Source organism: Agelaius phoeniceus, chromosome 31 (assembly GCF_051311805.1).
Source record: "Agelaius phoeniceus isolate bAgePho1 chromosome 31, bAgePho1.hap1, whole genome shotgun sequence".
Lineage (NCBI taxonomy): Eukaryota > Metazoa > Chordata > Aves > Passeriformes > Icteridae > Agelaius > Agelaius phoeniceus.
In genome coordinates, this window is record NC_135295.1 from 3,266,983 (window position 1) to 3,327,930 (window position 60,948).

The window sequence follows — 60,948 nt, forward strand, 5'->3', positions numbered from 1 at the left end:
AATTCCAGGCAGGGCTCCTCCTAAACCCCCAAATCCAGGCAGGGCTCCTCCCAAACCCAACTTGGTGCTTTTAAAACCTCCAAACCCAACTTGGTGCCATTATAACGCCCCAAATCCTCCCAAACCCAACTTGGTGCCTTTAAAACTCCCAAATCCAGGCAGGGCTCCTCCCAAACTCAACTTGGTCCCTTTAAAACCCCCCAGATCCTCCCAAACCCAACTTGGTGCCTTCAAAACCCCAAATTCCAGGCAAGGCTTCTCCCAAGCCGCCAAATTCAGGCATGACTCGTCCCAAACCCAACCTGGTGCCTCTAAAACCCCCAAATCCAGGCTCAGCTCTTCCCAAACCCCCAAATCCAGGCAGGCCTCCACCCAAACACAACTTGGTGCCTTCAAAACTCCAAATTCCAGGCAAGGCTCCTCCCAAACAGAACTTGGTCCCTTTAAAACCCCCAAATCCTCCCAAACAGAACTTGGTGCCTTTAAACCCCCCAAATCCAGGCAGGGCTCCTCCCAAACCCCCAAATCCAGGCAGGGCTCCTCCCAAACAGAACTTGGTGCCTTTAAAACGCAGGGCTGGGAGCTGAGGAATGTGGAAAGGTTTGGAGGAGAGGCAGGAGATGCCAGCCCCTCGGAGGAGCCGGTTGCCATGGAGACGGGCTCATTTAACCCAATCAGGGTCAGGCAACCCTTTGTGTCGGAGCTAATTTAATTAAAGACGTGCGGGATGAGCGAAAAATAATTTGGCCCAGAGCTCACCTCGGGGTGGTGCCCTCAGGATTCTTGGTGCCAGGTTTGGGTGGGAAATTTTTGGGATGGGGCCACCCCAAACCCCACGGGCAGCCCCTGGAGAGGAAGGAATCGGTGAGGAAGGTCCAGGAAAAGAAAAAGGGGAGCAGAGGGGAGGGGGAGATGCCCCAGTGCCTCTCAGCCCTCAGCATCTCCTGGGGTGTGGGAGCTCCAGCCTGGATGGGTTCCTTGCCTGAGCCACTGGGAACGCGGCTTTATCTCCCCCCCTCCCTGAATTTTGAAATGTGGATAAAGCAAAGCTGGCAAGGTAATTATTCCTCGCTGTCAAACATTGCTCTGGGTTTGCTGGCTGCAGACAGCCCGAGAGTGATGAATCCTTTTGTGTTTGCAGCAGCCTTGGATTGGCTCCAGGAAAAGGTGCAAACAGGCCGGGGAGTTTGGCATTAACCTGCCCCAAATCCGCTCCCAAATCCAGGTGTGGATCCCTCATTTTTGGGTTATTTCTGCCATTCCCTTCCCTGGATTTTCCTCTCCCAAATCCAGGTGTGGAACCCCAATTTTTGGGTAATTTCTGCCCTCTCCACTCTTGGATTATCCACTCCCAAATCCAGGTGTGGAACCCCCATCCCAGGGTTATTTCTGCCCTCTCCTCTCTTGGATCATCCACTCCCAAATCCAGGTGTGCAATCCCCATCGCAGGGATTATTCCTTGATCATCCTGTCCCCAATCCAGGTGTGGAACCCCCATTTTTGGGTAATTTCTGCCATCCCCTGGATCATCCTGTCCCAAATCCAGGTGTAGAACCCCATTCCTGGGATTATTCCTTGATCATCCTGTCCCCAATCCAGGTGTGGAATCTCCATTTTTGGTTTATTTCTGCCATTCCCTTCCCTGGATTTTCCTCTCCCAAATTCAGGTGTAGAACCCCCATTTTTGGGTTATTTCTGCCATTCTCTCTCCTGGATTTTCCTCTCCCAAATCCAGGTGTGTAACCCCCATTTTTGGGTAATATCTGCCCTCTTCACTCTTGGATCATCCACTCCCAAATTCAGGTGTGCAATCCCCATCCCAGGGATTATTCCTTGACCATCCTGTCCCAAATGCAGGTGTGGAACCCCCATTTTTGGGTTGTTTCTGCAATTCCCTTCCCTGCATCATCCTGTCCCAAATCCAGGTGTGGAACCTCCATCCTCTCCCAAATTCAGGTGTGTAATCCCCATCCCAGGGTTATTTCTCACCCACACATTTTTAGGCAGGAAAATCCCCTTTTCATCCCATTCCTCAAGCACAGGATCTGCTCTGTTGCTTAGCCCAGGCTCAGAACCCCTTTCTGTGGCTTTTTTTCCTTCTCTTTCTTTTTCTTTTTTTTTCCTCCCCCTGTTTAAACAATAAATAAATCTCTTTTCCTTTCCTAAGTCTTGTCCAAATTCATTCACTGGCCCTCTGCCTCTCTCCTGAATGACTCCATGGGAGTCCTTGAGTCTCAGCATTATTATATTTTATTTATACAGCACAATAAACGTACGTGGCACTTCCCAAACATACATCAACCAGCAAGGTCCATTTTCAGATGAGTGCACAATTTGATTCAGAAAAGCACTTTTTATAAAATGCAACAGCCCCCTGGCACGGAGAGGCTGAACTGTGCTGGTGGGAAGGATCTTCCCCAGCCCCTAAAATTGAACCAAGCAGAAGAAATCCCCACCTGGAGAGGAGAATTCGATTTGGAAATGAAATTCCTGGAGCTGCTCAGCCTGCTTCAGGTTTGGGAGCTGCAGGTGAATTCTGGCTTTGGGGAATTTTTATCCCCTGGGTTTGGGGAATCTTTATCCTCTGTGTTTGGGGAATTTTTATCTTCTGTGTTTGGGGAATTTTTATCCATTGGGTTTGGTGAATTTTATCCTCTGGGTTTGGGGAGCTGCAGGTGAATTATGGCTTTGGGGAATTTTTCATCCTCTGGGTTTGGGGAATCTTTATCCTCTGGTTTGGGGAATTTTTATCCCCTGGGTTTGGGGAAACTTAATCCTCTGGTTTGTGGAGCTGCAGGTGAATTCTAGATTTGGGGAATTTTTATTCTCTGGGATAAACATTTGGGGAGCTGCAGGTGAATTCTGGGTTTGGGGAATCTTTATCCCCTGGGTTTGGGGGAATTTTTATTCCTTGGGTTTGGGGGCTGCAGGTGAATTCTGGGTTTGGGGAGCTGCAGGTGAATTCTAGGTTTGGGGAATTTTTATCCTCTAGGTTTGGGGGATTTTATCCTCTGGGTTTGGTGAATTTTATCCTCTGGGTTTGGGGAAGCTTTATCCTCTAGGTTTGGGGAATCTTTATCCCCTAGGTTTGGGGAATTTTTATCCTCTGGGTTTGGTGAATTTTATCCTCTGGGTTTGGGGAATTTTTATCCTCTAGGTTTGGTGAACTTTATCCTCTGGGTTTGGGGAATTTTATCCTTTGGGTTTGGGGAATTTCGTCCTCTGGGTTTGGGGAATTTTTATCCTCTGGGAGAGAGAATTTGAGAAGGGAAAGCAGGGATTGTGCAGAATCAGTTGTGGCCAGAGCAGTGAGAGAAGAGGCTGCAGGCACCAAGGGCAGAGGGGAGGGAGAGTGTGAGGAGCAGAATCAGGAACAAAGTCAAGCTGGGAAGGAGGAAGAGGTGGGGGAAAAGTGTTTTTAACCCTTGGGTTTACTTCTCATTACCTGCCTCTGCTCTCACTGGTAATAAATTCAATTAACACCATTAATTTCCCAACTCGAGCCGGTTTTGCCCGTGGTGGGAGTTGCTGAGTGAGCTCTCCCTGCCTCAGTCTGAGCTCAGGAGATTTTTTTTGTATTTCCCCTCCTCTGTCCAGGTGAGGGGAGAAGCGTTGGAGCAGCTTTGGGGGGCAGCTGCACCCTCAGGACGATGATCCTCACAATGGGATCCTTTTGGAAACACTCCAAGAGCATCTCTTGGCAAAGGTGTGGATCCTCAGGAGGGGAATGTGACTCCAAAGGGGCTCAAGGATCTTCTCCAGCTCCCTGGAACTGCTGGGGTGGCTCCAGGGATGCCCAGGGGAACCCAACAGGGCCACCAAGGTCCAGAAGGAGCCAAAAGAGCCCAGGGGTCCCTCCCAGTGATCCCAAATCCCATTTTCTGCCTCACCCAGGCAGGGACCAGCAGCTGTCCCTGGCAGGTGGTGACACAGGGTGACAGCTGATGGCAGTGACCACCCCGAGCTTCATCTGGGCTCCTGGACTGGTGCCACCACCCAGAGGGAGCCCAGTGGCAGGGGCTGAGGGCAGGGAGAGGTCCTGGTGTCACCTCGGGGGGGTGGCCCGGTGCCATCTGTGGTGCTGTGACCTCCCAGCGAGGATTTGAGCAATCTCTGCCAAACCAGAGACAGGAATGTGACCCCAGGGGCTGCTGCCACTAACGAGGGCCAGGGAGGCAGGGCTGGGGCTCTGCTGGAGCCAGATGGGCTGGGAGGGATCTGTGGAGCAGCTCAGCATCAGAGGCTGGGAAAATTCCCGGGGTGAGCATCCCCTGGAGCTGGGTTCGAGCTGAGGGAGGGTGGAAGATCCAGAAATTCACCCTCAGCAATCTCTGGTTTGGTTTTTGGGCAGGCTGTGTGCACCTCTGGGACACTCACAGCGAGACCTGGAGGGGCTGGAACATACCCAGAGCTGGGAAGGGGCTGGAGAATCCCTGAGGGAGCTGGGAAGGGGCTGGAGAATCCCTGAGGGAGCTGGGAAGGGAGCAAAGGAGGCTCAGGGGGCCCTCGTGGCTCTGCACAGCTCCTGACAGGAGGGCACAGCCAGGGAGGGTCGGGCTCTGCTCCCAGGGATCAGGGACAGGAGGAGAAGGGGAGATTTAGATCAGATATTTGGAAAAATGTCTTTGTCTTCCTAGGAAGGGTTTTAAGGCCTTGGAACTGCCCTGGGAGGTTTGGGGTGCCCATCCCTGGAGGTGGCACTCAGAGCTCTGGGGACAAGGTGGGGATGGGGCACAGCCGGGACTGGATGCTCTGGGAGGGATTTTCCAACCTCAATCATTCCATTATTCTGTTCCATGATCTCCACTTCTCATCCTGATTCCTCACTGGAGCAGGAGAAAATATTCCATCTTCCATCCATCTTCCTGCTGCTTTTAAAATTCCAAGCAGGAATATCAGTTCCAGAGCCTGGCTTTCCTCTCTGAGGAAGCAGCTCCCATGTGGGAGTGAGGCTGTGCCAGGGCTGCCATTCCCATTATTCCTGGTAGAAACAAATAAATCCATAATCCCCTTTAATTCCTGCAGACAAAGAACTGCTGTCGAGCTGTCCCCCACCAGGGGATTCCCAAAAGGACATTTTGGGCTCCTGGGCCAGAAACTGAGAATTTCTCCATGGAATTCTTTTGTACTTTAAGCTCTGGGGTGGCAGGGTCAGAACAGGAATCCAAAAATGAATCAAGGATCCAAACATGAATTGAGGATCCAAGCACAAATCAAGGATCCAAATATGAATTAAGGATCCAAACACAAGTCAAGGATCTAAACATGAATTGAGGACCTGAACACCAAGCAAGGATCCAAATAAAAATCAAAGATCCAAACACCAAACAAGGATCCAAGCACAAATCAAGGATCCAAACATGAATTGAGGGCCTGAATACCAACCTAATATCCAAACATGAACCAAGGATCCAAACATGAATTGAGGATCCAAACACAAATCAAGAATCCAAACACAAACAAGGATCCAAATTCAATCAAGGATCCAAACGCAAATTGAGGATCCAAACACCAAACAAGGATCCAAACATGAACCAAGGATCCAAACATGAACCAAGGATCGAAACATGAACCAATGATCCAAACACAAATCAAGGATCCAAACACAAATCAAGGATCCAAACACAAAGGAGGATCCAAAGATGAACCAAGGATCCAAACACCAAACAAGGATCCAAATTCAATCAAGGATCCAAACACAAAGGAGGATCCAAACTCAAATCAAGGATCCAAACACCAAACAAGGATCCAAACATGAACCAAGGATCCAAACACAAATCAAGGATCCAAACGCAAACTGAGGATCCAAACATCAAACAGAGATGCAAACATGAGCCAAAGATTCAAACATGAATTAAGGGTCCAAACACAAACAAGGATCCAAAAACAAATTGAGAATCCAAACACAATCAAGGATCCAAACCTGAACCAAGCTCCCAGACACAGGAATTTGTCCCTGCCCAGGGATTTCCCACTGCTGTATCAGCAAAGTCTCCTGGATTTCAATCCCTCACTCTGGCTGCCAGGGTTGGACAGCAGCCTCAGCCCCAGCCAGGAGAAGGAGCGGAGTTCCACCCTGAGGGGGTTTAACATCAGCTTTGCTGGGTTTTTATCCACTTGGTGGTTTTTACTGCACACCAGCTGGAGCAGCTCCCCCTGTCAGGTTTTTCCAGCCAGCCAGCAGCTCCCTGATGTGTCTGTAATGAGCCCCATGGATGTATAATTTAGGAGATGTTTAATCTCGCTGCCTCTGGAATAAAAAAATACAACATTTTTAGTCTGGGCCTTTTTCTTTCTTTTCTTTTTTTTTTTTTTTTTTTTTTTTTAAGTACCTTCAGTTTTGTTGTTTCCCAGGGAATCCCACGTGGGGTGAGGATGGGGAATACCTGATGGGGATGACAACCTGTGCTGTGGCTGCCTCTTTTCCCTGCTCCAAGTCCCTTCTCTGCGTGGTTTGTTTGCCTCCAGCCTCTGATGGATGGGGCACAGACTTAATGAGGTCGTGTTTTCCCACCAGTTCCATTTGGAGCCATTTAATGCTCAGCTCAGAGCAGGAATTTGAGTTAAAGGCTGGTTAAGAGTCTGTGATGCAGAGGAGAATTCTGCCCAATTTTCACTCCTTTCCATATTTGTTAACGAGCAGCACTGGGGGGAAGGTGAAGCCCAAAGCTCATTTTTTGGGGATGAGGCTGATTTGGTGCCCCTGGATGAGGATGGGACATCCAGCAGAGCAGGAGCTCATCCTGCACAAGGGGGAAAACTCCACCAGGACAGGGTGAATGCTGTGAAATTCCAGTGTGGGGACACTGAGGCTGAGAGGAGTTGGATTTAGGCTCCATCCTGCTGGATCTGAGAGGGAAAACCCTCCTTGGATTGCAGCTGGATGAGGTTGGGACATCCAGCAGAACAGGAGCTCGTCCTGCACAGGGGGAAAACCTCACCAGGGCAGGGTTGATGTGTGAAATTCCAGTGTGGGGACACTGAGGCTGAGAGGAGCAGCACGAGAGGAGCTGGGTTTAGGCTCCATCCTGATGGATCTCAGGGGGAAAACCCTTCTTGGATTGCAGCTGGATGAGGATGGGACATCCAGCAGAGCAGGAGTTCATCGTTCTCAGGGGGAAAACCTCACCAGGGCAGGGTGAATGCTGTGAAATTCCAGTGTGGGGACACTGAGGATGAGAGGAGCAGCACAAGAGGAACTGGGCTTGGGCTCCATCCTGCTGGATCTGAGAGGGGAAAAAAACCCTGTTTGGATTGCAGCTGGATGCAATTCAGACTGGATGAGGATGGGACATCCAGCAGAGCAGGAGTTCATCGTTCTCAGGGGGAAAAACCTCACCAGGGCAGGGTTGATGCTGTGAAATTCCAGGGACACTGTGAGGACACTGAGGATGAGAGGAGCTGGGTTTAGGCTCCATCCTACTGGATCTCAGAGGGAAATCCCTTCTTGGATTGCAGCTGGATGAGGCTGGGACATCCAGCAGAGCAGGAGCTCGTCCTGCACGGGGGGGGGAAAACCTCACCAGGGCAGGGTTAATGTGTGAAATTCCAGTGTGGGGACACTGAGGCTGAGAGGAGGAGGAGGAGCTGGGCTTGGGCTCCATCCTGCTGGATCTGAGAGCAAAAACCCTCCTTGGATTGCAGCTGGAGGCAATTCCCAGATGATGATGATGGGACATCCAGCAGAGCAGGAGCTCGTCCTGCACAGGGGGAAAAACCTCACCAGGGCAGGGTGAATGCTGTGAAATTCCAGTGTGGGGACACTGAGGATGAGAGGAGCTGGGTTTAGGCTCCATCCTGCTGGATCTGAGAGGGAAAAAAACCCTGTTTGGATTGCAGCTGGATGCAATTCAGAGTGGATGAGGATGGGACATCCAGCAGAGCAGGAGTTCATCGTTCTCAGGGGGAAAAACCTCACCAGGGCAGGGTGAATGCTGCGAAATTCCAGTGTGGGGACACTGAGGCTGAGAGGAACTGGGTTTTGGCTCAATCCTGCTGGATCTGAGAGGGAAAACCCTCCTTGGATTGCATCTGGATGAGGATGGGACATCCAGCAGAGCAGGAGCTCGTCCTGCACAGGGGGAAAACCTCACCAGGGCAGGGTCAATGCTGTGAAATTCCAGGCAGCTGGAGCAGGGACACTGTGGGGACACTGGAACATCTCAGCAGGGACAGCTCTGCTGCTCCGGGTGTGCAGAGGGATTTGTTCCCATCGCTCCTGCAAAGCCTCACTCCAAACATCGTGTCCAAAATCCCCTTTTCCAGCAGGAATATCCCGGGATCTTGGCACCTGGAGGCCTCATTTCCAACCAGGGAGAGGCAAAAACTCCCTGGGCGCTCAGGGGTGGAGCAAATGTGGGGAACCTGCAGAGGTGTGAGGAACGTTCCAGAACCTGAAGCTGTGTGAGGAACATTCCTGAATTTTCAGATGTGTGAGGAACGTTCCAGAACCTGAAGCTGTGTGAGGAACATTCCTGAATTTTCAGATGTGTGAGGAACATTCCAGAACCTGCAGCTGTGTGAGGAACATTCCTGAATTTTCAGATGTGTGAGGAACATTCCTGAACCTGCAGTTGTGTGAGGACAGCTCCCTCCCAGGTGTCCCTGTCCTGTCCCACAGCCCCAGGAAGGAGCCCCTTTTTTTGATTTGTGAGGGGTTTTTTTCCATTCAAGAAAGGGGGAAATATGAGAAATAGATTAATAAACAATTCTCAAAGTCTGACAGAAGGCTCACACAGTGTACATCTGTATGCAAACCTTGAGATAAGAAATACTGACTTAAAAATGCCATGGAAGAGGACAGACATGGTTAAGAGAGAACTAGAACCAAAAACAAATTTCAAAGGATGACCTTACAAATAAGACTAGATCCTTTAGAGAAACAGAATGATGAAAGATAGATTGTATTCAGACCCACAAAGAGTCATTTTAGATGATTGTGTAAAGCATTTACAACATGGTGTAGCTAAAGCTGATGAACCAGGAAGCACTTGGTAGAAACACCACTTTTAAACTAATAATAATAATAATAATAATAATAATAATAATAATAATAATAATAATAGAAATAAATAAATTTTAATTTTAATTTAATAAATTTTCATTTTAACTTCTAATTATAATAACGTAAATTAAAACATCACCCTTCTCACAAAACTGAAAATAGAACAACATTTTTAAAACACCTCTCAATTACCCCATGTCTAAGTCAAAAAAAGAGTTAAATCCAACAATCTCCTATGACTGATGAGCCAGAGCTGCTGACTTCCACCCTGTAATTCCTGCAAGGAATTACAAAAAGCATTTACAACATAGTGGAGCTAAAGCTGATAAAGAAACACTTACAGTGTATTATAATTAATAAATAAATAAATTTTAAATAGTTAACTTCTAATTATAATAATGTAAATTATAACATCTATAGTATAATTATATAGTACATAGCATAGTATATAGTGTATATATATAGTATATATTATAAAGTGTATATATAGTGTATATACATAGTATAATTATAACATCTAGTGCATAGTGTATAAATAATTAAATTAAATAAATAAATTTAAAAATAGTTAACTTCTAATTATAATAATGTAAATTATAACATCTATGTATAATTATATAGTACATAGTAAATCATATAGTGTATATATATAGTATATATTATAAAGTGTATATATAGTGTATATATATAGTATAATTATAACATCTAGTGCATAGTGTATAAATAAATAAATTAAATAAATAAATTTAAAAATAGTTAACTTCTAATTATAATAACATAAATCTATATCATCTCCCCCTTCTCACAGAACCAAAAATAGAGTAAAATTTTAAAACACCTCTCCATTACCCCATCTCTAAGTAAAAAGAAAATGTTAAATCCCACAATCTTCCATCCCTGATGGGCCAGAGCTGCTGACTTCCACCCTGTAATTCCTGCAAGGAATTACAAAAAGCATTTACAGCATAGTGGAGCCAAAGCTGATAAAGAAACACTTACAGTGTATTAGAATAAATAAGCAAACAAATAAATAAATAAATACATTTTAGAATAGTTAACTTCTAATTATAATAACGTAAATTATAACATCTATAGTATAATTATATAGTACATAGTATAGTGTATAGTGTGTATATACAGTATATATTATATAGTGTATATATATATAGTATATATATAGTATATATATAGTATAATTATAACATCTAGTGTATAGTGTATAAATAAATAAATTAATAAATAAATAGTTAACTTTTAATTATAATAACGTCAATTATAAAATCTAGATTGTTTCCCCCTTCTCATAAAATGAAAAATGGAATAAAATTTTAAACCACCTCTCGATTGGCCCATCTCTAAGCAAAAAGAAAGTGTTAAATCCCACAATCTCCCATCCCTGGTGAGGCACCCTGTAATTCCTGCAGGGAGTTCCCCGGAACAGCTCCCAGCTCCGTTTGCAATTCAATGTGAGAACGCTTCATTATCACCACTGATGGAGCATCAGATGCTCCTCGTTTGTGGAATCTCTCCAGAAAGAAGCATCCTCCTCGCTGAGGAAGCGAATCTGCTGCTCCAGCTCTTTGAGCAGGAGAAAGGAACACGCCAGCATAGCTGAGAGAACAGAACTGCACAATCCCTTTAATAATTTCCTTTAATAAATTCCTTTTTTCCCGACGGGCTGGGGAGCTTTGGGGGTGTCAGGGCGTAACCACGATCCCTGCCCTGTGTCTCAGGGAATTCCCCAGGCCAGGATGGAATCTTGCAGGTTTAATGGCCCTTGCTGCATTTCTCCTTCCACCAATGTGCCCAGCTGCTTTTTTGGCCTCCTCCCAGGCTGGCACAGCCTCGCTGTCCTCAGCTGACCCCCCTGCCAAGGCTGCTCTTCCTCCTGCTTGTTTTCAAACCCGGGAAAACTCAGGGAAACCAAAGCTCCATCTCTGCTCAGGTCTCAGCTTTCTGTGGTTGGGATGACCCCCGAGGTGTTAGAAAGTCTTTTTTTTTCCCAGCTCCACGACCAAAGAAGTCGAGATTCCTCAGTTCTGCTTTTCAAGGTTGTTTATTTTCTCTTCTCCATTACATTCTTTCTCTGACCTGCTGAGATCTGTCCAGCAGGTTGGTTTGTGGCACAGTCCCTGCCCTTGGGGTGCTGTTACCTTTTTATACTATGAACAATGTGTACTTTATTTACAATAATTTTCCAATCCCTATCACCTATGTTAGACAGTTTGTCTCTACTCTAAACCAATCCAAAAGTGTCACCACCATCCCAGCAGAAGATGAAGGACAAGAAGGAGAAGAAAGGACAGGACACGCCCAGATTCCTCCATCTTGCCCCCTGAACCCCCATTCTAAAAAGCCCAAAATTCTATTTTTCACCCTGTGATAAATTCACTGTCATTCTGCTTAAACTCTTTTGACTTGTAATCCTTCATAGAAGGTTGGGAATTGTTTTTTCCAAGGGCTCAATCAAAGGCATGGGGGTCTGGCGCTCTGTGCCAAGGTCTCTGAGGCCTTTGCCAGGGTCTCGAGTCCTCCAGGGCAGCCCGAGGAATTTCCTGGGTTCTGACACCTGGATCCCTGCAAGGACCAGGCTGGATGGGGGCTTGGGGCCACCTGGGGTCATGGAAGGTGTCCCCATGGATGGTCCTTAAGGTCCTTTTAGCCCAAACCGTTCCGGGATTCTACGATGCCGTGACTCATTCCCAAATTGCTCAATTGAATGTTTTTGAGGCATTTCACTTCCCCTTGGCTCGGGATCTCACTCTGGTTTAACTCCTTCCATGTTCTCCCTGCCTCAGGCCATTCTCATTTCCTGGACTCTTCCCAGCCCAGTTTGGAGCAGGATACCCAGAGCAGGGTCCACAGTGTCCCTTGTCCCACCAATCCCAAAACAATCCCAAACCCTGGAGCTCCTGCTCCAGTGCAGGGTCCACATTGTCCCTTGTCCCACCAATCCCAAAACAATCCCAAATCCTGGAGCTCCTGCTCTCCCCATTCCAACCATGTGTGTCAGTTATGGGGTCCAGCAGTGTCCCTTGTCCCACCAATCCCAAAACAATCCCAAACCCTGGAGCTCCTGCTCCAGTGCAGGGTCCACAGTGTCCCTTGTCCCACCAATCCCAAAACAATCCCAAATCCTGGAGTTCCTGCTCTCCCCATTCCAACCATGTGTGTCAGTTATGGGGTCCAGCAGTGTTCCTTGTCCCACCAATCCCAGCAGGATCCCAAATCCTGGAGCTCCTGCTCTCCCCATTCCCGATGTCCCAGCCCAGTTTGGTGACTCCCATGGATGTGAAGACCCTTTACAACCCTCCCACCCCCTGTTCTGCCCCTTCCCTGCCATCCCCACACACCAGAGCCCTGCTCCCTCCTTCTGGAACCTTCTCAGCCTCCCAGAGGGGCTCGTGCATCAGCTTGGCAGCATTCCTGGGAATGCTCCTGCCAGTTTCTGGGAACAAACGGCAGCAGAGGCACCATCCTCTTCCCAGAAGTGAGGAGGAGCATCCATGGGGACGTGGCCGAGTGTCCTGGAGCCTGGAATGTGCCCAGGGTGAGCCAGACCCCGCTCAGCTCCAGCAGCAGCTCCATGGAATGTTCCAGAGTGGAGCTGGGAGTGGGGCCCACTGAGGACACGGGACATTGTCCAAGGGACACTTGAAGCCACACACGGGACACGAGCTCTCAGTGCTTCTCCTGGCTGCCAGCTCCATCTGCAGGATCCCATGGAGCCACTGCCGTCCCAGGATGTCACCTTGCTCGGTGACACTGGCACTGTCCCCACGCCTGGCACTGTCCAGCTGGGATTCCCTGTGCTGGGAATTCAACACATCCAGAGATGTTCTCCTGCTCAGTGTCACCGAGTGCCACCCAGTCACCCTTGTCCAGGGATGTTCTCCTGCTCAATGTCACCTGGTGTCACCCAGCCCATGTCCAGGGATGTTCTCCTGCTCAATGTCACCTGGTGTTACCCAGCCTATGGATGTCACCTGGTGTCACCCAGCCATGTCCAGAGATGTTCTCCTGCTCAATGTCACCTGGTGTCACCCAGCCCATGTCCAGGGGTGTTCTCCTGCTCAATGTCACCTGGTGTCACCCAGCCCATGTCCAGGGGTGTTCTGTTTGAGGTCACCTGGTGTCACCCAGCCCATGTCCAGGGATGTTCTCCTGCTCAATGTCACCTGGTGTCACCCAGCTCATGTCCAGGGGTGTTCAGTTCAATGTCACCTGGTGTTACCCAGCCTATGGATGTCACCTGGTGTCACCCAGCCATATCCAGAGATGTTCTCCTGCTCAATGTCACCTGGTGTCACCCAACCCATGTCGAGGGATGTTCTGTTTGATGTAACCTGGTGTTACCCAGCCCATGTCCAGGGATGTTCTCCAGCCTCCTGAGCAGGATCCTTGCCCAGCAACACCTGGAGCTCCTGCTCTCCCCATTCCAAACATGTGTAGATATAATATATAGAAACTAAATTATAATAAATATAAATTAAAAGAAATATTAATCAAATATATCTTATATAAGTATAAAATATATTAAATTATAAAAATGTATTAAGTATATGATAAATTAAATTATTTATATTTAATACATTATATTAAATAAAATACTTTTTTTTTTTTTTTAATAAAAATAGGAGCACAGGCTGGAAATTAATAGGATTTTAGCCACCAGAGAAGCTGGCTCTGAAAACCCCAAGCCAGGCAAGAAACCCTCCTGATTCCAGGGTGGATTTGCACCATTCCTGGTTCATGGGAGGACAAGGACACGAGTGGACGAGGCTTTAATGGCCAGAAATCCGTGTGTACAAACATTAAAATCAGAACAAACAGGAGGAGCTCGAATTCTTCACACAAAGCAAAATTCTGATTTAATTGGCAGAACAGGCTCGTTGGGATAACTTCTGTCTGGAATATTAATATCCCAGTGGTTATTGTGAGGGAAGGGCAGGCAAGGAGAAAAAGGAGGATCTCAAAAGCAGAGGTGCACACTGAGCAGGGGACTGAGGGGGGAGGAGACATTTAATGAGAATTAAAGAGGGAAAAAATGAGTGTTGCTACAGCAGAGGCACCAGGAATTGGCTGAGAAGAGCCATTTGAAGCATTTAATTTTTAAAAAACCCCAGGATTTGGTGGTAGCAAGGGATTTCTCTCCCTGGTGGGGCTTGGGATTTGTCCGGGAGCCTCTTTTCCTTCCCTTTCCCTCCTTTTCCTTTTCCTTTTCCTTTTCCTTTTCCTTTTCCTTTTCCTTTTCCTTTTCCTTTTCCTTTTCCTTTTCCTTTTCCTTTCCTTTTCCCTTTCTTTTTCCCTGTCCCTTTCTTTTTCCTTCTCCCCTCTCCTCCCTCCTCTCTCAATCCCCCTCTCTCACCCTTCATCCTCCTCTCTTTTCTCTCATCCTCTTCTCTCACCCTTCATCCTCTCTCACCTTTCATCTTTTCTTGTCCTTCATCCTCCTCTCTCACCCTTCATCCTCCTCTCTCACCCTTCATCCTCCTCTCTTTCCCCCCATCCTTCCCCTCTCCTCTCCTTCCTTTCCCTCTCTCTTTCTCCCCTCTCCTCCCTCCTCCCCACTCCCACTTTCCCAGGACTCAGCTCCAGCCACGGATAACTCCTGTGAAATCCCAATGCAAAGCTTTTTTTGGGGGAGGAATTTGGGCTGTGAAATCGAGCTTAAAAATGAGCAAAACCGACCCCCTTAAGTGTGGAGTCCTAAGCTGGGTTTAAGAGGCTGCAAATCCCCGGGGGATGGCCCAGGAGGCTCGGACTGGTCCCACCCCAGCTGCCAGCCTGAAAATAATTTTGCTTTTTTGCAATTAATGACACCCGTGCCTCGCCCAAAGTGTCAGATCTGCTCCTTCACGTGGAAAATTCTCCCTGTCCATGCCCATTCTGTCTCTCTCTGGGAGCAGCAAAGGAGCCAAAAGGTCCCAAATTCCAGCTGGAAAATGAGGTGGGAACATGGGGGGGATGTGGCTGAGGTTTGTGATACCACAAAGGAGGGGAGCAGAGCTGCCCTTCCCCAAAAATTCTAGAGAATTCCACAGATTTCCAGAGATTCCCACATATTTCTACAGAATTCCTCAGAATTCCACAGATTTACACAAAATTCCACAGAATTCCACAGATTTCCAGAGATAACCACAGAATCCCACAGAATTCCACTGAATTCCACAGATTTACACAAAATTCCACAGATTTCCACCGATTCCCACAGATTCACACAGAATTCCACTGAGTTCTAGAGAATTCTACAGAATTCCACAGATTTCCACAGATTCCCACAGAATTCCACTGAATTCTAGAGAATTCTACAGAATTCCACAGATTTCCAGATTCCCACAGAATTCCACAGATTTCCATAGATTCCCCCAAAATTCCACATAATTCCACCAAAATTCCACAGATTTCCACAGATTCCCCCAAAATTCCACATAATTCCACAGAATTCCACAGAATTCCACAGAATTCCCATAGATTCCTGCAGAATTCCACAGATTTCCACAGATTCCCACAGAATCCCACAGAATTCTTTTAGAATTCCACAGATTTCCACAGAATTCCCACAGGATCAGAATGCTGTGCACCCAAATCCGGGAGGAGAGGGATTTAAGGACAAGAAAATGAAGTGATGCTCACGCACAGCAGGAAGTGAGAGCAGGGTTAGGTGGGATTTTGGGAAGAAATTCTTCCCTGTGATTGTGGTGAGGGCCTGGAATGGATTTCCCAGGGAAGCAGGGATGGGAAGAAATTGTTCCTTGTGAGGGTGGGGAGGCCCTGGCACAGATGATTCCATGGATTCCCCATCCCTGGGAGTGTCCAAAGCCAGGCTGGATGGGGTTTGAAGCACCCTGGGATGGTGGAAGATGTCCCTGCCATGGTAGGGGCGTGGGATGAGATGATCCTCAAGGTTCTTCCAACCCAAACCATTCTGGGATTCTGGGATTCCAAGGAACATGCTGCTGGAGGAAGCAGAGGAAATCCAGGGTGAGAAAAGCACCAGAAAACTGCAGAAATCCTTCAGCAGAACCTGCTGGCAGCACACAGAGACATCTCCAACATCCCAGATCCAACAACTTCCCAATATTCCCATCCTGGGCCCACTCAGCAAAGCCAGGAATGTTTGGGATCCTGGGCTTTGCCGTGAGCTGTTCCCTGACCCCAAGCTGAGGACAAATGTTGTTTTCTTCTAGGAGCAACACAGCTGGAAGGCTGGAACCAAAATATTTATCAGAGATTCGAACTCTGGAGTCTCACTTTTTGGAAAGATGATTTTAAAACTGTGGTTTTAGGTGGTAAACTCCTTTGGGAAAGTGATTCTTCAGGAGGGGCAGCTCCCTGTGAGCAGGACAGGAACAGCTGGGGATGCGTCAGGGAGGTTTAGGAGGATTTTAGGTTGGAGGTTTAGGAGGTTTAAGTTGGATTTTAGGGAAAGATTCTACCCTCAGAGGGTGCAGGGCACAGCCCCAAGGCTGCCAGAGCTCCCTCCCAGGCACAGGGTGGGAATTCTGGGGCTCTGCAGGGCCTGGGGGTGGATTCAGCCCTTGTGGGTCCCTTCCAGCTCAGGATATTTTATGAGGATAAAATTTTATGAGGATAAAACCCTTTGGGAGAGCCAGGCATGTTTCTATGCTGATTTTTGGGATGAGTTGCTCTGAGTATCCAAAATCTTCCTTTTTCCCCCAGCCCTGAGCGGGATCTGTGTCCTGCTCCTCCGGGACTCAGCACAGTCAGGATTTCCTCACTTCCCTCCTGGCCCACCCAGGATCTCCTGCAGCTCCACTGGGTCCAGCCCTGGATCCAACCCTGGATCCCCCTGGGATCTCCACCAGGTCCAACCCTGGATCCCCCTGGGATCTTCTGCAGCTCCACCAGGTCCAGCCCTGGATCCAACCCTGGATCCCCCTGGGATCTCCTGCAGCTCCACCGAGTCCAGCCCTGGCTCCAACCCCTGGATCCCCCTGGGATCTTCTGTAGCTCCAGCAGATCCATCCCTGGATCCAACCCTGGATCCCCCTGGGATCTTCTGTAGCTCCACCAGGTCCTTCCCTGGATCCAACCCTGGATCCCCCTGGGATCTCCACCAGGTCCAACCCTGGATCCCCCTGGGATCTTCTGTAGCTCCACCAGGTCCAGCCCTGGCTCCAACCCCTGGATCCCCCTGGGATCTCCACCAGGTCCAACCCTGGATCCCCCTGGGATCTCCTGCAGCTCCACCGGGTCCAGCCCTGGCTCCAACCCCTGGATCCCCCTGGGATCTCCACCAGGTCCTTCCCTGGATCCCCCTGGGATCTCCTGCAGCTCCACCAGGTCCAGCCCTGGCTCCAACCCTGGATCCCCCTGGGATCTCCTGCAGCTCCACCAGGTCCATCCGTGGCTCCAACCCCTGGATCCCCCTGGGATCTTCTGTAGCTCCAGTAGATCCATCCCTGGCTCCAACCCTGGATCCCCCTGGGATCTCCCTCCACCAGGTCCTTCCCTGGATCCCCCTGGGATCTCCTGCAGCTCCACCAGGTCCAGCCCTGGCTCCAACCCCTGGATCTCCCCAGGATCTCCACCAGGTCCTTCCCTGGATCCCCCTGGGATCTCCTGCAGCTCCACCAGGTCCTTCCCTGGCTCCAACCCCTGGATCCCCCTGGGATCTCCTGCTCCATCCCCACCCCTTCCTGCCCCACAGCCCCAGCAGCTGCTCCAGATGTTCCTCCAGAGCTCCTGCAGCACATCTGGGCCAGCAGAGGACACGGGATCCTGGCTCCAGAACCTTCCCTTTAACTTCTCTCCATGGCAGAGCCGAGGATTTCACTCATTTAATTTCCTTTTAACCAGCTTCCTCTTTTCATGTCATTTCAAGATGTTTTGCAAATTCCTGCAACTTTTCTTGGCTCCTTCCCCTCCCAAGGATGTTGGATTTAACTACATTAGACTCAGTGTATAAAAATATATATATATATAAAAAACCCATCTCTTTGATAGTGAAATATTGATCCAGGCCCTGTTTATTACCTGGAAGAAATCAAAAGTTACTTCTCCCTGTAAGGATTTTGCCTGGCTGCCTCACCAGTTGTCATTTGCAGTGTTTAAAACTCATTTTCTGTCCCCACAGAAGCTCCTCCAACCTCAAATTTCACCCAGTTGTTCAAGGTGTTTTCCCCAGAATAACAAAAATCTCATTTTCTGAGCTGAGGACGGCAAAGCTGGATCTATAAAATGTCAATGTTTCATGGATTAAAGCAGAATTTCACTTAGGACACACTCAGGGAATAACCAGGAGTTCCTCTAAACAAGGTTCTGAATTGTGCTCTGAAGTGTGAGAGTTACCAAGGAGAAAGTTCTGCTGCATTTATCTTTTTTTTTCTTCCTGTTAATTTTCCTGCCAGCTTTTCAAAACCCATTTTTTTTTGGCCTGGGTTTTATTTCTCTCTTCTGTTTGTAGCTCTCTTTTGACATCAGATGTGCTCATATCAAATACACATATAATGTTTAATAGATACCATATTATTAATAATATAATAATTCAAAATATTAATAATTAATAATATTATGATGATCATTAAATACATATAATATTATTGGGGTTTTCTGCCACTGAATTTTGCTCATCCAGGCTCCAGAGCTGTTCCCAGAGTGGGATTTTTCCCCTTCCCAGAGTGGGAGTTTTCCCATTCACAGAGAGGGATTCTGCTCTGCAATCTGAGAAGAATTCTTTGCAAGAATTTGATTTAGGCAATTGGTGATGGAATGACGCCTTAGGATTTTAGATTTTATAATTTTCATCTATTTGTAATCCTGCAATTTTTTAGTGTAGAGCTATAATAATATAATAATTCTAATATAATAATATATAATATATATTATATAAAAATATACAATATAATATACAATATATTATATAATATGTAAATTATATTATAATATAGAATATAAATTATATAACAATATATAATATAATATATAGAACTCTAATAATATAATAATTCTGATAATATAATATAATATAATATATAATAATTATTTTAATATAGATATATACCATAGAATATACAATATATAATATAAAATTTATAAATTATAATATATAATATAAATTGAAATATATATAATATATAATATGCACAAGCATCAGGTTCTGGCTCCTGACTCACAGCAACGTGACTCAGGAGGAGCAACCAAACCTCAACAGAAGCAAATCAAGGACAAGATATTTCTGTGCACAATAATTCTGTAAAATCAGCTCAGCTGAGAGTTCAGGAGTTCCATGAGAGCCTGAACTGGTCAGGAACCAGCTCCAAAACCAGCCTGGCATGGCGCAAGGTGGGTTTGATAGAAAAGGAGGTGCAAGGGTGGAGTAAACACCAAAACACATGGCTGGCAGCTCCAGTGAGCAGCCAAAAAGCCAGATGGAATCGTCATTCCTGGATGGAATCGTTATTCCTGGATGGAATTGTCATTCCTGGATGGAATCGCCATTCCTGGATGGAATTGTCACTCCTAGATGGAATTGTCACTCCTAGATGGAATCATCATTCCTAGATGGAATCGTCATTCCTGGATGGAATTGCCACTCCTAGATGGAATTGCCATTCCTAGATAAAATTGTCATTCCCAGATGGAATTGCCATTCCCAGATGGAATTGCCACTCCTAGATGGAATTGCCATTCCTAGATAAAATTGTCATTCCCAGATGGAATTGCCATTCCCAGATGGAATTGCCATTCCTGGATGGAATTGCCATTCCTGGATGGAATTGTCACTCCTAGATGGAATTGCCATTCCCAGATGGAATTGCCATTCCTGGATGGAATTGCCATTCCTGGATGGAATTGTCACTCCTGGATGGAATTGCCATTCCCAGATGGAATCACACTCCCTGCCCCCCAGGGAACCCCTGGCTCCCTGCTCAGGTGAGAGGATCAAAACTCCAGCAATGAGGTGACAAGGACGGGAATTAGGGACAGGAGCCGCCCCCAGGCCACCGGGAGGGACACGGCTCGTCCCACACAGCCCTCGGAGCAAGGAGAGGAGCAGGGAGGCTCCTCCTGGCTCGGTTTTTGGTGGAATTTGGGAATTTGGAGTGGCTGGATGCTGCTGAGGAGCAGCCCCTGCTCAGCTCAGCGTGGAGCAGGGAATCCAGGACTGAGGAGTGCCACCAGACAGGAGCAAGCACTCCAACCCAGCGTGGGGCTAATGAAGGGCTTTCTGAAGAGCAAAATCAGCCCAAGGTATAAAAACAAACAGGGCTGAGCGTGTCAGAGAGGCAGCAGGAGCACACGAGGCCCTGGGACTGACAGAGGTTAAAGGAAATTATTCTGGGCGCCGAGGATCTCGCAGGGATGCTGGAAGCATCTCCCACGGCTTCCCTGGAGATTTCTGTGCCTTTGCAGAGCCTCCAGGGAGATGCCATCCGTGCCTGGGGTGGCAGCAAACGTGGTTGTTTAAAGGGAAATGGGTTATGGAGCCTGTTTGATGATTTGGAAGGATTTATTCCACCTTTCAGCCTCAATCCCAGAGACAGCAGGGACTGGGGGGACTGCAAAAGGAAGGCAGGAGCTTCTGGCCTGATCCTAAAAGCCAGGAGATGGGTGGCAAGCCAAGAGATCATTAAATTCAGATGCTCAGAGAGGAAATTCTCCAGAGCTGTGAGGAAAGAACGGTCAAACAAACAGACACTGAGACCTGGGGGAGCAGAGGGGGAAGATCACACCTGGCATTGCCCGGGGATCTGGGGAAGTGTTTGAGCTCCACATTCCAGCTGGGCCTGGGTGGAAAATGAACCTCAGGGTGGAAAATGAACCTCAGGGTGGAAAATGAACCTCAGGGTGGTCAATCCTTCCCCAGAGGGGCTGGGATGGTGTCACAGGTGCCCAGGGCTGGCAGCAGGAGGCCACTGAGAGCTGCCCAGGGGTGCTCTGGGTGTGCCACCCACACCTGGCACAGCCCTTCCCACCTGGCTGAGGGATGCCCTGGAGGGCTGGGACAGCTCCCAGACAGCGAGGAGGTGACAAAGCTTGGACTCCCGTGACAGAACCAGAGACACCGAGGGCAGCTCGGGAAACGGGAGCCGAGGAGCTCCATCCTCCCCGGCCCTGAGCAGGGCAGCTCCCGTTACCGGGGGCTCCGGGACTCCTCGGCAGAGCTGCTGCGGCTCCCCCGGCTCGTTCCCAGATGCTCCGGGGCTGAATCACAGCCATTTGTTGTGGCGAGCGTCGCCTCGGTACCTGCTGCACGCTGAACACCTCCTCTCCCTCCTCTTCCTCCTCTGCCCTCTGCCCGAGTGATGGGGAGTGGGTGCTGCACCCACGCGGGTCGGGGGAAGCAGGAGGCAGGGAAAGGGTTAAAAGCCGTGCCTGGAGCGCCTGGGGGGGTGACAGCGACAAGGGACAGCCCGGGGGGGCTCCGGGAGGGGCTCGGAGCTCTGGCACAGCCCGGGGGGAGCACGGACATCCAGGGATGCTCAGGGATCCCCCAAAAAAAAACCCCAGGAGAGACAGTGCCACCCCAAACCCCCCTTTTCCAGGTAAAACTGCCCCCTCAGGGTTGAGTGCGGGGCCGGGAGCCCCCCGGACCCCCCCAGAGCTGGCCCAGCTCGCCTCCATCCCACGGGACCCTCTCCCTGCTCCAGGAGCTGAGCTCGGTTGGGTCCCTGTGCTGCTCTCACATCCCGGGACTCACCGAGCCCTTCTCCAAGCGAACAAGGAGTGAAAACCTGGGAAAAGCCTCCCGTGGCCTCAAATCTGACCCCAAATTTGCCCCACCAGGCAATTTTAGTCACCTCCAAGGCCACTCCGGGAGGAGGGAACGGCGCAGGATGGGCAGGGACCGTGCCCAAGCTGCTCCTGCCTCCCACGGGCGCTTCCCGAGCCCTTCTCCTGCCCGACAAGGAGCAAAAACGTGGGAAAAACCTCCTGTGGCCTCCAATCTGCCCCCAAATTTGCAATTTTAGTCACCTCCAGGACCATGTCCGGGCACCCGGAGTGGAGCCGGAGGCAGCGAGGGGATGGGCAGGGAGCGGCACCAAGCTGTTGGTGCCTCCCATGGGGAGCCCTTCTCCAAGCTGACAAGGAGAGAAAACCCGGGGAAAGCCTCCTGCGGCCTCACCTGGCCCCAAATTTGCAATTTTAGTCACCTCCGGGGCCATGTCCGGGAGGAGGGAGGCAGCGCGGGGATGGGCAGGGACCGTGCCCAAGCTGCTCCTGCCTCCCACGGGCGCTTCCCGAGCCCTTCTCCGACCAGACAAGGAGCAAAAACCTGGGAAAGCCTCCCACGGTCTCACCTGACCCCAAATTTGCCCCCAGATTTGCAGTTTTAGTCACCTCCAGGGCCACGTCCCGACACCCGGCATGGAGCTGGAGGCAGCGCGGGGATGGGCAGGGACCGTGCCCGAGCTGTTGGTGCCTCCCACGGGCGCTTCCCACGGGGATTGTGACTAACAGAGCCATCCCTGGCACAGCTCCGCTGCAGGAGCCTCGGAGCGGCTCCTCCTAAGGGGTTGGAGCCTGCGGGAAAGGGATTTGCAGGGAGTTTTTAGGTTCGTTGGAATGAAAGTTTTTCAAACGCCATCTCTGGGTCAGGAAGGGGTTTTGTCCCACAGGTGCCGAGCTGGGGAGGGGCTGCACAGGAACGCTCCCACAAAGGGCTAATTCTTCTCGGGAAACGAGCTAGGGGTGTTTCCCCAGAGCCCTGAAATCCTCCAGAGCTGGAAATGCCTGGCAAGAGGCAGAGCTCGGGGGATCAGATGATGGCTGAGACACGCTTGGGTGAGGGGGGATAAAGGAGTTGCCAGGGAGATGCCAGGGGACAGCCAGGACTGGGCACCGACCTTTAGGGACTGGCACGGAGCGGGATCCACCCCAAACGGGGCCAGCTGCGAGGAGAGGTTGTGGGACTGGGTGGGACAAGGGACAGGGATGGGCTGGGACACACAGGTGACAGCCCAGAACAGGTGACACTGCAGTGAGAGTGACACCCAGCAGAGGTGACACCCCAGTGAGAGTGACATCCTACCAAGGGTGACATCCCAGTGAGAGTGACATGCTAGCAAAGATGACATCCTAACATGGTGACATCCCAGGGAGAGTGACATCCCAGCACAGGTGACATCCTAACATGGGTGACATCCCAGCACGGGTGTCACCCCAGCATAGGTGACATTCCAGTGAGAGTGACATCCTACCAAGGGTGACATCCTAACATGGTGACATCCCAGGGAGAGTGACATCCCAGCACATGTGACATGCCAGCATGGGTGACACCCCAGCACGAGTGACATCCTAACATGGGTGACATCCCAGCACAGGTGATTCCCCACTGAGACCAACACCCCACCATGAGTGGCACCCTAGCATAGGTGACATCCCAGCACAGGTGACATCCCAGTGAGAGTGACACCCCAGCACAGGTGACATCCCAGCACAGGTGACACCCCAGTGAGAGTGACACACCAGCACAGGTGACAGCCCTCATCTCTGCTGAGCAGAGCATCTCTGCTCTGGCCTCTCTCCTGCCAAAGGGACCGTGCCCCATCCACCCAGCCGGGTGACAGTGACAGGGCCCATCGCGGGGACACCGCCAGCCGAGAGGGGCCCGACCCGGCGGCGCCCTGCCGTGGGACCGGTCCCGTTTCCACCGCTCCACCGGCGAGACCCAGTTCCATGGCGGGGATCCGGACTGGGGACGACACCCTGGGGCATGGGGGGCGGGATGGGGACCACGGGGACCGAGGGGATCACGGGACCGAGGGGATGGAGGGGACCGAGTCGACCACGGGCACTGAGGGGATCACGGGCACGGAGGGGACCACGGGCACTGAGGGGATCACGGGGACCGAAGGGACCACGGGCACTGAGGGGATCACGGGGACCGAGGGGATCACGGGCACTGAGGGGATCACGGGGACCGAGGGGATCACGGGCACTGAGGGGATCACGGGCACGGAGGGGATTACGGGCACGGAGGGGATGACGGGCACTGAGGGGATCACGGGCACGGAGGGGGATCACGGGCACTGAGGGGATCACGGGCACGGAGGGGATCACGGGCACGGAGGGGGATCACGGGCACTGAGGGGATCACGGACACTGAGGGGATCACGGGCACTGAGGGCAGCCCCGTTCGCGCCGTTCGCGCCGTTCCCGCCGTCCCCCCCCCGGCGCCGCCGCCGCCGCCGCCCCGCGCGCACCTGCCTCCCGCGGGGAGCCGCGCATGCGGCGCGCACCACCGCGCCCCAGCCCGCGGGGGGGGCCGGCGGCCGGAGCGGGCGTGTTTACACGGGGGCCGAGGGGGGCGGCATCGGCGCGGCCCCCCCCGCTCCCCCCCCCCGGCACGAATGGTCTCTTCCTCGCGCTCTATTTAATCGCCGCCGCTGCCGCACCGCCGGCTCCAGAGCTGAGGGAGCAGCGGAGAGAGCAGCGCCCGCCGCCCGCGCTGCGGCTCGGTCGCGCCGGCCCCGCGGGCTCCCGCCGCCGCCAGCATGCAGCCTCCCGCCCTCGGCATCCTCCTGCTCATCGCCTGCTTCGGCAGCTCCCGGGGAAACCTCTCCCGCGACGGTGAGTGGCGGCACCGCGAGCGGGCGAAGCTCCCTCCTCATCCCCGCCGCTCATGGCGGGGGATGCGGGGAAGCGAGCGACAGGTGCGGGGAGCGGCGGCGGCGGCGTCGCCGTTATGTGGGTCAGGCAGGTACCGCCCGCCCCGCCCCGCCCGGCCCTCGGGGCCCGCCCCGCCGCCGCCTGCGGGTGCGGCTCCCCGGGCGGCCGGCGGGGCTCAAGGTCACGGCGGCGCCGGTGCTGCCCGTCGTGTCCCCCCACGGCCGCGGCGGAAGGTTCCAGACAGGCCCCGGCGGGCGGCGGCGGCGGCGCTCGGCCCCTCCCGGCGCTGCCCGCGGAGAGGGGGGGGGCGGATGGAGAGTCCCCGGTGCGGCGGAGCCGCCCCGCCGTGAGGGTGCCCGGGGCTCGGCGGTGACACACGGAGGGGCGGACGGAGCTCCCGGGGGAGCCCGGTGACATCCGCGCCGCGGCTGGGGCGGCTCCCCGGTGCCTCCGGTGGGAGCCGCCTCCCCGGGATGGGCGGGGGGCTCGGCGGCGGCGGCCGCTCCCCGTCCCGCCGGGATGAGCGGGGCTCGCCACACAAAGAGGGGTTCACCGGCGGCGACAGTCGCGACAGGCACGGAGCGGCTGTGATTTGTGTCGGGGCTCGCCGGTGGCAGCGCCGCGTCCCCCGTCGCTGCGGGTCCCTGCGGGGTGGCCCCGGTGGCTCGGACCCGCCATCCCTGTCTGGCTGCTGGCGGCTCCGTTTGCCGTGTCGGGAGTCGTGTGTCGTGACAGGAGCGATGCTGCTGCGCGTGTTTGGGTGGGGAGGTGCAGCCGCCGGCCGGGGGCTGGGCTGGACCCGCTGTGTTGTGGTCTGGAGGTGCTGGGGCTGGCTCCGGTCTCATCCACATCCCCGCGGCCCATCAGGGGCAGGGAGGGGGCTCTGGAGCAGCACCGAGGGTCCCGAGGGCTGTGCGGGTGGGAGGTGACACGGTGGGGACAAGGGCTGAGCCCGCCGCCCCCACGGCTCCCCCGCACCCATCTCTGTTGCTGTCACAGCCTCTGGGGGCTGGTGGCTGCGTTCCCATCCACGAATCCCGGGATTTGTTCTGGTTTTGGCCACGGTCCTCCCACGGGCACCCGAAAGAGTCACTTGGGTGTGGGTGATGCTCAGCCCCAGGGTGTGGGGACATCCTGGCAGCCCCAGCGTGGGGATGCTCAGCCTGTGGGGCTGGGGACGGCCGAGCATCCCGGGAGGGGAGGTGGCTGTGACCCGGAGCTGTCCTGGGACAGGACGCAGCCCGGATGGTGACACTGCAAGATTTCCTCCCGGGCTGGCCTCTGCTGTGGCCCAGCCCTGGCCACCAGAGCCAGGGTCCAGCACAGCTGGACAAACAGACCCCCAAAAAAATCCTTTAGGAGCAGAGGAGATGGGAGATGCTTGGAAAGAAGTTGTTGTGTTTTCATGGTTGGTGCCTCATCCTGGAGCCTCTGAGCCATCCCAGCGTGACATCCCCTCCCTGGCACCTGTCCTGGGGAGGGATAGAGGCTGCTCCTTGGAGAACATTCCTCCAGGGCTGTGGATGGCTCTGCTACACACATGGCAGGGTGTGGAGGAACCCCTGGAAGTCACCCAGGCCCTGCTCCTGCACAAGAGGGCCCTGTCTGAGCTCTTGGCTGCCGTTGTGCTGCTGTCGGCACATTCGGGTGTGTTTGGGCTGGTGCGTGGTTGTCCTTGTGTGTGAGGATCATTCTCTCTCTGCAGGGTTATTCCACTTGGGAGTTGTGTAACCCTTTTGTTTGGACAGTGCCCTGGGAGGCCACCAAGGGGCCAAAACCAGTTGACTTTGGGGCTGTTTTTTTTCCCTGTGGCACTGGAGGACATGAGGAGGTTTGCAGAGAGGCAGGTTCAGGGCTCTGTCCCTGTCCTGCAGGGTGATTTTGTCTCGCTGGAGCGCTCAGCTTGGCCAAGCCACCCAGAAAACCTCCCTCTATCCTGGGGAGATGCTCTGCAGCCTCCCAGCCTGCCCTGCCCTGTGGGATGGGGTCCCACAGGGCTTTTGCCGTCCCCAGCCTCTGAGCAGGTGACATCTGCAGGTCCAAACCCTGCCCTTGTTTGGGCAGTGCCCTGGGAGGCCACCATGGGGCCAAAACCAGATGACTTTGGGGCTGATCTTTCCCTGGGCCACTGGAGGACATGGGGAGGTGTCCTCAGCCTGGTGAGATGAGGCAGGTTCAGGGCACTGGGTGTTTTTGTCTCTCTGGAGCTGCTGGAGCTCTCAGCTTGGCCAGGCCACCCAGAGAGCTCCTTGTGCCCTGGGGAGATGCCCTGGTGTCCTGGAGCAGCCTCCCAGCCTGCCCTGCCCCTGTGGGATGGGGTCCCACAGGGCTTTTGCCATCCCCAGCCTCTGAGCCGGTGACATCTGCAGGTCCTGCTGGGATGTGGGAGAGCCCAGCACTGTCTGGAGCAGCTGAATTCTGTGCTTGCTGCTTTCCAGGGTGCTTTTCCCCAAGGAATGTGTGGAGAGCCCCGCTCCCAGTGCCATTAGGGCTTTGCCATATGCTCCCAGTGCCTGTGCCAGCAGCAGCCCTTGGCTCCAGAGCTGAGGAAGCAGTGACAGCCCTGGTGAGGCACGAAAGGGAGGGAGGGCGACCTCTCTGCATCACTCACTACCTGCTTGGCCTGATTTTGGATGACTTGGATCAGCTGCCTGGGGGAAAGGAGCTGTTCCAGGGCTGGGATCAGTGCTCAGCCCCAGGGGAGGAGCAGAGCATCCCTGTGCAGGCTGGAGAGCACGGAATCCACCACTCAGCTGTCTGGCACAACGCGTTAGGCTCAACAGGCAAGGCTGGATTTTAGGACAAAGCCTGGGATCAGGCTCTGTGGAGGTGCCCAGACGGTGAGGGATGTGCTGGCACCGCTGCCAGGACAGGAATTCTGCCTCTGGCCTGCCAATGCCGTGGGGTTTGGCATGGCCAAACCTCTGCTTGTGCTGTTTGCTGGGAGGAGAAATCCCAAAGGAGTGGGGTGATGCTGCTGGAACCCGAGCTGAGCATCCCGAGGTGTGGGTGCCCATCCTCCTCTGGAGGGAAAAACGCCCTGTTTGCCCAGGATTCCCTGCCTGGGAGGTCTCCTGCCTGCAGGATGCTGCCTCTTCCCCCTGTGCCTGACGTTCTCACCTCTCCAGGGGTGTTGGAGCCGCCGGAGGAGCCGGAGGCGGCGGCATCTGGGGAGTCACCCCGGCGCTGGCACGGCGGCCGTGCAGGCAGATGGAGGGAGCTGCAGCAGAGCTGTTCCTGTTTGTTTTCCCTGCCTTGGTTCCTAACCTCGTTTTGTGCCAATCCAGGGTGTCTCGTGCCCATCCGGGTTCCTGCAGGAGAGGAGCAGTGGGAGGGAGGGAGCGGGGCAGGGTCTGGATGCGTGTCCGGGGTGGTTTTGGTGGCGGTGCCAGGTGGGAGCTTGGTGGGCTCTGCTTGTGGTGTTGGGCTTGTTCTGCTGTGCCAGTGGCCGGCCTGGCACCCCCTGCCCAGCCTGGTCTCCACCTGAGCTGCTTTCCCAGCCCTGCTGATGCCTTGGCTGTGCAGGTCCCCCGGTGCTGGTTCTGCACAGATTGAGTGGAGTCCTCGTTGCTTTGGCTCTTCAGTGGGCCCTGGGAGGTGCTGCCAGCTCTGTGACACCCCCACAGTCAGATGGATCTGCTCCTCCTCCTCCTCTCAGTTACTGGGTCAGCTCAGCTTGAACCATCTGGTCCAGTTCTGGCCCCTCTGCTCTTGGCTGGCCACCATCAGCCGAGACCAGCAGAGCCTTCATCGGATGGTGATGGAGAGGGGTGGGAGTGACCTCTGTGCTGCCCCAGCTCCTCCACCCACCTGTGAGAGGCTGAGATTCTCCATCCCCCTCCCAGAGAGCTCCTCTTCCCCAGGATAAAGAGCAGAGGCAGGAACTCTCCGTGCTTTATTTGGGCAGCCCCGGTGCCAACAGCACCAAGCCAGACGGCCCCAAGGCAGCCGGTGCCAGCGGCGGGAGGCGGGGAAGCCGCGGCCGGGAGCGGGGATGTGTTTTTAACCATTCCGGTCACCCGCCCAGCCACGCTCCGCCTGCGCCGGGATGCGGCCGAGGGCGCAGGCACCGCGGGCAGGCGTTGGATGCTGCGGCTCCCCCGGAGCCTCTGCGGTGTCCGGACGTGCTGGAGGATGGCAGGGCTGGCAGCAGCAGCATTTCCCAGGAGATTGGCTGGGAAACGGCAGATCTGTGTCCCTGCAGCATCCCGGGAGCTGCCCCGTCCTCGGGTGATGCTCCAGGCGGTGCTTGAGCTGCAGATGTTTTTCTTCAGCCTCCGACACCTCAAACGGTGTTTGTTGGCAAGCTCAGCTTTTCCAGGCTGTTGCTTTCAGGCTGGGATTTTCCAGGGAAATGAGTTCTGACACTGTTGAGCTGGGTGGCCACTGGCAGGGAGAGCAGCAGGTCCCTGGGCTGGGGGCTGCTCAGAGGACAGGACTTGCTGGGACCCCCCAGACCCTGGGGAGATGTTGCAGAGCTCCTCGTTCTCCCTCCTGCTGCCATCAGGATCTTGGTCTGAAGGCACGAGGAGATGGATCAGGAGAGTTCCTGAGCATCTCATGGCACTCCTGGAGGAAATGCTGCTTTGGGGTGTCTGCACTGGTGGCCAGAGCTGGACCCCCACACACCCTGGTGTGGTGTTGTGAAGTCCCCAGGATGAGGTGAGAGATGAGAATTTGACTCCATGTTCTCAGAAGGCTGATTTATTATTTTATGGTATTATAGTAAAAGAAATTATATACTAAAACTATACTAAAGAAAGAGAAAGGAGACATCAGAAGGCTTCACAAGAATGATAATGAAAGCTTGTGGTTGACTCCTCAGAGTCTGACACAGCTGGCTGTGATTGGTCATTAATTAAAAACAATTCACATCTTTGGATAAACAATCTCCAGACCACATTCCAGAGCAGCAAAACATGGAGAAACTGAGGCTTCTCATCTTGCCAGGGGAAGAAATCGTGGCCAAGGGATTTTTCAGAAAATATCCCGGTGACACCCTGGGGAGATGTTCCAGAGCTGGGATGTGCTTTGGGGTGTCTGCAGTGGTGGCCAGATCTGGACTCCCACAGTCCCTGGGGAGATGTTTCCAGAGCTTTGGGGTGTCTGCAGTGCTGTCCAGAGCTGCAGCTCCTCGTTCTCCCTCCTGCTGCCATCAGGATCCTGCTCTGCTACTCCTGCTCCTGAGGTGAGGAGAAGCCATGAGGAGATGGATCCAGGAGAGCTCCTGAGCTGCTCCAGCCCCTGAATTTCCCTGCACACCTCATGGCACTCCTGGAGGCTCCATTTTGCCTCTCCAGGTCTCACCAACTTTGAGTTCTGGCTTTTTTTTTGGTCTCCCTGTGGTTCTGGGCGCTCTAAAATGGACAAAACAGCAGCAGCAGAGGTGAGCTGCTGAGCCACAGCTGGTGTGGAGCACATTCCTGGCCATCCTTTGGGATGTGCTTTGGGGTGTCTGCACTGCTGGCCAGATCTGGACTCCCACAGTCCCTGGGGAGATGTTTCCAGAGCTTTGGGGTGTCTGCAGTGGTGGCCAGAGCTGCAGCTCCTCATTCTCCCTCCTGCTGCCATCAGGATCCTGCTCTGCTACTCCTGCTCTGAGATGGATCCAGGAGAGCTCCTGAGGTGCTCCAGCCTCAGCTGCTGCTGCTCTGAGCTTCCCTGAGCACCTGCACCCTCCTGGAAGCTCCATTTTGCCTCTCCAAGTCTCACCAGCTTTGAATTCTGGGTGGTTTTTTTTGTTTCCCTGTGGTTCTGGGTACTCCAAGAGGGGACAGAACACTCAGCAGCCACAGCTGGTGTGGAGCACATTCCTGGCCATCCTTTGGGATGTGGGGAGTCTCCAGGACCTCCTGGAATAGCTGGAGATGTCTTAGGGCAGGTTTGGGTTCAATATCAGGCAAATTTTCTACCCCCAGAAGGTGCTGGAGCACTGAGCAGGCTCCCCAGGGAATTCTCACATTCCCAAGGAGCTCCAGGAGAGTTTGGACAATGTTCCCAGGCACAGGCTGGGATTGTTGGGGTGTCTGGGGACTCTTTGCCACTCTGGCCATTCCATGGTTCTGGTTCTGGCAGGTCAGGAGGAGGCATTGGCTGTGCTGTCCCCCAGGAGAGGAGCAGAGCAGCCAGGGCTTCCCCACCCCTCAGCTCTGTTATTAAAATAAATAAATTATTAAAAATATTAGGATGTGAAAATACAATATAAAATATAAGGATATTCAAACCAAATCTCCTCTTACACAGCCCCGTGTGGTTAATCCTGGGGCACTTGGGGTGACAATTGCTCAGGCCACCGGCACTGAGGTGGCTTCAGGGCCACCAAACCTCGTGCCAGGGCATCCAACTGGGCTGAGCCACCTCGTTGGGCAGGGAGATCCTTAAAACAGAACTGTCAAAGCACCGAGCTGGTTCCCTTGGCAACAGTCATGTTGGAGATTGGCCTTAGGGTAGGAGCTAAAAACCCACTCAAAAATAGGAGTTCTCAGCTCTTGGCTGGCACACTGTGGGAGGGTGCTGGCACAGGGGTCACCCAGCCCTGTGCCCTGGGGTTTGGGGGGAATTCTCTCATTTTGGGGTCCCTCAGGGAGCTGTCAGGGTCAGGAAATGCTGTCAGGGTGTTTGGGGGATTTGTGGTGGCCAGAACTGGGAATTTTTCCCCTGCTCTGCCCTCTCTCAACACTTGCTGGCACAGGGGTCACCCTGCCCTGTGCCCCGGGGTTTTGGGGGGAATTCTCTCATTTTGGGGTCCCTCAGGGAGCTGTGACAGTGGGAAATGCTGTCAGGGTGTTTGGGGGATTTGTGGTGGCCCAGAACTGGGAATTTTTCCCCTGCTCTGCCACCTTTCAGCACTCACTGGCACAGGGGTCACCCTCCCCTGTGCCCCGGGGTTTTGGGGGAATTTTTTCCTTTTGGGGTCCCTCAGGGAGCTGTCAGGGTCAGGAAATGCTGTCAGGGTGTTTGGGGGATTTGTGGTGGCCCAGTCCCTCTGCTCTGCCCTCTCTCAGCATTCACTGGCACAGGGGTCACCCCTGCACAGGAGTCACCCTACCCCTACCCTGAAGTTTTGGGGCAATTCTCTCCTTTTGGGGTCCTTCAGGGAGCTGTGACAGTGGGAAATGCTGTCAGGGTGTTTGAGGGTTTTGTGGGGGCTCAGAACTGGGAATTTTTCCTCTGCTCTGCCCTCTCTCAGCACTCACTGGCACAGGGGTCACCCAGCCCTGGGGTTTTGGGGGAATTCTTTTCCTTTGGGGCCCCTCAGGGAGCTGTGACAGTGGGAAATGCTGTCAGGGTGTTTGGGGGATTTGTGGTGGCCCAGTCCCTCTGCTCTGCCCTCTCTCAGCACTCACTGGCACAGGGGTCACCCTGCCCTGTGCCCCGGGGTTTTGGGGGAATTCTCTTGTTTTTGGGGTCCCTCAGGGAGCTGTGACACTGGGAAATGCTGTCAGGGTGTTTGGGGGATTTGTGGGGGCTCAGAACTGGGAATTTTTCCTCTGCTCTGCCCCCTCTCAGCACTCACTGGCACAGGGGTCACCCAGCCCTGTGCCCTGAGCTTTTGGGGGAATTTTCTCCTTTTGGGGTCCCTCAGGAAGCTGTGACAGGGAGGAAGAGGAGAGGAGAAGCTGCAGTGAAGATGGAGCTGGAGTCACATCGGGAATGTCAGCTCTGAGAGCAGCCAGGCTGGAGGAGGAAGAGGAGGAGGAGGAGAGGAGCATCCTGTGCTCCCAAAGCACTTGGAGTCAGCCTCTCTGGAGCTAATTGCTGCTAATTGCTGCTAATTGCTGGGCAGGTGGCACCAGCAGCTCTGGGCTGTCCCCTGGGCAGTGTGGCAGGAGGTGACAGTGTCCCTTTGGTCACAGGGGGTTGTGGGGTCACATCAGTGCCCCTCAGAGCAGGAGCCTGCCCTGGGGGCTGCTGGGGACCATCCCCATGCCCTGGGACACCCCCGGGTTCAGAGCAGGGGGGATGAGAAGCTGGGGTGTCTCTTGCTGTGCCCCTTCCCAGGAATGCTCATTTATGGGGGAATTCTCTGGAATTTGGGGTTTGGGGATTTCATTTGGGAAGATATGAAGTCCCCTGGAGTTGGGGAATGCTCATTTATGGTGAAATCCTCTGGAATTTGGGGTTTGGGGGTTTCATGTGAGTGAAGCCCCTGGAGTCAGAGAATGCTCATTTATGGTAAAATCCTCTGGAATTTGGAGTTTGGGGGTTTCATGTGGGAAAGTGTGAAGCCTCTGGAGTCAGGGAATGCTCATTTATGGTGAAATCCTCTGGAATTTGGGGGTTTCATATGAGAAGCTGCATCTCCTCAGAAATGCTCATTTACAGGGAAATCCTCTGGAATTTGGGGTTTGGGGGTTTCATGTGAGTGAAGCCCCTGGAATCAGAGAATGCTCATTCCTGCTCAAATTCCCAGGAATGTTCATTTACAGGGAAATCCTCTGGAATTTGGGGTTTGGGGGTTCCATGTGGGGAAGTGTGAAGCCTCTGGAGTCAGGGAATGCTCATTTATGGTGAAATCCTCTGGAATTTGGGGTTTGGGGGTTTCATGTGAGTGAAGCCCCTGGAGTCAGAGAATGCTCATTTATGGTGAAATCCTCTGGAATTTGGAGTTTGAGGGTTTCATGTGGGAAGGTGTGAAGCCCCCAGGGTCACAAGGAATGAGATCCCATCCTGCTGGAACATCAGGATCCCCCTGAACCTCTGGATCTCACAGGTCCCAGCACCCCTGTCCATGGCAGAGCTGAGCTGGGAGCACACCCAGGGCTGTGTTTGCCACTTCTAGGGAATCTTTTCATTCCTGTGACATTCCTGGCACCCTGGCATCAATCCCTTCACCCTGTGGGAGGGAGGGAGTGGCTGTGGGGGCTGGAGGTGCAAAGGTGGGAGCTGCCAGAAGGAACTTGAGGCACCATTGGAGTTTGTGGATGGATTTATCCCTGTGAGGAGAACAGGAACACCCTGAATTCTGCAGCTCCTGTACCCAGAGCCAGGTGACACCACACAGGGATGTCTGTTGGAGTCCTAAATGCTGAGAATTTCAACTTTCTGACCCCAAAGTGAACACTGCATTTTACCTAAGCCCACGTGGAGCCCTGTCCTGGATCTGCCTGGATCCCTCCCACCTTCACTTTGGCTCTGAGCCTGCTCCAGCATCTTCTCCCTGCCTGGGTCTGCATTTTGGGGACAGCCTGGATGGACTCTACAAGCACAAAGGACATCTGGACTGGGGAAGGAACCAGCCCTGGAGTTGCAGGAGCAGATGCACCCAAACAGGAGCAGGTTTCCCTCTCCTGGGAAATCTGGAGCTGCTCAGCTGCCTGGAATTTGTGCTCTGGATATTCCAGACTGTGGATTCACACCCTGCAAAAATCAGCCTGCAAAGGGATGTGCACAGCAGATGTCTGAGGTTTGCTGATCTGTGAGTTCAAAATTCCCTCCCTGCCAGGGCTGATTCCTGCAAGGATCCACAAGAATTCAAAATTCCCTCCCTGCCAGGGCTGATTCCTTCATGGATTTATGTGAGTTCAAAATTTCCACCCTGCCAGGGCTGATTTCTTCATGGATCCACAAGAATTCAAAATTCCCTCCCTGCCAGGGCTGATTCTTGCAAGGATTCACAGGAGTTCAAAATTCCCTCCCTGCCAGAGCTGATTCCTGCAAGGATCCACCAGAATTCAAAATTCCCTCCCTGCCAGGGCTGATTCCTTCATGGATTTATGTGAGTTCAAAATTCCCTCCCTGCCAGGGCTGATTCCTACAAGGATCCACCAGAATTCAAAATTCCCTCCCTGCCAGGGCTGATTTCTTCATGGATCCACAAGAATTCAAAATTCCCTCCCTGCCAGGGCTGATTCTTGCAATGCTCCACAGGAGTTCAAAATTCCCTCCCTGCCAGGGCTGATTCCTGCAAGGATCCACAAGAATTCAAAATTCCCTCCCTGCCAGGGCTGATTCCTTCATGGATTTATGTGAGTTCAAAATTCCCTCCCTGCCAGGGCTGATTCCTACAAGGATCCACCAGAATTCAAAATTCCCTCCCTGCCAGGGCTGATTTCTTCATGGATCCACAAGAATTCAAAATTCCCTCCCTGCCAGGGCTGATTCTTGCAATGCTCCACAGGAGTTCAAAATTCCCTCCCTGCCAGGGCTGATTCCTGCAAGGATCCACAAGAATTCAAAATTCCCTCCCTGCCAGGGCTGATTCCTTCATGGATTTATGTGAGTTCAAAATTCCCTCCCTGCCAGGGCTGATTCCTTCATGGATTTATGTGAGTTCAAAATTTCCACCCTGCCAGGGCTGAATCCTGCAAGGATCCACAAGAATTCAAAATTCCCTCCCTGCCAGGGCTGATTCCTTCATGGATTTATGTGAGTTCAAAATTCCCTCCCTGCCAGGGCTGATTCCTGCAAGGATCCACCAGAATTCAAAATTCCCTCCCTGCCAGGGCTGATTCCTGCAAGGATCCACGCAGAGAAAGTGGGGATGGAGCTGAGGAGGGAATTCCTGGAACACAAAGTCCTTGGAGAGGAGAAAAAGGAGCCTTCGAAAACATCTGTGCCCAAGGGGATGAATTGGATCTTTGTGATGATAAACACAGAGTAAATGGGAAAGAAGGAGGGGTTTTTTTGGGAAAGAAGGAGGGAAATTTTGGGAAATGAAGAGGGGTTTTTTGGGAAGGAAGGAGGGGAATTTTGGGAAATGAAGAAGGGTTTTTTGAGAAGGAAGGAGGGAAATTTTGGGAAAGAAGGAGGGAAATGAGAAATGTTTTTTGGGAAAGAAGGAGGGAAATGAGAAGGAATTTTTTTTTACAAAGAAGGAGGGAAATTTTGGGAAAGAAGGGGGGAGATAAGAAATGGTTTTTTTTTAGAATGAGGGAGGGAAATGAGAAACATTTTTGGGCCGTGACTGTGAACCAGAGGCGTTGGAGGGCTTGGAGCAGTGGGTGGTTTTCCCTGGGGTTATTTCTGCTCCAGAGATGCTTTCCCAGCCTGGAAAAAAGCTGGGATGGGGAGGACATTCCTTGGAGAGGCTCCTGCAGCTCCAGTCTCGTCCCCCACGTCTGCTGGGCTCTTCCCAGCCTCTGTCCCTGCTTCCTGAGGGTGCTCCAGGTGAAATCAAACATTTCATTATTGATCTCCAGCAGTGAAGCTGCTCCGGGCAGGCAGCACCGTGGCTGCGGTGCAGAATTCCTGGGATGCAGAAAATCAATTTTTCCTGGTTGGGAGCATCGTGGGGCTGGAGGCCCAGAGCTGCAGAGATTTGGGGACAGTCACTGCTGGATAAGGACTCTCATTTCTGGATGGGGACAGTCCCTGTTGGGTGGAGACACTGATATTTGGATGGGGACAGTCACTGCAGGATGGGGACGCTCATGTTTGGATGGGGACAGTCACTGTGGGATGGGCACAGTAATTTATGGATGGGGACACTCATTTCTGGATGGGGACAGTCACTGCAGGATGGGGACACTCATGGCTGGGTGGGGACAGTCACTGTTGGATGGGCACAGTAATTTATGGATGGGGACACTTATTTTTGGATGGGAACTGCCACTTCAGGATGGGGACACTCATTTTTGGATGGGGACAGTCCCTCCTGGATGGAGACCATGATATTTGGATGGGGACAGTCACTGTGGGATGGGGACACTCATTGTATGGGGTACTTGTTGTATGGGGCCAGTCCTTGCTGGATGGGGACAATAATTTTTGGACAGGGACAGTCACTGTGGGATGGGGACAGTCACTGTGGGATAGGGACAGCCACTCTTGGATGGGGACACTCATGGCTGGATGGGGACAATCACTGTGGGATGGGGACAGTCACACTGGTCTCCAGGAGCAGCAGAGATGTTGACATCCTTTCCCTCCACCCTTTCCCTCCATCCCTTCCCTCCATCCCTTCCCTCCATCCCTTCCCTCCATCCTTTCCCTCCACCCTTCCCTCCATCCCTTCCCTCCATCCTTTCCCTCCATCCTTTCCCTCCACCCTTTCCCTCCACCCTTCCCTCCATCCTTTCCCTCCATCCTTTCCCTCCATCCTTTCCCTCCATCCTTTCCCTCCACCCTTTCCCTCCATCCCTTCCCTCCATCCCTTCCCTCCATCCTTTCCCTCCATCCTTTCCCTCCATCCTTTCCCTCCATCCTTTCCCTCCATCCTTTCCCTCCACCCTTTCCCTCACCCTTTCCCTCCATCCTTTCCCTCCACAATTTCCCTCCATCCTTTCCCTCCACCATTTCCCTCCATCCTTTCCCTCACCCTTTCCCTCCATCCTTTCCCTCCACCATTTCCCTCCATCCTTTCCCTCCATCCTTTCCCTCCATCCCTTCCCTCCACCCTTTCCCTCCACCATTTCCCTCCATCCTTTCCCTCCACCCTTTCCCTCCATCCTTTCCCTCCATCCTTTCCCTCCATCCCTTCCCTCCATCCTTTCCCTCCATCCTTTCCCTCCATCCTTTCCCTCCATCCTTTCCCTCCATCCTTTCCCTCCATCCCTTCCCTCCATCCTTTCCCTCCATCCTTTCCCTCCATCCTTTCCCTCCATCCTTTCCCTCCATCCCTTCCCTCCATCCCTTCCCTCCAACCTTTCCCTCCATCCTTTCCCTCCACCATTTTCCTCCCCCGTTCCCCCTCACGAGTGCAGCCCCTCTGCCAACGTGCCCAGCCCTAATTAATGAAATATTGATTTTTCTGGAGCTCCAGGTTTTCCCTGGCTCTGCTGCACAAACAAACATGGGCAGCAGCTCTGGGCCCCACACAGAGAATTTTTGGGGTGGTTTTAGGGTTTTCTGCCTTGCTCTGGATCCTGGGCTGGATCTGAGCTCTCCTGTGCCAGGTGTGGTCCCTCTGATGGTGCCAGGGAGGGGTGGCAGTGTGCCCAGGCTGCCAGGAGGCCTCACCTGGAAAGAACATCTCCCCTTATTAAAAAAAAAAAAAGTCTATAATATATAAAAATATAGAAAATATAATATAGATATATTAAAATATGCATTGAAAATATATTTTAAAAATATAACATATATATAAATATAAAAATATAAAAATATAAAATATATATTGATACATAAACATATATATATTTATATAGAAATATATATAAAATCTATAAAGTATATTAGATATTATGTATATAAAATATTAAACTATATAAAATATAGAATATATAAAAATATCTAATGATGAAATATGTATTAAAATATATTTAGAATATAATAAATAAAAAGATATATTAAAAGATTAAAAATATAAAATATATTAAAATGTATTTTATATACAGATAAAATCTATATTTTATATATATAAAATCTACATAAAATAGTACAGTATATATCTAATAAAATATATAATATATAATATATATTATATATATAAAATATATAATATATAAAAATATATAAAATATATATAATATAGAATTATATAGAATATATATAAAATATCTATTAAAATATATAAAAAGATATATGATATATATATATTTTTAAAAGTGAAAATTAAAAAAAAAATCATTTCCCCTGAAAATAACTGCTCCATTTCCCTGAGCAGGGGCTCGAGGGAGCCCTGAGGGGTCCCTGCAGCCCCCAGGCCGTGGCAGTGGCAGGAGGAGGCAGGGGCAGTGCCAGCCCTGGCAGGTGGCACAGCCCGGGCTGGCACGGGCAGGGCGGATGCTCCCGGTGTGGGCAGCACCTGGCACAGCTCGTGGTGCCAGCCCTGCCCAGCCTTGGCTGCACAGGGGTGGCACCAGGGGACAGTCCCTGCTCTGAGACCCCTGGGCTGGGGTCAGGCTGGTGCTGCTGGCTTGGATTGATTGATTGATTTGGATTTATCCATTATTATTTTTATTGATTTATTGGAAATGTATTATATTTTATATTTTGTTATTTATATTATATTTTTATGTATGAAAATTTTATTTTTATTATTAATTTTTAAATTTTTGTATAGTGATATTTTATATTTTTATTTCTATTATTTATTTGTTTATACAAATATTTTTATTATTTTATTTTATTTTTATTATTAAATTTATTTTTATAATTATATCATTTATTCATTACATATATCTAATTTTTTAATGTCTCTCTCTATATATGTATATACACATATTTATTTATTTATTTAGCTATCTATTAAGGATTTATTTATTTATTTATTTATTTATTTATTTATTTATTTATTTATTTATTTATTCCTTCCTTTGGTAAAGAATTCCCTCTTTCCCAGGGTGGCCAGGCCCTGGCACAGGGTGCCCAGGGCAGCTGTGGCTGCTCCCCCCCTGGCAGTGCCCAAGGCCAGGCTGAGCAGGGCATGGCAAGGCTGGCACTGGATGATCCTGGGCATGAAGGGACACTGGGAATGGTTTTAATCCCACTTTGAGGCTTCTCTGGAAATCCTGGCCAGGGAGGGGCTCGGGGAATGCCACAATGGGTTGGGTTGGAGGGGCCTAAATGTCACCCAGTGCCACCCCTGCCATGGCAGGGACACCTCCCACTGTCCCAGGTGGCTCCAGCCTGGCCTTGGGCACTGCCAGGGATCCAGGGGCAGCCACAGCTGTGCCAGGGCCTGCCCACCGTTGGCAAAGAGGAATTCCTTTCCAAAGGAAGGAATAAATCATAAATAAATCAAAAGTTAAATCCTATATATATATGAAATAAATAAATGGGGATTTCCTTCCTGAAAATTCCGTCCTTGGGTGCTTCCAGCCCAGCCTTTCTGGGTTTTAACAGGCAAGGCCAACAACCTTGTGCTGCCCTCCTCCAAAACCTCCTTCCTGAGCTTTGAGGAGTTTGTGATGGCAGCACAAGGATAAATTTCCTTTCACCTTGTGTGTGCAGAACGAGAAAATTCAGGTGTTTCCATTTGCTGGGCCGGGGGATTGTGCCATGTCCCCCCTGTCCCTGGCACGGCAGCTTCCCAAAAATAGCTGTCCTTGGGCTGGGGGGGTTATCTGATCCTGGAGCTGCTCTCCCTGCCCTTGGGCTGCTCCAAGGGAGGAAGGAGAGGAGGAGGAGCTGAAGGAACAGCCAGGGGAGGGACAGGAGCACGTCCTGGCCTGCTGTGTTTGCAGGGACCCTCATGGCAGGGAGGAATGGTGAACCTGAGTCCATGTTCTCAGAGGGCTGATTTATTGTTTTATAATAGTATATAATAGTATTATATATAGCACTGTGTAATAGTATTAGACTAGTGTAATAGTACTGTGTAATACTATATAATGCTATTGTATATATTATATAATTATAAATAATATATAATATATTATATATTGTATATTATATATATTATAATACTATATTGTATTTATGACTTTATAATACTATATTATATATTACTATTATATTATATTATATTATATATCATATTACATTACACTATATTATACTATATTAGATTATACTGTACTATATTATATATTGTATATTGTATATTATATTATATATGATATATATTATATATGTATATGTATATATTATATATATTATATGTATATTATATAGTATATATTATGTATTATATAGTATTATTATATAATATATATAATATGGTATCATATTATATATGATTATATATTATATATATTATATAGTATCATTATATAATACTATATTATATATATTACTTTTTAATACTATATTATATAATACTGTATATTAGGTGTGCATATATATATATATATATATATATATATATATATATATATATATATCCCTCTAATACTATATTATAGTTTAGAATAGTAAAGCATACCATATTAAAGAATACAGAAAGGATGCTTACTGAATGCTAAAAAAATAATAAGGAAATCTCGTGACTCTCTTCAGAGTCCTGGCACAGCTTGGCTGTGATTGGTCATTAATTCAAAACAATTCACATGAAACCAGTGAAACAATCACGTGTTGGTAAACAATCTCCAAACACATTCCAAAGCAGCCAAACACAGGAGAAGCAAATCAGATAATTATTGTTTTCCTTTTTCTCTGAGGCTTCTCAGCCTCCCAGGAGAAGAATCCTGGGCAAAGGGTTTTTTCCAGAAAATGTGAATGTGACGCTTGCCCTTAGGGGTGGCACTGGGAGGGGGACAGTGGCACCCACAGGTGGCACTCCCTGGGCTGGGGGTGCCTGTGCAGGGATGGAGGTGGTGAATGGAGCATCCCAGGAGTGCCTGGCAGGGAGTGCCAGGGTCAGTCCCTCCCCAGATGCCACCAGGCAGTGCCAGCCGCTCCTGCTGCATCCCAGGCAGGGCTTGGAGCACCCTGGGACAGTGGAAAGTGTCCCTGCCATGGCAAGGGTGGCACTGGGTGACATTTAGGTCTCTTCAACCCAGCCCATTCCATGAGTCCCTCCCTGGCCGGGACTTCCAGAGAAGCCTCAAGCTGGGATTCACCCTTCATCCCCATCCCCAGTTCCATCCTCACTGCCCAATTTTGGGATGCTCTGCAGGGATCTGCTCGTGGCAGGACCCTCCAGCAGCTCTGGGGCCGTGCTCCTGTCCCTGGGAGCTGCCTTGGGGACAGCAGTGTCCCCTGTCCCCACGGGTGCTGCAGGTGGGGTGGCAGGACCCATCCCAGCTCAGCAATGAGGCAAAACCCCCCTGGTTTTTGGGACCATCCCTGCAGACGACACCACAGAGCTGTGCTCAGGTGGCTTTTGGGGACAGTGCTGTCCCCTGGGATGCTCTGGAGGGAGGTGACACCAGGAATTGTCCTTCTCCTCGTGCAGAGAGCCAGCCCACGACATCAGACGAGACCGTGGTGGCCGGGGGCACGGTGGTGCTCAAGTGCCAGGTGGAGGATCCCGATGATTCCTCGCTGCAGTGGTCCAACCCTGCCCAGCAGACCCTGTACTTCGGGGAGAAACGAGGTAAAACCCTAAAGCTGGGGGGAAATGGGGTAAAACCCCACAGTCTGGGGAAAAATGGGGTAAAACCCCACAGTTTGGGGAAAAGGGAGGTAAAATCCCACAGTCTGGGGAAAAATGGGGTAAAACCCCACAGTTTGGGGATAAATCGGGTAAGATCTCACAGTTGGGGAAAAATGGGGTAAAATCCCACAGTTTGGGGAAAAGGGGGTAAAATCTCATAGTTTGGGATAAATGGGGTAAAATCCCACAGTCTGGAGAAAAATGGGGTAAAACCCCACAGTTTGGGGAAAAGGGGGTAAAATCCCACAGTTGGGGGAAAAATGGGGTAAAACACCACAGTCTGGGGAAAAATGGGGTAAAACACCACAGTCTGGGGAAAAATGGGGTAAAATCCCACAGTTTGGGGAAAAGGGGGTAAAATCTCATAGTTTGGGATAAATGGGGTAAAATCCCACAGTCTGGAGAAAAATGGGGTAAAACCCCACAGTTTGGGGAAAAGGGGGTAAAATCTCATAGTTTGGGATAAATGGGGTAAAATCCCACAGTCTGGGGAAAAATGGGGTAAAATCCCACAGTTTGGGGAAAAGGGGGTAAAATGCCACAGTTTGCGGATAAATGGGGTAAAATCCCACAGTTTGGGGAAGAATGGGGTAAAACCCCACAGTTTGGGGAAAAATGGGGTAAAACCCAACAGTTTGGGGATAAATGGGGTAAAATCCCACAGTTTGGGGAAAAATTGGGTAAAATCTCATAGTTTGGGGAAAAATGGGGTAAAACCCTGGAGCTGGGGAAAAAGAAGGTAAAACCTCAAAGTTGGGAAAAAATGGGGTAAAACCCCACAGTTTGGGGAAAAGGGAGGTAAAATCCCACAGTTGGGGAAAAATGAGGAAGAACCCTGGAGCTGGGGAAAAAGGAGGTAAAACCTCAAAGTTGGGGAAAAATGGGATAAAATCGCACAGTTTGGGATAAATGGGGTAAAATCCCACAGTTTGGGGAAAAATGAGGTAAAATGCCACAGTTTGCGGGAAAATGGGGTAAAATCCCACAGTTTGTGGATAAATGGGGTAAAACCCCACAGTTTGGGGAAAAATGGGGTAAAACCCCACAGTTTGGGGAAAAATGGGGTAAAATGCCACAGTTTGGGGAAAAATGGGGTAAAATGCCACAGTTTGGGGAAAAATGGGGTCAAATCCCACAGTTTGGGGATAAATGGGGTAAAATCCCACAGTTGGGGAAAATGGGGTCAAATCCCACAGTTTGGGAAAAGGGAGGTAAAATCCCACAGTCTGGGGAAAAATGGGGTAAAATGCCACAGTTTGGGGATAAATGGGGTAAAATCTCACAGTTGGGGAAAAATGGGGTAAAATCCCACAGTTTGGGGAAAATGGGGTAAAATCTCATAGTTTGGGGAAAAGGGAGGTAAAATCCCACAGTTGGGGAAAATGGGGTCAAATCCCACAGTTTGGGGAAAAGGGAGGTAAAATCCCACAGTCTGGGGAAAAATGGGGTAAAACCCCACAGTCTGGGGATAAATGGGGTAAAATCCCACAGTTTGGGGAAGAATGGGGTAAAATCTCATAGTTTGGGGAAGAATGGGGTAAAATCTCATAGTTTGGGGAAAAGGGGGTAAAATCCCACAGTTGGGGAAAAAAGGGCTAAAATCCCAGAGTTTGGGGATAAATGGGGTAAAATGCCACAGTTTGGGGAAGAATGGGGTCAAATCCCACAGTTGGGGAAAAATGGGGTAAAATCGCACAGTTTGGGGAAGAATGGCGTAAAACCCCACAGTTGGGGAAAAATGAGGCAAAACCTTGGAGTTGGGGAAAAAGGAGGTAAAACCTCAAAGTTGGGAAAAATGGGGTAAAATCACACAGTTTGGGGGAAAATGGGGTGAAAATCCCATAGCTGGGGAAAAATGAGGTCAAATCCCAACTCCAGGTAAAATCCCACAGTTGGGGAAAATGAGGTAAAAATCCCCAAGTCAGGGAAAAATGAGGTCAAATCCCAACTCGAGGTAAAACCCCAGAGTTGGGGAAAATGAGGTAAAATCTCACAGTTTGGGATAAATGGGGTAAAACCCCAACTGGAGGTAAAACCCTGGAGCTGGGGAAAAAGGAGGAAAACCTTCAAAATTGGGGAAAATGGGGTAAAACCCCAACTCCAGGTAAAATCTCACAGTTGAGGAAAAAGGAGCTAAAACCCCAAAGCTGGGAAAAATTATATAAAACCCCAACTGGAGGTAAAACCCCACAGCTGGGGAAAAATTAAATAAAACCCCACAGCTGGGGAAAAATGAAATAAAACCCCACAGTTGGGGAAAAAGGAGGTAAAACCCAATGCTGCCACCCTGGGAGCTGCTGCTGGCTGGGGTGGCAGCATCGGGCTGGGGTGGTGGCATTGAGCTGGGGTGGTGGCACTGGGCTGGGGTGGTGGCATTGAGCTGGGGTGGTGGCACTGATCTTGGGATGGTGATTGGGGTGGTGGCACTGAGCTTGGGGTGGTGGCACTGGGCTGGGGTGGTGGCACTGGGCTGGGATGGTGGCACTGGGCTGGGATGGTGATTGGGGTGGTGGCACTGGGCTGGGGTGGTGGCATTGAGCTGGGGTGGTGGCACTGGGCTGGGATGGTGGCACTGGGCTGGGATGGTGATTGGGGTGGTGGCACTGGGCTGGGGTGGTGGCACTGGGCTGGGGCGGTCGCACTGAGCTTGGGTTGGTGGCTGGGGTGGTGGCACTGGGCTGGGGTGGTGGCATTGGGCTGGGGTGGTGATTGGGGTGGTGGCACTGGGCTGGGGTGGTGGCACTGGGCTGGGATGGTGACACTGGGCTGAGGTGGTGACACTGAGCTTGGGGTGGTGGCTGAGATGATGGCACTCAGCTGGGCTGGTGGCACTGAGCCCACTGTCCCTTTTGTCCCCAGCCCTGCGGGATAACAGGATCCAGCTGGAGAGATCCACCCCCAACGAGCTGACCATCAGCATCAGCGACGTGGTGCTGGCCGACGAGGGCGAGTACACCTGCTCCATCTTCACCATGCCCGTGAGGACAGCCAAGGCCCTGGTCACCGTGCTGGGTAGGACATGGGGACAGCCCTACATGTGCCACTCTTGAGGAAAGATTGCCCACTGTGCCTAAAACCCTGACTGTGTCACCCTGGCTGAAAGATTTCTTACTGTCCCTAAAGTCCAGACTGTCCCTAAAGTCCAGACTGTGCCACGTTGGCTGAAACATTTCCATTTTTCCTAAAGTCCAGACTGTGCCACCCTGGCTAAAAGATTTCCCTCTTTTCCTAAAGTCCAAACTATCTCTGAAGTCTGGACTGTGCTCCCTGGCTAAAAGATTTCTCAGTGTCCCTAAAGTCCAGACTGTCCCTAAAGTCCAGACTGTGCCACCCTTCCTAAAAGATTTTCCACTGTTCCTAAAGTCCAGACTGTCCCTAAAGTCCAGACTGTGCCACATTTGCTGAAACATTTCCCTTTTTTCCTAAAGTCCAGACTGTGCCATCCTGGCTAAAAGATTTCCCTCTGTCCCTAAAGTCCAGACTGTCCCTAAAGTCCAGTCTGTCCCTAAAGTCCAGACTGTGCCACCCTTCCTAAAAGATTTTCCACTGTCCCTAAAGTCCAGGCTGTGCCTAAAGTTCAGACTGTGCCACCCTGGCTAAAAGATTTCCCAGTACCAGGTGCAGGGTTTTGGGGTTCCAAGTGTAGGATTTGGAGTACCAGGGGCAGGATTTGGAGTTGCAGGTGCAGGATTTGGGATACCAGGAGCAGGATTTGGAGTGCCAGAGCAGGATTTGAGATGCCAAGGGAAGGATTTGGGATGCCAGGAGAAGGCTTTGGAATACCAGGTGCAGGGTTTAGGGTTCCAGGAGCAGGATTTGGGATCCAGGGCAGGATTTGGGGCTCCAGGGGCAGGATTTGGGATCCAGGAGCAGGATTTGGGGTTCCAGGAGCAGAATTTGGGGTTCCAGGGCAGGATTTGGAGTTGCAGATGCAGGATTTGGGATACCAGGGGCAGGATTTGGGGTTCCAGGGCAGGATTTAGGGTTCCAGGGGCAGGATTTGGGATGCCAAGGGCAGGGTTTGGAATTCCAGGAGCAGGATTTGGGGTTCCAGGAGCAGGATTTGGGGTTCCAGGGGCAGGATTTGGGGTTCCAGGAGCAGGATTTGGAGTTGCAGGTGCAGGATTTGGGGTTCCAGGGGCAGGATTTGGGGTTCCAGGGGCAGGATTTGGGATCCAGGAGCAGGATTTGGGGTTCCAGGAGCAGGATTTGGGGTTCCAGGGCAGGATTTGGGATGCCAAGGGCAGGATTTCCCTAAGGAAAGGATTCCACAGCCCCCATCAGCAGCTCCCAGACCCCATCACCTGCGTGCGTGTCGCACCTCGCGGTGGCACTGCCAGCTCAGATTTGTGGGATTTTTTTGTCTCCTCCTCCAGGAATCCCCCAGAAGCCCCAGATCTTCGGCCACGAGCAGCCCATCGATGAGGAGAAGGTGGCGCGGCTCATCTGCCGCTCGTCCGGCAGCAAACCCGCGGCGCAGCTGCGCTGGAGGAAGGGCAACAGGGACATCAAGGGTGGGTGGCGCTGTCCGGGGGTGGGGACAGCTTGGGGACAGGGGGGACAGGGGGCGTTGGAGCTGTGGGAATGGAGGGTGGGGCTGATTTCAGTGTGGGAGTGATTTGGGGATGGGTGAATGGCAGCCTTGGGGGGTTTTAGGGGGTGTTTGGTTATAGGGCGAGGGCAGTCACAGGTTTGTTTGTTAGGAGGTAATATATAATTATACTATTGTATATATAATGGATAAAATATATTTTTATATATATAATGATATATATAAAATATATACATCATTATATTATATATATTATATATAAGATAATATAAAATCATAAAGTATAATTATATAATATAGTTATATATAATATCCTGTTAGATCATATTAATTGTATAATATATAATATATATAGTTATATAATATGGAATATGTCATAATTATATTATATTATATTATATTATATTATATTATATTTTACCTTCTAAACTAATACAACTTTCTAACTAATCTGTGATTTTTCTGCTTAATGTCTGTGTATTGTATTTTTACAATCATAATAATGCAGTTATAATACATTTATAACACATTTATAATACACTTATAATGCAATTATAATACAGTTATAATACAGTTGTAATACAGCTATAATCCAATTATAATACAGTTATAATACAATTATAATACAGTTATAATGCAATTATAATACAGTTATAATACACTTGTAATACAGCTATAATCCAATTATAATACAGTGATAATGCAATTATAATACAGTTATAATACTATTATAATATAATTATAATACAACCACAATAACATTTGTACGATATTTACATCAATCCAAGCTTCTCCTGTGGCTGCAGCTCAAACCCTTCAGTGGAAATTTCTATTTTTGCCCCTTCCCCCAGGCAGGGCTGTCCCCTGCTCAGTGTGCCATCTGTCCCTGTCCCCTGTCCCCACAGACTCGGGCACCGAGGTGGTGGAGGACCCCAATGGCAAAACCTTCACGGTGACCAGCAGGGTGGAGTTCCGTGTCACCAAGGAGGACAACGAGGTCGAGGTCACCTGCACCGTGGACCACGAGTCCCTGCAGAACTCAGAGAGATCCACCACGCAGAAGCTGCAGGTCCACTGTACGTGGGGGGACGTTTGGGGTGTGGTTGGACGTTCAGGGGACACCACACAGGTGGCCTGGTGTGCTCAGGGACACGTGGACATCGTGGTCTTGTCACACACGGGGCACGGTGACACTGCCCCTGCATGGTGACACACACACACTCAGCTTCCCACCCCTGTCCCAAATCCTGTTTGTCCCCATCTCCCAGGGGTTTCTCCTTTCTTCACTTCCATCAATCCTGTCCCCAAATCCTGCTTGTTCCCAAATCCTGCTTGTCCCCATCTCCCAGGGGTTTCTCCTTTCTTCACTTCCCTCAATCCTGTCCCCAAATCCTGCTTGTTCCCAAATCCTGCTTGTCCCCATCTCCCAGGGATTCGTCCCTCCTCCATTTCCCTCAATCCTGTCCCCAAATCCTGCTTGTTCCCAAATCCTGTTTGTCCCCATCTCCCAGGGGTTTGTCCTTTCTCCACTTCCCACTCCTGTCCCCAAATCCTGCTTGTCCCCAAATCCTGCTTGTCCCCATCTCCCACGGGTTTGTTCCTCCTCCATTTCCCTCAATCCTGTCTCCAAATCCTGCTTGCCCCCATCTCCCAGGGATTTCTCCTTTCTTCACTTCCCTCAATCCTGTCCCCAAATCCTGCTTGTCCCCAAATCCTGCTTGTCCCCATCTCCCAGAGCTTTGTCCCAGCTTCACTTTCCACTCCTATCCCCAAATCCTGCTTGTCCCCAAATCCTGTTTGTCCCCATCTCCCAGGGGTTTCTCCTTTCTTAACTTCCCTCAATCCTGTCCCCAAATCCTGCTTGTCTCAAAATCCTGCTTGTCCCCATCTCCCAGGGGTTTGTTCCTCCTCCATTTCCCTCAATCCTGTCCCCAAATCCTGCTTGTCCCCATCTCCCAGGGATTTTCCCTGCTCCACTTCCCACTCCTGTCCCCATTCCCCTGTCCCTGTTCCCTGTGCTGCTGATGGGGTGGGGGACATGGGAACACCCCCTGAGTGCTGCCCCTACCCCTGGGTGTTGTCCCCCCTCAGCTCTGCACACCCAGAACTTGCCCAGGGGTAGGATTTGGGGTTCCAGGGGCAGGATTTGGGGTTCCAGGGGCAGGATTTGGGGTTCCAGGACAGAATTTGTGATGGCAGGTTCAGGATTTGGGGTGCCAGGGGCAGGATTTGGGATCCCAGGTGCAGGATTTGGGGTTTCAGGGCAAGACTTGGGATGCCCAGGGCAGGATTTGGGATCCCTGCACAGGCTTTGGGGTACCAGGGCAGGATTTGGGGTTGTAGGGACAGGATTTGGGGTACCAGGGCAGGACTTGGGGTGCCAGGGGAAGGTTTTGGGATCCCAGGTGCAGGATTTGGGCTTCCAGGGCAGGATTTGGGGTGCTTGGTGGAGGATTTGGGGTTCCAGGGCAGAATTTGATGTGTCAGGTGCACTATTTGGGATCTCAGATGCAGGATGTGGGGTGCCAGGGCAGGATTTGAGGTGCCAGGAGCAGGATTCAGGGTGCCAGGGCAGGATTTGAAGTGTCAGGTGCAGGATTTGGGGTGCCAGGAACAAGATTTGGGGTTCCAGGGCAGGATTTGGGGTTCCAGGGCAGGATTTGGGGTGCCAGGGAAAGGATTTGGGGTGCCAGGGCAGGATTTGGGGTGCCAGGAGCAGGATTTGGGGTGCCAGGGTAGGATTTGGAATGCCAGGAGCAGGATTTGGGATCCCAGGTGGAGGATTTGGGGTTCCAGGGCAGGATTTGGAGTACCAGATGGAGGATTTGGGGTTCCAGGGCAGGATTTGGGGTGCCAGGGCAGGATTTGGGGTGCCAGGAGCAGGATTTGGGGTTCCAGGAGCAGAATTTGGGGTTCCAGGGCAGGATTTGGGGTTCCAGGGCAGGATTTGGAGTGCCAGGGCAGGATTTGGGGTTCCAGGGCAGGATTTGGGGTTCCAGGGACAGGATTTGGGGTTCCAGGAGCAGGATTTGGGGTGCCAGGGCAGGATTTGGGGTTCCAGGGCAGGATGTGGGGTGCCAGGGCAGGATTTAGGATCCCAGGAGCAGGATTTAGGGTTCCAGGGCAGGATGTGGGGTTCCAGGGCAGGATTTGGAGTTCCAGGGCAGGATTTGGGGTGCCAGGCCCTCACCCCACTGTTCCTCTCCCCTTTTCCAGACAAGCCCACGGCGAAGATCGAGCCTCACCCGCAGTACCCACGCGAGGGGGAGAAGCTGCAGCTGCAATGTGATGGGCAGGGCAACCCCATGTAAGGCCTTCCTCACCTCCCTCCTCCTCCTCAGGGCCTCCCCTCCCTCTCCAGGTGCCACACCCCACCCCAGGAGGTGCTGGCTGGGTTTGGGGTGTCCCTGTCCTGGGGTTCCATGGGAGCTCCCTGTCCTCTCCTGGAGCAGCAGATCCATCCTGGCTCATCCCTAAATTAAACATTTCCCCTTTGTGTCCTGGGACAGCCTCAAGGAGCTGGAACTGGATGGATTTAAGAGGAATAAAGTGAATTTTTATTGAATTGACATCAAAAGCCACACCCTGGCACTGTCCAGATGGCCCCAGGATGGAAGCAAAAGAGGGGCCTGGTCATGACATCTCACATTTTAATAAGTTTTGGTCTGGTTTATAAGTTTTAGTCTAGTTGATAAGTTTTGTTTTAGTTTATTTGCATATAGGAGTTAATTGTCCAGTTCATAGCTTCAAATGATGAAGTTTCATCCTCCTTGCTGGCCTCTTTTCACCTGGTTTATGATTTGGGCCTGAAGTTTGAAGAGATTTGCCTTGGGTCTCCAGCTAGAATAGGATTGTTTTGTGAAAAGATCCTAGGAACACTTAATACAAAGCTGAACAGAAAAACTGAAACCCTAAGGAATCATCCCCATCCCATTCCTGTAGGATTTTTTCTTCCCCACCCTGTGAAAAGATCCCAGTACCATTAATATAAAACTAAACAGAAAAACAGAGCAGAAAAACACCAAGGAATCAGTTGGCCCCATACCATTCCTATAGGATTTTGTCTTCCCCATCCTATAAAAAGATCCCAATACCATTAATACAAAGCTGAACAGAAAACCAGAGCAGAAAAACTTAAACCCAAGGAATCAGTTTATGCCCATCCTGTTCCTATAGGATTCTTTTGTTTTAACCACCCTGTGAAAAGATCCCAGTAACATTAATAGAAAACTAAACAAAAAAACAGAACAGAAAAACTTAAATACAACAGAAAAACCCCAAGGTACCAGAACAGAAAAACCCCAAGGAATCAGTTTATCCCCATCCCATTCCTATAGGATTTACTCTTCCTCACCCTGTGAAAAGATCCCAGTGACATTAATATAAAGCTGAACAGAAAAACTTAAACCTAAGGTATCAATTTATCCTCATCCCATTCCTATAGGATTTTGTCTTCCCCACCCTATAAAAAGATCTTAGTGACATTAATATAAAGCTGTATAGAAAAATAGAAAAACTTAAAACCCAAGGAATCAGTTTATCCCCATCCCATTCCTATAGGATTGTTTTGTTTTAACCACCCTGTGAAAATATCCCAGTAACATTTAATATAAAGCTGAACAGAAATCCAGAACAGAAAAACCCCAAGGAATCAGTTCATCCCCATCCTGTTCCTGTAGGATTTTATCTTCCCCACCCTGTGAAAAGATCCCAGTACCATTAATATAAAGCTGAACAGAAAAATAGAAAAACTTACAACCCAGGGTATCAGTTTATCTCCATCCAGTTCCTATAGGATTTTATCTTCCCCACCCTGTGAAAAGATCCCAGTAACATTAATATAAAACTAAGCAGAAAAACAGAACAGAAAAACCCCAAGAAATCAGTTTTTGCCCATCCTGTACCTATAGGATTGTTTTGTCTTAACCACCCTATAAAAAGATCCCAGTAACATTAATATAAAGCTGAACAGAAAACCAGAACAGAAAAACCCCAAGGTATCAGAACAGCAAAACCCCAAGGAATCAGTTCATCCCCATCCCATTCCTGTAGGATTTTATCTTCCCCACCCTGTAAAAAGATCCCAGTGACATTAATATAAAGCTGAACAGAAAAACTTAAACCTAAGGTATCAATTTATCCTCATCCTATTCCTATAGGATTTTATTTCCCCACCCTATAAAAAGATCCAAGTGAATTAATATAAAGCTGTACAGAAAAATAGAAAAACTTAAACACCAAGGTGTCCGTTTATCCCCATCCCATTCCTATAGAATTGTTTTGTTTTAACCACCCTGTGAAAAGATCCCAGTAACATTATTATAAAACTGATCAGAAAAACCCCAAAGAATCAGTTTATCCCTTCCCATTCTATAGGATTTTGTCTTCCCTACCCTATGAAAAGATCCCAGTAAAATTATTTTATAGCTAAACCGAAAAACTTAAACCCCAAGGAATCAGTTTGCCCCTTCCCATTCCTGCCTCCTCACCCTATAAAAAGATCCCATAACATTAATAGAAAGCTAAACAGAAAAACTTCAAGACAACAGAATAACCCCAGGGTATCAGAACAGAAAAACCCCAAGGCATCTGTTTAACCCTGAGGAATCAGTTGGCCCCATCCCATTCCTATAGGATTTAGTCTTCCCCACCCTGTGAAAAGATCCCAGTGGAATTAATATAAAGCTAATCAGAAAACCAGAACAGAAAATCTTAAACCAAGGAATCTGTTTATGCCCATCCTGTTCCTATAGGATTTTATCTTCCCCAGCCTGTAAAAAGATCCCAGTAACATTAATGTAAAGCTAAACAGAAAACCTGAAACCCCAAGGTATCAGTTTATCCCCATCCTGTTCCTATAGGATTTTATCTTCCCCACCCTATGAAAAGATCCCAGTAACATTAATATAAAGCTGAACAGAAAAACACAACAGAAAACCCCCAAGGTATCAGTTTATCCCTATCCCATTCCTGTAGGATTTTATCTCCCCCACCCTGTAAAAAGATCCCAGTAACATTAATGTAAAGTTAAACAGAAAACCTGAAACCCCAAGGTATCAGTTTATCCCCATCCTATTCCTGTAGGATTTTATCTTCCCCACCCTGTAAAAAGATCCCAGTAACATTAATGTAAAGCTAAACAGAAAAACTTAAACCTAAGGTATCAGTTTATCCCCATCCTGTTCCTATAGGATTTTGTCTTTCCCACCCCTGTGAAAAATCCCAGTAACATTAATATAAAGCTGAACAGAAAAACACAACAGAAAACTCTAAGGAACCAGAACAGCAAAACCCCAAGGTATCAGTTGATCCCATCCCATTCCTATAGGATTTAGTCTTCCCCACCCTGTGAAAAGATCCCAGTGGAATTAATATAAAGCTGATCAGAAAATCAGAACAGAAAATCTTAAACCAAGGAATCTGTTTATGCCCATCCTGTTCCTGTAGGATTTTATCTTCCCCACCCTATGAAAAGATCCCAGTAACATTAATGTAAAGCTAAACAGAAAAACTTAAACCTAAGGTATCAGTTTATCCCCATCCTGTTCCTATAGGATTTTATCTTCCCCACCCTGTAAAAAGATCCCAGTAACATTAATGTAAAGCTGAACAGAAAAACACAGAAACCCCCAAGGAATCAGAACAGAAAAACCCCAAGGTATCAGTTGATCCCATCCCGTTCCTATAGGATTTTACCTTCCCCCACCCCATTCCTATAGGATTTTACCTTCCCCACCCTATAAAAGACCCCATGGCATTAACCCCGAGCTGCCCAGGAGAGCAGGACAAGGAAGGCCCATGCCTGGTTTTGTGCCCAGCCCGCAGGAATTCCTCTGGGAGAAGGAGGGCAGCGACGCTCCCCTGCAGCTCAGCTCCGACAGCGTCCTCATCTTCCCCTTCCTCAACAAGAGCGACAGCGGCACCTACGTGTGCACGGCCACCAGCTCCATGGGCAGCGTGGTGGCCAAGTACAACCTGGATGTCAGCGGTGAGTGTGGCCCTGGTGGCACCGGGGCACTGCCCCCCGGTGCCTGAAATGTGTCACTGTGTCACCTGTGGGTGAGGGCACTGCCCCCTGGGTGCCCGAAATGTGTCACTGTGTCACCTATGGGTGAGGGCACTGCCCCCTGTGTGCCTGAAATGTGTCACTGTGTCACCTATGGGTGAGGGCACTGCCCCCTGTGTGCCTGAAATGTGACACTGTCACCTGTGGGTGAGGGCACTGCCCCCCGGGTGCCTGAAATGTGTCACTGTGTCACCTATGGGTGAGGGCACTGCCCCCTGTGTGCCTGAAATGTGTCACTGTGTCACCTATGGGTGAGGGCACTGCCCCCCGGGTGCCCGAAATGTGTCACTGTGTCACCTGTGGGTGAGGGCACTGCCCCCTGTGTGCCTGAAATGTGTTACTGTGTCACCTGTGGGTGAGGGCACTGCCCCCTGTGTGCCCAAAAAGTGTCACTGTGTCACCTGTGCATCCTGGGTGCCCAAAATGTGTCACTGTGTCACCTGTGCATTCTGGGTGCCCAAAAAGTGTCACTGTGTCACCTGTGCATCCTGTGTGCCCAGAATGTGCCACTGTGTCACCTATGGGTGAGGGCACTGCCCCCCGGGTGCCTGAAATGTGTCACTGTGTCACCTGTGCATCCTGTGTGCCCAAAATGTGTCACTGTGTCACCTGTGCATCCTGTGTGCCCAAAAAGTGTCACTGTGTCACCTATGGGTGAGGGCACTGCCCCCTGTGTGCCCAAAATGTGTCACCTGTGCATCCTGTGTGCCCAAAATGTGTCACCGTGTCACCTGTGCATCCTGTGCACCCAAAATGTGTCACTGTGTCACCTGTGGGTGAGGGCACTGCCCCCTGTGTGCCCAAAATGTGTCACTGTGTCACCTGTGCATCCTGTGCGCCCAGAATGTGTCACTGTGTCACCTATGGGTGAGGGCACTGCCTCCTGTGTGACCATAATGTGTCACTGTGTCACCTGTGCACAGGGGGCACTGCATCCTGTGTGCCCAGAAAGTGTCACCCTGTCACCCTGACACCTGTCCTGGGGTGGGAAGGGGCAGCTCCTGCTGCTCCCCACGTGGTGCTGTCCCCTGACTGTGCTCTGCTTGTCCCCATGTCCCCATGCCGTGTGTCACACGTGGTTCAGGGCTCTCTGTGTGTCCCCATGTCCCCATGCCATGTGTCACACGTGGTTCAGGGCTGTGTGTGCTGTGTGCTGCTGCCAGTGCCCACCCCTGGCTGCCACCCCAGCTCCCCATGCCCATCCCAGCCCATGCCCACCCCACATGATCCCATTTCCCTGCCATTTTTCCTTGGATTTGGGAAATCCAGAGGAAATCCAAAAGTTCCTGCTCTCCTCCCTTGCTCCAGCTCTTCCCTTTCCTGGCTCCTTCCCCTGCAGTGTGGTGGCACCTCAGTGGCACTTTGTCCCCTGTGTCCCCTCCCTCAGCCTGCCCAGAATGAGCCCCCAAATGCCCACCCTTGTGCAGCCACTCCCGTGTCACCCCTTGTGTGTCCCCTGTGTGAGCACCCAGAGCTCTCTGCACCCATCCAGGAGCTCACCCCAGGTGCCTCGTGCTGTCCTTGAGAGGTGGCACCCACTGTCCCTTGCCCACCTGGTGGCACTGCCCCTGTCACAGCAGACACAGAGCTCCACATCCAGCCTTGGTGGAATTGCCACTTTTGTCCCTAAAGCCACTCTTGTCTCAGGCACTGGGAGCCACCTCCAGCCTTGCCCACCTTGGTGCCACCCCTGCCCAGCAGAGTGCAGGTGACACCACGAGGGTCCCTCAGGCTCTGGCAGGACAGGAGATGGTGGAAGATGGTCACAGTGTCCCAGAGGTTGGTGGCAGAAGCAGAGGGGTCACAGACGGACCCGCTGAGGGTCCCCTCAGGGCTCTGTCACCTCGCTGGCCCTTCGTGGCATTGATTCATGTCCTGTGTTTTTGTTGTCCTCCCCAGATCTTCCCCAGCTCCCCACCCCACACGTTCACTCCACCCTGGGCCCTTCCCAGCCCATCTCTCATGCTTCCATGGCCTCGGCTCCATCCTTCACTCCAGCTCCCATCCAAGGTACCGTAAGCTCCTTTTCTGTCTCTTTGGCCTGGAGAAGCTCCACAGGAGGATGGTGGCCCTGCCCTGGCCTGGGGACAGCCCTGCCAGGTGGCTCCAGTCCCGTGCTGGGTGTGGATTTTGGTGTTTTCCAGGAGGAACCCTGAGCAGCAGCTCCCCGCGCTGTCCCTTGTCCTGTGTGTCCGTGTGCCGTGTTGTCCCTCTGTCCTGCTGCCATCCCTGTGTGTCCCCTGCCTTGTCCTTCCCAAGTGTGGCTCTGTCCCCACCCTGAGCTGATGGGACATGGCTGGGAGGAGGATTTGTCACCGTGCCACAGGGCTGGCACAGGATGCCAGCAGGGGATGGAATGGCCTTTCACTGGATTCCCCGTCCAGGACAGGATGTGGCTGACTCGGGACCTGCTGTCCTTGGGGTGCCATCACCTCTCAGGTGGCCATGCCAGCCTGCATGTCCCCTCCCACCCAAACCTGCCCATCCTCCCTTTTTGGGGCCAAAACCCCATTGTGGAGGATGGGATTTCCATTTTGCTTTTTGCTTTTTTTTATTTTTATTTTTGTGGAAGATGAGATTTCCCCTTTGCTTCCCCCCGTTCTCGCTGCCATGACCCTCAGCAGGACGGAGCTGCTGGCACAGGATGGAGCTCCTGGTGGGGGAAGCAGCAGCTTCTGCTGCCCTGCAGGGTCTCAGCTCCTTTTTGTCTCTTTTTTCCTCCCCCTGCCTGGGCAGATGCCAGCCCGGTGCCCTCGACCTCCAGCACCTACCACGCGATGATCGGCGGGGTGGTGGCTGTCATCGTCTTCCTCCTGCTCAGCCTCCTCATCGTGCTGGGACATTACCTGATCAGGCACAAAGGTACGGCCTGGGGGGCTGCAGGGGGGGCTGGAGGAGCCCTCGGGGGTCTTGGGGCACGGGGGGTGAAGGGAGGCAGCTCCTGGTCGTGCCCAGCGTGGCAATGTCAGGAATGTCCTGGTGAATGCAGGGGGAGGCAGCTCCCACCCCTGTTCTCCATCTCTGTCCTGGGATTGTCCCTGTCCCCATGTCCCCCTCAGCTCCTCCCTCTGCCTTCCTCCCCCTCCTTTCCCTCCACCTGCCCTTTTCATGCCCAGCAGGTTTGTGCCCAAGCCCTGGGGACACGGTGACACCCCCCACCCTGCTCTGGGGGGCAGCCAGGACCCCCTGCTTTTTCAGGAGGGGTTGGAGGGGGTCAGGAGCCTGACTGGCACTGGCCACTCCACAAGTGGACACTGCCCAAAAACCTGGAGCACCCCAGTGAGTCTGCATCCAATCCCATCCCACTGATCCCACCCCATCCCATGGAACTCATCCCATCCCATGGATCCCATCCCATCCCATTCATCGCCTTGATCCCATCCCATGGATCCCATCCCATCCCATCCCGTTCATCCCTTTGATCCCATCCCATGGAACCCATCCCATCCCATGGATCCCATTCCATCCCATTCATCCCCTTGATCCCATCCCATGGATCCCATCCCATTCCATCCCATTCACCCCCTTGATCCCATCCCATTAATCCCATCCCATTGATCCCATCCCATCCCATCCCATTCATCCCCTTGATCCCATCCCACCCAATCCCATTGATCCCATCCCATCCCATCCCATCCCATCCCCTTGATCCCATCCCACCCCATCCCACTGATCCCATCCCATCCCATCCCACTGATCCCATCCCATCCCATCCCATGGGTCCCATCCCATCCCATCCCATGGATCCCATCCCATGGATCCCATGCCATCCCATTCATCCTATGGATCCCATCCCATGCATCCCATCCCACCCCACTCATCCCATCCCATCCCATCCCATGGATCCCATTGATCCCCTCCCATCCCATCCCCTCCCCTCCCAGTGCCTTTCCCATTACAGCCAGGTCCAGCAGCCCCTCCAGGCCCTCTGGCTGTGTGGGAGGGGTCTCTGGCAGAGCCCCCCATGACCCCAGCCCCTGTCCCCCCCTTTTCCAGGCACGTACCTGACCCACGAGGCCAAAGGCTCGGACGATGCTCCGGACGCCGACACCGCCATCATCAACGCCGAGGGCGGCCAGGCCGGCGGCGACGACAAGAAGGAATATTTCATCTAAAAGGGTCAGAGAGAGAGAGAGAGAGAGAGAGAGAGAGAAATGGAGCCAAGAGAACCCCGATGGCAACGGCAACCAGACCACAAACCCCACAAAACCCAACAGATTTTCTCTGGCGCCCGGCACGGGCGGACGGACGGACGGACAGAGGGATGGCAGGACAGAGAGCAGGGAGAGCCACCGGCCTCGAGGCGCTGCTGACGCTTCTTGAACTTGTACAAATCCTTCACTCCAACAGCGAGAGCCCCGGCCCCGTTTGCTTGCTTGCACCTCCATCCCCACGCCCCAAACCCCACAGACCCAAAACCCGTGAGTGAGCGACTTCTTCCTTCTTCCTTTTGGACCTTTTTTATTTTTTGGCTTTGGTTTCGTGGCTGCTCTTTGCTTCGGGCCCTTGGTTGGGGTGTTGGGCTGGGGTCGATGTAGCTCTTCCCTTTGTTTCTCTCCCTTTTGGTTTCTTTGATGTCCAAGGATAAAATTACAGCTCCGGGTTCCCGGGGTGAGGTTGGGATCCTGGGTGTCCCCGTTGTCCCCTCCCCGTGGTTGGGGGGTGACTCCAGGTGGGAGCAGAGCGAGCCCCTGCCCCGATTTTATCCTTGGTGGTTCTTGTGGAGCAGTGTCCATGCGGGAGCAGAGCTGTCCTCGTGCAGTCAGTGTGTGAAAGGGGGTGGAAGGCCAGGGTGGGACCCCCAGAGAGACCAGGAGCCCCCACAGCTCCCTGGTCCCACCCCAGCGGGAGGGGGGAGGGCTCAGGTTTATTTTGGGGGGGAGGGGGCAAATCTAGAGGAAAAGCCCCTGATTTTTTAATTTATTTTATTTTTCTTAAATTCTCTGATTGGAAATGCCAATTTTAACCATCTATTGAGATGTTCAGTGCAGGAAGCAGCGCCCCTGGGGCTGGGGCTGCTTCCCTGGGACCCCCAGAGCAGGGCTGGGGTCTCTCTGCCCCCCTTCCCTCCCCAGGGCAGGGATGAGCTTGGAAAGGGCTGATTTTCTTCTTGGCTCTGAGAACCCCGACCAAAACACCTGGAGCTGGGGTCTGGGGAGTTTGGGGTCACCACAGAGGCTTTGGGGGAGGTTCACCCTTCCTCCTTGCCCTTCCTCCTGCCTCTTTCACCTTCACTTCCAAGACAAAACCAAACACCTTTCCCCACCTCTCCAGCACAGCCCCAGCTCAGCCCCCCCAAACTGGGCACCCCGGGATGGGGCTGCCCCCCCTGGCATCCTTAGGGCACCCCCGGCCTTGGCATGAGGTGCTCTGGGATCCACATCCCAGTCTGGGCACAAGGGGGTGGCAGGAGATGCCCTTGGGCCTGGAACCCCGTGGATTTGGGGTTTTCTGGAGGAGAGGAACCCTTTGGGAAATGGGTAACCTCACCTGGGAGGTCACCTCATGGATTTGGGGTCATCTGGAGGATGAGGGGGCCCTTGGAGAGGGAGTAACCTCAGCTGGGAGGTTTCCTGTGGATTTGGGGTTGTCTGGAGGACTGGAGGAGCCCTTTGGGAGGAGTAACCTCATCTGGGAGGTCACCCCATGGATTTGGGGTCATCTGGAAGAGAAGGAACCCTTTAAGAAATGGGTAACCTCACCTGGGAGATCTCCCCATGGATTTGGGGTCATCTGGAGGAGCCCTTTGGGAGGTGTAACCTCACCTGGGAGGTCACCTCATGGATTTGGGGTTGTCTGGAGAAGAGGAACCCTTTGGGATGGGGGTAACCTCACCTGGGAGGTCACCCCATGGATTTGGGGTCATCTGGAGGATGAGGGGGCCCTTCAGGAAGGAGGAGGGGTGGGAAGCCTCACCTGGGAGCTGCAGGAAGAATTTCACCACCTCTTCCACAGGGCTGAAAGTGTCACCCCCCCACAAACCTCTGCCATCTGTGCCATCTGTGCCATCTGTGCCACCTTTGGGGGCACGAGAGGGGCTCAGGTGAGGCAGAGGAGCCACACACAGGTGGCAGCGAGGGATGTGACACTGGGGACACTGCAGAGGTGACCAGCATGGCTCAGCTGTGTCAGGAGCAGTGTTGGCACTGGGAAGGAGCAGGACACGGAGTTTTTGAGTTGGTTTTGGGGGGGTTTTTCCTCCTTTCCAGCCTCTGGGGGATGAATCCTGGGACTGCCAACACCCGAGGTCCCCAGGACTGAGCGATTCCTGCAAATAAAACCCAGCCAGATGTGTTCTCCAGCAGAATTCCATCTCCTGGGGGGCTGGAGGGGTCCCAGGCAGAGCCAGGAGCAGGGCTGGGAGTGGGGTGGGTGCTCCCTGGGGCAGGGAGGTGGGAGCTGCCAGGGATAAGGGAGGATTTTCCCTCTTGGAATTCAGTTCCTGGCTGGTTCTGCTGCTCCAGAGCTGCTCCAAAGGAGAACAGCCTGGTTTGGGTGGTTTTGAGGTGATTTTGAGGTGGTTTTGGTGGTTTTGAGGTGATTTTGAGGTGTTTTTGGTGGTTTTGGTGGTTTTGAGGTGGTTTTGGTGGCTTTGAGGTGTTTTTGGTGGTTCTGACATGGTTTTGAGGTGGTTTTGGTGGTTTTGAGGTGGTTTTGGTGGTTTTGAGGTGTTTTTTGAGGTGCCACGTGCTGTGGGGTGTGGCGGGGCAGCCCGGGGAGCAGGCAGGGACCTGTGGAGGTGTCACCTGGCCCGGTGTCACCGGGAGGGAGCTGCTGAGGGGCTGGGAGGGGTCAGAGATTCCATCTGAGGCCACTTGTGGCAGCAGGAGCCAAAGGGCTTGGTGGGGGTGGGAGCAGCAGAGGAGATTTGTGTCACACCTGGGGGTGACACCAGCGTGGCCCTGGGGTGACAGGGACCCTCCTGAACTGGGAGGATTCCGGGTGGAAGCTGTGACAGGGCCACTCCACGTCACCATGGTGGCAACGAGTCCCTGACCCTTTTGGGGTCACTGTGTGGAGTCCTTGGGGGTGACAGACACCCCGTGTCACAGAGGAGCAGGGGCTGGGTGGCCTGGGGGTGACAGGGTGGGGTGTGGCCCCTGTCCTTGTCCCCTTGGGGGTTGGTGACACCGCACACGGGGGCAGGTGGCAGGGTCAGTGTCACCGTGTCTGGGAGAGCCCAGGCCACCACCCCGTCCTCAGGGGGTCCCGTTGGTGGCCCCACATCCACCCAGTGACGGGGTGGGGGCACGAGGAGGATTTGGGGACCCCCTTGGAGGCTTCCTGGCCGGCACTGAACTCTCAATAGACACGAAAGCCATATTTTGGGGAGCTCTGGAGAGGCCAGGGGGGGCAGAGGCTGGGCTGTGTTGTTGTGCTGTGTTTTTTTGTCTGTACATAAAAAAGGGAGCCAACGACCGTTGATGTGACTTTATAACCTTTCTAATATCCTGTGCTAATCTCGGAAAATAATCCTATAAATATATCTGGATTACACACCTTACCTGCCTGCCTCTCTGTGTTTGGGCATGGGGGGGTTTGGGGGTGTGGTGGGACAGGGTGACAGAGATCAGCCCCCCTAAAAACTCCTCTGAGCCCCCAAACCTCTCACCCACCCCCAGACCCACCAGAGTCACCCTGATCCTGACCCTCAGCACGTCCCCACAAAGAGCAGAACCCCAGTCCCAATCCCTGGGGATCCCCAGGCCTTTCACCCCCAAATCTGCTCCTCAACGCCCCCAAATTGCCAATTCCCAAACTCCTCCTCAGCCCTTTTCCCCCCAAATCTGCTCCTCAACCCCCCCAAATTGCCAATTTCCCAGACT

General features: G+C 51.7%; 1 protein-coding gene and 1 long non-coding RNA gene across 2 annotated transcripts; both read left to right on the forward strand.

Annotated features, from left to right (window-relative positions):
• The first annotated feature begins 24,340 nt into the window (after positions 1-24,340).
• Positions 24,341-60,626, forward strand: CADM3 (cell adhesion molecule 3). The gene is made up of 9 exons (XM_077192169.1): positions 24,341-24,544; positions 41,304-41,444; positions 44,364-44,516; positions 45,881-46,018; positions 46,962-47,132; positions 49,273-49,363; positions 52,875-53,044; positions 55,859-55,984; positions 57,119-60,626. Exons 1-9 carry the CDS (start codon positions 24,469-24,471, stop codon positions 57,235-57,237), a joined length of 1,185 nt encoding a protein of 394 aa, XP_077048284.1. The 5' UTR covers positions 24,341-24,468; the 3' UTR covers positions 57,238-60,626.
• On the forward strand, positions 51,112-52,568 carry LOC143696264 (uncharacterized). Its single transcript, XR_013185698.1, has 2 exons — positions 51,112-52,109; positions 52,217-52,568. It is a non-coding gene; the product is annotated as an uncharacterized LOC143696264 (long non-coding RNA).
• Positions 60,627-60,948: the final 322 nt, after the last annotated feature.

Coding starts and splice junctions, on each gene's coding strand:
- CADM3 (XM_077192169.1), top strand. CDS start 24,469: ATGCAGCCTCCCGCCCTCGGCATCCTCCTGCTCATCGCCTGCTTCGGC. Junction 44,517..45,880: donor GGCCCTGGTCACCGTGCTGG/GTAGGACATGGG, acceptor CTCCTCCTCCAG/GAATCCCCCAGAAGCCCCAG. Junction 46,019..46,961: donor GGGCAACAGGGACATCAAGG/GTGGGTGGCGCT, acceptor CTGTCCCCACAG/ACTCGGGCACCGAGGTGGTG.